Source organism: Psammomys obesus, unplaced genomic scaffold (assembly GCF_907164565.1).
Source record: "Psammomys obesus unplaced genomic scaffold, mPsaObe1.curated_primary_1811, whole genome shotgun sequence".
NCBI lineage: Eukaryota > Metazoa > Chordata > Mammalia > Rodentia > Muridae > Psammomys > Psammomys obesus.
Window position 1 is genome coordinate 883,167 of NW_026596162.1, and position 60,948 is coordinate 944,114.

Here is a 60,948-nt window from a genome sequence, read left to right on the forward strand (position 1 = left end):
CTTTGTTCCTTTGCCTGGAGTGACCACATTGACCAACTCTGCTATTTCTACTCTTCACTATTACTTATCGAGGATAGGGATGGATGGCCAAGTCTGGCTTAGTAGGGGCTCTTACATGCTAACTAGCACCTATCACTGTCTTATGTGTTCTTGTCACTATTCTACAGCACTTCCTTTGTCAGAGACTCATATTCACAAACAAGAAAGCCTGTGGGACTCTGACCTAAGGTCTCTTCTTGCTTTATGATACTTACTATAAATCCTGTGGCTTTGTATTAAGTATATGTACCTATTACATAGGCTCAGCTCTTTGATTCAATTCTCCATTCCTAAGAATTATCGGGCCCTTTGCATCTCACATAAAGCCTAGAATAGGATTGTCAGTTTGATGATAGTAATAAGAACAGGTGCCCCATTTGTGAACCTAGACTTTCAGAGTGTTAATAGGTAGCAAGGGAGTCTGAGCAGTGAACCCACCACAACAAATGTATATCAGAGCTAAAAGGACTGTCTTCCCTGCTAGCCCAAGGCTGGGTAATGAGGAGAAACTGGCTGAGGCAACAGACTTTAGTGATGAAAACTGGTAACCTCGGGTTATAGGGTCTGAGGTTCCTCACACAGCACTGGCTTATGAATGCATAAACACACTCTATAATTAACATGTCAAAAGCTAGTTATTTGTTGAGGGTTTTTTATTTCTTTTAAGATAAGAGTCAGGAAAGAAAAAAAAAAAAAACCTAGCAGGCCACCAGAAATAGTGAATAAATTCATGTCTTTCCACAATGTCAGAATGTGATGAATAATGGTAAATTCACACGTTATATCAGCTTCCCCATTGGCAATTTGACAAGTACTCCCAACTTCCCTAGACAGCTGAAGGCCATTGGTAAGCATGGCTTCTTTTATCTCTCTCTTAATTACTATATGAACTCTCAGATCATACCTTAGACACCACGTAGTAATTATAGTTTTGTGTATGTAGGCTACAGAATGGCTTCAAAGGGGCTAAGGATACACGGCAGGGTTCAAGAAGATCAAGGAGGCCCTACTAGAGGCAGAGGCAGAGAGCTGATACAGCTATGGGGTGGTTAGACTTAAGGAACACAGCGGAAGAGCTGCTGGAGGCCCATGGAGCTAGGCTGGGAGGTGTGTGTGCTTACAGGGTTTAGCTGGGGTGCAGTGGAGTTGAGATCCTGGGCAGTCAAGGGTGGGATGCAGTGCTCCAGAGGCCATCCTAGGAAGGACCCACCTGACTCTCAGCAACTACCCTCCCGAGGAGTACTCAGTGTGTGACATGAATACGTCTCATGGCCATAGGACTGCAAGGAAGGGAGCCTTGACTTCTCACCACTGCTCTCCAGGAGGAAGCTTTGGCCATGAGAGAGCCCATTTATGACATGGCCTCTTATGAAGAAGACTAATGTGAGGTTTCTGCCTAGCAGGGAAAAGAGTTAGCTGTTTGAAGAAATGGAATCCTTTCTAATGGGAATTTGAATTTGGGATAACTGGATGGAAGTGTAGCATCCGAAATATGCTACTCTAGCACAAGGGTAGTATTGCTGATGAGAACTGAAAATCAGCAGCCATAATGAAACTTTCTACCCTCCCACTTTCTGCCTAAAGTCGGAGCATACATTGCCCTCTGTGAAAGAGACTTTGCCTGGGAAAATAGCTTAGCCATTAAAGAACTTGCAATGTATGTATGAGCACTTGAGTTTTGATTTCCCCAAAACACATATAGAGGCTTGGTAGGTATTTTGACCTGCCTGTAATTCCTACCTCAGGAGACAGAGATGGGGATTCTCAAATCAAGCTGGCTAGCAAGAGTATTTTAAATATTAACATTAAACAAAAATATATATGCATTTTCTCTTGTTTGTAGGATCATGGACACTGAACCTAAGAAGTTAGAAGGAAAAGCTGTTCTGTCTGTGACCAGATCTGTCACACTCTCTTTTTGCCATCTGCAGTTAAGAACAGAGGCACAAGGCAGGCCGAGTATGGAAATGAAAAGAATGAGCCAGGACAGGTCATCTGCAAGAGAGGCTGAAGTAGCCATGTCTTCATAACAGCAACCTTGGATCCAAAAATAGCAAGCAACAGTTCTAGGTGGGGTGGGGGGTGGTGCAGATATGGTTATTAAGTCAGATTTCCTGTCAGAAAACTGAACCTAGATCTAGTCCTGTATTCCCAGTACTCTGGAAGTTGAGGCAGGAAGATTGTGAGTTTGAATCCTAGCTGACCCTAACAACCTAATTAATAAATGTGATAGTTCAGGTCTCTCTGGCTCTAATATTCTAGATAAAGACTATCGTTTAAAAGAAGAAAAATACCAACTGCTCTATTTTACCAATAAAGACTCAGTAGCCAGATGCTGGAGTGAAAACATGCTAGTTCAGAGAGGCAGAGAAAGCAACCAGCTAACCTTCCTTCTCAGTTCAGGTCTTGATGGGAAAAACCCAAAAAGCTCACTAGCTCAGCTGACAGCCCAGAAGCAAACAAAACAAACAAACAAACAAACAAACAAACACCCCAAGGCTTGCCAGATCAAAGCCCAAAAGACAGGGAGCTAAGGAGCTGAAGCCTAAGCTAAATATCCCCCAACTCAAAGTCCCTCCTACTCTTTAATTCTTGTCATCTGGGTTCTTGCTTTACCTCTTGACCTAGGGTTAACTTTATTAAATCCTGTATACAGAGAGCTCTTGGATTAAAGGTGTGTGCTAGGGCTGGGTGGATCTCACCATAATCACCTGTTTATAATAAGCAGAAAGTTCTTGGATTAAAGATGTGTGATAGGGCTCAATCACACCAAAGAAACGGGGTTTTACAGTTTACAATTTTGGAGTTCATAATTCGATCAAATCTCTTTCAACATTTCCTCCTTTTGTGTAAATAAAAACTTTTTCTCTGACATCAATAAACTCACAAAACTGTCAAGTAAAAATTGCATCCGCATTGTCTAGTCCATCTGTAATTAGCAACCTTAAAGAAAGTGTTCTACAGTCTATCCTATTTTGGTGAATCCAAAGTTCTGTACCTAAATCGCTTTGTATCAAAACTTGCAATACCAATCAAGTGTGTTGATGCCATATTGATGCTGAAGGCTTCAGATGAAGATCTGCTTCCTGTCCCAACAGTGTCCATGTTGTTGATTCATTGGCATTGAGCTTGTTGCCATAGCTCTAAATTTTTGCCTAAAGGGGTTTATGGAGTGCATCTGTCAGGCATGCTGTAGCCTTCCTGTACTAGAGGACAGTAGCCAGCCCCTCAGCAAGATATTGGAGGTCCATTAGAAACAGGGAAGTCAAGCCAGGCATGATGGCACACACCTGTAATCCCAGCAGGCAGGTCTCTGTGACTTTGAGGCCAGCCTGGTTTATAAAGCGAGTCCAGGACAGCCAAGGCCACACAGAGAAACACTGTCTCAAAAACAAAACAAAACAAAACAAAACAAAACAAAAACCCAGACAAACAAACAAAAAGAAACAGTGAAATCACCACAAAAGGGAAAAAAAAAAGTGGAAAACATGTTCAGAATAGAATGCAGAAAGGACAGAGGTTCACAGTGAGAGCTGGAACAAGGGGTGACCATGTCACCTTAATTAGGCTCCACTAGAAATTTGAGTTGAACATCTCAAAGATTTTGCCACTCTGGGCATGTCTGCAAGTTACTGAAAAGTACTGAGTAGATTTTAGAGTTGGTTTGGAGGTTTGGGTCTTAGGATTCTCAGATGATCCTGGCTAACAAGATTCGCCCTTGATCACTTTTCCCCTTTGGTCTGATTCCCATCAAAGAGAAGTCTTCAGCACTGTCTGGCACGGCAGCAGTTTGTCCTGGTAGCGGACACTGAGGATGACAGTTGTGTCAGGATGGTAGGAAGAGCCAGAACAGGCAGGGAGGGACAGATGCCTAAACTGATAAAGACAGTTCCCCTCAGAGTTGAGCGAATCCATCCTCCTTTTTCATACCAGTGTTCAGCACAGGTTCTTCTCACAAAGGAAGTTTAAGCCTTCTTTTAAGATCTATAAAAGTGGTATCTCTATAGAGGCGGCTCTGTCTCTCGGAAATCCCTGGGCCATGGCTGGAAACCCTTACTCAGGATCCTTCACACCAAGTAGCACACAAATTGTCCCAATGACAGTTGGTTTTCCTATCTCCAGTTGGGTTCTTGTTGTGCTCTCCTTTCCAAGAATGATGTGGGCAGACCATTCTTCCAGCAGATCCAGGTTTGATTCCCAACAATTATATAATAACTTACAACTATTTATTACATTTTTTGGAAGTCTGACACCTTATTCTGGCTTTCTTGAACACCAAACAGACAAGTGGTACACAAACAAGCATGTAGAAAAAACACTCATGCATATTTAAGAGGAAGAGGAGGAGGAGGAGGAGGAGAAAGTGTTTGGTAGAAGAATATTCTGAACAGGAAGAATACTTATATATTAAAAAGTTACTTGTTGCTTGAGTTGGGAGTTTAGCTCAGAACCAAACTATTTGTGTCCCATGTAGCCGAGGCTGGCCTTAAACTCCTCATCTTCCTGCCTCCACCTGCCAAGTTCTGTGCCTCCACACTGCCACCACAGTTCACTCTGATATCATGTAGTTTTATTTGTAAAGACACTCAAGTAGCTTCTCTGGCCTTTCAAGAAAACTAGAAGTTTATTTTGTGCTGATGGTAAAACAAAGTGCTGTATGCACACAGCTGATGTAGAGATCCTGAGTGAAGGCCAGAGGACAGCCAGGGCTAAGCAGAGAAACCTTGTCTCTAAAAAACAAAACGAAATAAGCAAAAAAGCAAACAAACACACAAGATCGGGATAAGTAGTAAGAGAAATAACGGCCCAGGATAGAGGTCAGCCTTCTACGGTAGTGCTTCGGAACACGGATGTGTGAGAAAAATGAATGGGAGGAAACCCTGCCGCTGACTGATGGGACATTCTATTTGCAAGTGTGAAAGCCAGAAGTTCACCTAATGAAAACAGCAGGTCACCTCTGTCCTGCAATAAGTGTGTGTGTGAAGAGGAGACTCTCAAGTGCATGAGAATGATTGGTTACAGAGGGAAAGGAGAAGGTTAAATGGGTGAGAGTAACTATGGGACAGAATAACAATGAGTCTTTATTTTGGAAGTGAGGAAGACGTGGACTGCAGCCGCCCTAAAAAACGAGCAGTCCTGCAAATATTTGGGAGAGGAAATTTGAAAGTCAAATGGTTCTGTTTGATGACAAAGGCAAGTAAGATGGGAAGCTCTTCCAGCCTGGGAGACAGCAGAGTTCTGTTGTTCCTAGAAATGATGGCACAGGGGGAGAGTGGCTGAATTCTGGAAGGGAAGATAATAAGTTCGGTCTTAGACATTTTGAGTTAATTGAGGGGAAAATGAAGCCTGATGGCGAACAAGGTGCTCTTCAAACAACTTGTATACGAAGTTGATGTGTGAAGTAGTCTCATAGGACCGATGATTACCTCTAAGAGGCTGGTCTTGAGCTGTTTCCTAATGGATAAAAATTACCTCTTAGCAAATTCAAAACATTACTACCAGCCCCGGCCCTATCAAAGAGATAAAAGAGAGACAGTTAACATATAGAACATATAGGGCACCAGACGTGGTAGCACACATTTGTGATACCTGTACTTGAGAGGCCAAAGCAGGAAGATCCGGAGTTCAAGGTCAACCTGGACTATATATTAAGACCAGTCAACCGATTGATCAAACATAAAAGACAGAATCAGACTGGGAGTCTTGTGTGCATCAGAAGGGGAGGTTAACCTGCAGATGTGTTTGGAGCCCAGATTTTCCATAAGAAAATTGAAATTTTGTGGCTTCAGGGCTGCAAAAAGAGGTGTGGCTGTTCCCAAACCAGGACCTTTCCTGGAGAATGGATGCCATTTTCCAGCTATTTTGAAATCCTGTTCAGGTTGGCATGCAGCCAGGAAGGGAAAGTAGTATGACTTAGCAGCTTAGAGTGTCTATCAATGAACTCAGAAATTGAGATCCATTTCTCTGCATTAGTTCAGATGACCCTCCAGCTGGCTCAAGGATGGAAGGAGCCAGAATCTTAGACATGGAACTTTGGGTTTTTGTTTCCCAGGGAGGCTCTGCAATTTTTAGAGGTGTCTTCTTTGTTTGCTTCTGTCCCCTCCTCCCTATCCCCCACACACTTTAAATTTATGTATAGAAATCTTTACCCCACGGGTAATGGTATTAGCAGGATAAGAGCATGCTTTGGGAACATTATTAGATCCTGACAGTTAAATTAGTTATATTAGCTACTTTTCTCATCTATACAACAAGATACCTTGACCTTAAAAAAAAATCTTGAGGAAAAAAAAAAGGAGTTATTATTTTAGCTTACGGTTTCAGAGGGAGCAGTCCGTTACAGCGGGGAGGGTGTGGTGGAGCACGCAGCCAGTCACATCGTGGTAAAACTGAGAATGGGGACACTAGATGGGATCAGGATGGTGTACAATCCTTAGGGGATGGCCCAGGGACTTACTTCCTCCAGTGATGTTTCACCTCAGTGCCTCTCACGACACCATCATCCTATGAACCCATTAACAGACTGATCTGCTGACCGTGTCAGTGCCCTCTGCAAACACCCTCACAGACACTTAGAAATGTGTTTTACTAATCTCTAGATGTTTATTACTCCAATCAAATTGATAATCAAGATAAGCTGTCAAAATGGCAAAGCCCTTGCTAATGGAATTTGCGCACAAGCATACTTGTTCATGCTTCTGCTACTTGGGGACCCAGCAACCTTTGCCTTACACCAACTCTGCTTACACCAACTCTGCCAACACCTTACTTGGAGCTCTTGGACTTCAGAACCACAAGAAATAATCTCTTGCCATTCACAAGCAACCCAGTGTGTGGTCTTTTATTATTGCAACCTGCAAGTACCAGGGTAGTTTTAATCCTATTTTCATTTAGTTCTATAACCTTGCAAGAACAGATACAGAGAAAGAAAATAGCTCAGTGCACAGACAAAGGTTTAACAGGTGTTCAAGTGCTTGACATTAAGCCTCTAAGAGAGCAGAGCAGAAGGACTATGGTAATGTGTGCCACACACTGTTGGCAAATACATATGCTAATTAAAAGAACATGCTGATTAAACATGACTTAGAGCTGTCACCAGGAATTTAAAGACGATATGTCACAACATTTTTCTCTTAAATCACAAAACAAATAACCCTGAGCACAGCACCGCGTACAGGAGAATGGGTAATTTTGAGACTTTTCCAGGAATTGCTTCAGAGGTAAGCACCTACAATTTATTGGTGCTGTTTGAACGACAGGTAAGAAGGTTGTTTGTAAGCATCATGCAGTAATTGATAGCAATAATCATGATTATTTGAATACAGCATAATGTTTCAACACACATATGTATCATGTAAGTGCCCATATTGGGATAAGTGGTCTATCACAACATTAATATCTCTTTTGTTGGAGACATAAAACATCTCAATTACTTATTTTACCACATACAGGTAATTGCTATTAACCATAACTTGGGAATTATTTCTCTTATCCTATCCTACCAAGAGTAGGCTGAGAATAAGTTAGAACTTACAAATTAGAGGGGGGAAAAAAACTCCATCTTTTGAATGGGGATATTGTTATTCAACAAAGCTAGTCTTGATGGTGCACACCAGTAATCCCAGCACCTAGGAAGAGGAAACAGGAGGACGAACAGTTCAAGGACTTCCTTGACTACAGAGTTAATTTGAGGCTAAGCTAGACTACAAGGACATTAAAAATAATTATTTGGGGCACGGTTGCACACACTTTTAATTCCAGCATTCAGGATTCAGAGGCAGGAGGATCTCTGTGAGTTTAAGGCCAACCTGGTTTACATACTGAGTTCCAGGCCAGCCAGAGTTACAGAGTGAGACCATGTCTCAAAACAAACAAACAGAAAAGGTAATTGTTTAAGAACCTCCATCTTGTTTGGGTTTTGAACTTATACTGGTTTTTATACATTCTCCACTCTGCTATACGCGTGCAAGTGCCACGGAACATGTGTCACATGTGCTTTGCCTTGGGGGTTTGGTCTGATTCTGATAACTAGGCATAAAGGTCTCAACATTGCTTCTTATGACCCCATGTTGAGTAGCGAGGATATAGGAAATATGTCTGTAAAACTAGAAATAGCACTGGGGGTACAGGGAAAATACTAAGGTCTCGAGAAGTAAATTACTGTAGAAAAAAATTATTTGGGGATGAGGAGATGGCTCAGTGGATAAAGTTCAGCTGGAAGTTCAGATCCTTAGAAGCCACATAACGCTGGGTGGGTGAGGATGCCCACCAGTAACTCCAGTGCTCAGAAGGCAGAGACACTGGGTGCCCAGAACAAACTGGGTAACTAAACTAGCTGTGTCTGTCACAAGTTCTGAGGAAAAAAAAACTGTGTAGTCATTTCATGTTTAATTTTTAAATTATGCATATCTGGGTATGTGTACAATGAATGCGGGTGTCCATGGAGACCACAGGTGTCGGATCTCCCCAGATTCGGCAGCTGCAGGTGGATGTGAGCTGTCTAAAGTGTGATCTGGGAGCTGAACTTTCCCAAGAGCAGCATGTGCTCTTAATACTGACATTAATATATGGCTTTGGTTTGGTTTTGGTTTTTTTGAGACAGAGTCTTAACATGCAGCCCTGGCTGGCCTGGAACTCGCTATGCAGATCAGACCTCCACGGACAGATGTCTGCCCGCCTCTGTATCTGTACTTGGGATTAGAAGCACGAGCTATGATCCTTGCCGTATGACCTTAAAAAAAAAAAAAAGGAATTATCAACCAAGCATGTTGGCACACACCAGTAAACCCAGATCTCAGGCTCCTCCCAGGGCCAGAGGAGCATGACTAGGATTTATGCGAGGTGTAAGAAAATACATAAATAGAATAAACATTTAAAAAGAGTGAGGACAGAAGATACAGCTCAGTGATAAAGAATTTGCTAGCATGCAGGCGGCCATTTGTAAAATTAAATACTCAGTGCCTTGAGAGGCTTCAAAAGACGTCTAAAAAGTTTATCTTCAAGCAGCATTTGTTGGATTACTGTGTTGGCTCCACCCTCAGAAGGCACACAGCTCATCCCGTGTGTGTGTGTGTGTGTGTGTGTGTGTGTGTGTGTGTGTGTGTGTGAATGATACAGTATTCTCGTTATAAAACTGCACTCTCAATTTTATGAAATGTGAGTGGCTCTTCAGACTGCATGTTCCTCATTGGATGGTCCTAAAGTGAAGCAATGAGGATAGCTGCGCAGATCAGCTTCGGCAATCTGGAGCTCGCCCAGGCAAAGATGACGCATGCCGGTCAGCAGCACAGCCCACTCCGAGAGTCCAGGAGCCTTTCTGTGAGCCAGTTACTGACATCACACCAACCAGCGTTTCCTCAAAGCTTTCTTTTGATTTTGTGCCAGTCGTGCTGGTGCTTCCCTTTGTTGGGTAAAGCCCTGAATAAATGGTCTTCCCTGAGGAGGGGGTGGGGTGCCATAAGAGGAAGGAAAGAAAGAAAGGAGAGAGGGAGAAAGGGAGGAAGGGAGGGAGGGAGACAGTGAAATTGTCCAACATTTTATTCAGTGGATCACATCAAGGAATAGAGATGAGATATATTTTAGCTGCATAATAGTTTAGAAAGCCTGTATTACTATGACCTCCATCAAGAGATTATTAAACTCCAGTGGGCATGGTGGAGTTTAATCCCAGCAGTAGAAGGCTGAGGCAGGCAGGTTTCTGGAATTCCAAGCCAGTATGGTATATCTGAGGATTTCCAGGCCAGCCAAAGCTTCATAGAAAAACCTTTTCTCTACAAGTACCAAATATATCCCGGCACAGGGTCTTTTCTGAGATTGACACTCAACCAAGGACCATCTATGGATATAACATAGAACTGCTCGGATGTGGCCCGTGGTAGCTCAGTAACCAAGTAGTTTTCCAAAGTAAGGAGAACAAGGACTATTTCTAACAGGATCTCAAGGGCAGGCTCTTTGACACCCCCCCCTCCCCCAGGGGAGGAGCAGTCCTGTTAGGTCACAGAGGAGGACTTTGCAGCCAGCCTTGAAGATACCTGATAAAACAGGGTCAAATGAAAGGGGAGGAGGTCCTCCCCTATCAGTGGACTTGGAAAGGGGCAGGGAGGAGACCAGGGAGGGAGTTGGGGAGGGGGAGGGAATGAGGGAGCGGGATACAGCTGGGACACAGAGTTAACAAATTGTAACTAAAAAGAAAAATAAAAATTAAAAAAAAATAAAAAAATAAAATAAAATCTTAAAGCGGCAAAAAAGAAAAAAGAAAAGAAAAACCTTTTCTCAAAAAAAAAAAAACAACACAAAAGCAGGGAAGGAAGGAAGGAAGTTAAACACTGACTCATAAGAATTAGGTCATGTTGCATAGCAACAGTTTTTCCTAATGTATCAAGAGTTTAAGGCTGGGACTGTCTGCATCCATGAAAATGAAAGATTTGTCCTATTCATTACCCCATAAATTGCTTGCCGATCTCTTCATTAAAAAATAACATGTTTTTCCTTACTGAGTTTGTTGAAGTGAAATTCATGCCTAATTAAAATGATGCTATTATACCTTTCAAACAGCCTAATTAAAGAGTGTATATTCCTGAAAGAATAAATGTGACAAATGACTAGCAACAGTGCTGTTGTCAACACTGTAGACTTATAAATACAATCAATGGATCACTGGGGTAAATATTTTTGAAGCCCAAATATCTACATGTACCCTTCCTTCTAAATATCTATTCTTTTTACTAGCCCAAGGACATAATATCACATTTTCTAAAAGAATAATGGAGCATGTACAGAGCAGAAAATCCACATGGATTTTTTTTTTTTTTCTGTATGGCCATTGTGATAATAAGCAAGCTTTAACTATCATGCAGAGACAGAAATCATTCCGTCAGAGACACGGTTTTAGATTTCACTGGCGATCTTAAATTAAACTATAGTATTAAAATTGTTGACAGTATTCATACCTCATTCCTCACAGTTTGAACGTAAACTGTCCCCCATAGGTTCATGTGTTTTAATACTTGGTTCCCAGCTGATGAGGATGTTTTGGGAGGTTTAGGACATGTAGAAAATGGAGCCTTACTAGAAAAAGGAGGCCAATGTGGATGGTCCTAGAGGTTTACAGCTTGGTCCTACTTTCTCTCTGGTCTCTACTTTTTAGTCAGTAAAGGCAAGAGGAGGTGGGGAATTGCAGCCACACGCAGCCACACCCTCTCACAGCCATGGAACTGCTTTGCCTCCATGCCTTCCCCCAAAATGGACCATATTCCCTTAAAACTGGAGCCAAGGAGGGCCACGAAGATGTATGCCTTTAATCCCTGCACTCAGGAGGCTGAGGCAAGTAACTCGGTGAGATCAAATCCAGCCTGTTCAACACAGTGCATTTCAGGCAGCCAGGGCTACAAGAATGCCATTTCCTCCCCACCCCCACCCCCACACACTTATCATTGCTTTAAGGAATATATTTTTTTCCTAAAGTTTAATTTAAAAATTATTTCTTTGGTCACTTCTTTACATGCAAGTATTTGTTATCTCTTACCTCTAATGTATCTTGACATTAATTCATGAATGTTAACTCAAGAATATTTATGTGAGCGCTCAGCAATGCTCACAGAAGAAATGTATGAGTTTGAGTGTACACAATATTCAACCAGACTTGGTGGAGCAGCCATAAACAATATAAAGATATAAGAAACAGTGAGTTTTACTGCTCCCTCTGAGTAAAAGTGCACATGCTTATTTTAACAGTCTAACATGAAACTTTATATTTAAAATACTGAACACTACTTTTAAACACAGTAGAGTTTTTCTAAACACACAATTAATTCTCCACACAGTTGTGTTTACTGCCTAAAGCTATAATTTAGCTATAATTTAGTTCTGCTCCCCAAACAGTCTCTCCCTTCATACATCTAAGTCCATCCTACATGAATTCAGGCTATTTATATAGCACAGACCATTCCCTGTTTAATTTGCCAATATAAGCCTTGATTCATTCAAAAGAAGTATTGGAGGGAACAAACTTGTGGAAATGAAATTTGCCCCAAAATTTTATGTGTGGGTAGATAGAAAGACATCTGTGTAGCAATGATCTGGGAACTGGGGCATTCTACTTGCTCGTGTTTTTTTAAGAGTGAAAGAAGGGAAGAGTGTAACCATGGAAATGTTCCCTCCAAAAACACAGATTTTAAACAACTCTCCAAAGCCTAGAAAACACAGGAAACTAGGAGCTCCCACCTTCCAACAGAGAACTCAGCATCACCATGGCAGGAATTCCTTTCCAAAACAGAAAAAAACATCCCACTAAGGCACAGTCTTTTTCTTTCAACGCAGGCAAGATGATCTTACTCTATAACATTAAATGTTTGTTAACAACTGTGGGAATGAACCAAATATCTAGATTTTTTCTTTTAGCAATATTTTCATTATTATTGGAGGTGCAGGGTGTGCTCAGGCCATGGCACATGTGTAGAAGTCTGAGGTTAATTTTTAGGAGTTAATTCTCCCTTTCTACTGTGGGATCTGGGGAATCAAACTCAAGCCAGGCTTGTGAGGCAAGCAAGCGCCTTTACCTGCTGAACCAGCTTGTCGGTCCTAAAATTTTCACAGTCAGGATTATTCAGTGTGTAGATCCAGTTTCTGTTGGATACATTTCAAACCTAAATTAAGACTAGGTATGTCTTATGATTGAAACAGGGGTAGTCCGACAATGGACATAGACGTTTCTTGGTCTAAATGTAACTGAAAACAATTAAAATTTAGATGCATTCATTAAAAAAAAAAAACAAACTTAGAGCTTCTTTTATCAAAAAAGCTAAATAGGCTCACATGCTGAAATTAATAAAATGAATATTTATTATATGCCTGTCATGCTAAGTACTGTCAGATGCTAAGGAAACAGCTGCCAACAAAAGTAGACAAGATCCCTGATGTTTTTGTTTTGTTTTGTTTTGTTTTATTTTTACCACTTACCTCCAATTTGGTGGCCAATGATTAAAGCAAAAGAAAGAATTACCTGGGAAGGTAGGGGTAAATAGTATGAAAATGTAATCATAAAACTCATTCTTTTGTATACTAGCTTAAAAACTTAATTAAGAAGGAAGTCATATACTATATAGTCTTAAGGGAAAAGAGACAGGGCAATGGAATGCTTTGAAATTAGGAGCGAGAGGTGACTTCATACTGGTTGATCCCTAAAAAACGGTTCTTGAGCTGAACCTGAGGGCCAGAGTATGAACAATGTTGAAAAAGAGGGCTCTGGGGAGAGGAAGAGAAGACACAATGGTTTTTGGAATAGCAATAAGCCTCATGAATTTCTAAGAAAGGTAGTATACAAAGCAGACACAAATGAAGTAAACAGCTCGACAAGCTATCAGGAGCACACACACAAAAAAGAAAACAATCATTTTCATTAGCATTTTATGTTTTTCCATCTAAGACAGAGATAGTTGAGCAAACTAATTGTCTAACTTACATCTATAAAACAGATGTTTTAGAACAGAAAGAAATAGAGCTGTGGAGACTGCTCAGGGCTTCAGAGTTCTCACTGTCTTTAAAGGACCTGAGTTCAGCTCCCAGCACCCACATCAGGCAGCTCACAACTGCCTGTAGCTCCAGGGTGCCTGACGCCTCATCTGGCTCCATGGGCTCCTACACACATATGGTGCACATAAATTCATGCAGGCACACACACGCTTCAAAATAATATTTTTAAATTGGGCAGAGTGGTGGTGCACACCTATAACACCAGTACTCCAGAGGCTAAGGCAAAAGGATCATGAGTTCAAGACCAATGTGGACCACTTAGTGAGACCCTATCAAAAAAAGAATCAGTACAACCAAAGTATTAGTGCAACAGTTAATGAATTGCCCATGCATTTTCTAAAAGCAAAAACAAAGCCCCCTTCTCATGGATCACAGCATTGGGAATAATGTAATGAAAAATTATCCCTGTATCTTTATCCATAACCATAAACCATAACCATAAACATAACTGAAATGTTTTTTTTTTCTTTTGAAACAATGACCGTTCCTGGTATGCTCAGTTAAGCTCAGGGTGCTGTGGAACCCTTTGTTAGAGACTTTTGAGTCATGGGTAAGCACCAGTCTGCATAAGGATTTGAAGCACTTTTTTTGTACATGGGAACAAAAGCCTGGAAATTTAAAAATCTTAATTTGTCAAATATTCTTGAACAAATGTTAGAACAAAGAGAAACTGTGAGTTATTGATCAGGAGGCTTCTTTAAATGTGGGACTATAATGCATATTACCATTACCACAAAATTTAAATGAATTATAGCTTCCCATTTTGTAGTTTAAAAAAAGGCAGAAATTGGGCTGCAGAGAGCTCGGTGGTTATGCACAGGCTGTTCTTCCAGGGGTCCTGAGTTCAATTCCCAGCTACCACATGGTAGCTTACAATATAATGTGATCCAATGCCCTATTCTGATGGTAAATCAGAACTAATATCAATCTCAGATTAATTTTTTTCTTAAAATACAGGTTTATTATAAGAAAAAGATAGAACAAGAAATCTGGTTACATTAAGCATCTTCTTTGTAAGTTGGGGAAGATGAGAAACAGTTTGATTCCCACTGTTGATAGAAAGATACATGGCTAGTAAAAACACAAGCACAACACAGATTATAAAGAAAACCTGGTCAGATGAAGGAAACAGTATGAAAGCTTATCAAAGGTAAAATAGCCATCATCAGGAGAGGTAGCAATTACAACAACCAAATTGCAAGAATTAAAAGAAGGTGAAACAAAGCCGAACATAGTGGGGGATATTTTTAATTCCAGCATTTGGAAGACAGAGGCAGGAGAATCTCTGTGAGTTGAAGGACAGCCAGAGCTACATAGTGAGAACCTGTCTTGAAAAAACAAACAAACAAAAAAGAAGCAAACCACCGATATCATTTTACTTATTCCCTTAAAAACATTTAAAAATATACCCAAGTTAAGACATGCCATTTGAGATAGTACTGTTAATAAATAAATAATATAGTAATAAATAAAGGATTAACATGTATCTATTTAATTAGCCTTAGGGTGCATATGAACAAATTGGTCAGCATATAAGTATATGTGATTTGGCTAAAAAAAATACAAGTTGAAACAGAGTAATGGCCTAATCTTTTCTTTACCAGATTCCAAGCAGAAACTTCCTAAAGTAAAAAGTGTCTATCCAAGATTGACAGGCTCAGAAAACACAAGTAATATTTCCACATTACATGGCTTTTTAATCAAGCTTCCAGAATTCAAACACCTCCTACTGACTTAAGACCAAACATTTAATCAACAGGCTATTTCAGTTCTCAGGCGACAATAAGACCCACATTAGACTGAACATATAAGACAACCTAGGAATGAAGGAAGTTATAATTGTGTATCACATTTCCCCCCTTCTCTTTGAATATTTCCATTTTCACAAAATAGGCCAATGGCTGCTGAGATTACATGATAAGAACAAAATCACACTGGTCCTTTACTGCCCTCTGATGGAAGATGAACACAGATACACAGAAGCTCCAACTAGTAAGAGCAGGCTCATTCACTGATATAGTCTAGCTGTGCCTAGCTTTACTTGTAGATGTTGTTTTAACAATGCTCTTAAGACATATGAGAATTACAATGAGTGTTTGTAGAACTGAGCTGCACATTTTACTGACATTTGATATTCACTTGAATGAGTTATCACTCTACAAAATAGTCCTTGCAGGGGCTGGTGAAATGGCTCAGCAGTGAAGAGCACTTGCTGCTTTTGCCAAGGACCTAGGTTGGGTTTCTAGCATCCATGTGGAAGCTCACAACCATCTCTAGTTTCATTTCCGGGGTATCCAACACCCTCTTCTGTTCTCCACCAGTATTTCATAAGCATAGCACACAGACATGCACACGTGCAAATACTCATATACATAAAGTATATGTATATAAGTATAAATCTTAAAAATAATCTTTGTAGCATATAGCACATACTTCATTTACTTGATATTATATTAAATTACATTATGTAGCCAGTTTATACACAGGAATGTAGAAATTGATAACATTCTCTAATATTTTAAAAGCCAAAAATTGAACAAATAGTAAAAACGAATGTTTGAAGGCTTTCTAATAGCCTTTTCTTTAATTAATCTGTTGGCTGTGCCCATAAAGGAAGATCAAGTAGCCTGAACTTGGGAATGAGCAGGCCTAACCAGTTCTCAAGAAAATCTATGAATAATCAATATAGCAAGTAGTTACCATGAATTTAAAAAACAAAAGCAAAAAACTTGTTGAGAATAATCATCAAAAATATTTCTTGGCTCCTGAGTCTGTTGCTTCAGTCCTTGCTGGCAAGTCTGTGCCAGCCCCTTCAAGGGCTTTGTTTGCTACTCATTTCTCCTGTCTAGTTTCTTTTCTTTTAATTAACTTTTTATTCTTTTGAAGTTTCATATTGTATATTATTACTTCTAGTCTTTCATGTTTTCATGACATCATAATAATCAAGATTCTTATCTTCTTATATGATTTCACCAAATGTACTTTATGGGTACCTGTTGCTGTTTGGAGCTATGGATGGTTGTGAGCTACCACATGGATGTTAGGAATCCAACCTGGGTCTTTGGGAAGAGCAGCAAGTGCTCTTAACTGCTGAGCTATTTCACCAGCCCCTGCAAAGACTATTTTATAGAGTGATTATTCATTCAAGTAAATATCAAATGTCAGAAAAGTTTGAAGCTCAGTTCAGTATCGCCAGAACATAGGTACAGAATGATGGAACACACATGGTCTAATCACAAAATAATTTGTAGCCTTGTAAAATAGAAATAAACATACAATTGAATATACTGACTGGTAAGGTGTCTCCCGAAACCATGTGCAATAGCCTTAGTTGCTAGCTGAGAATTTGGGGGAAGTGAGAGGTTCCTGAGGGTTCTCACTTCATCAAATGATTAATCTATTGATGGGTTCATAACTAAATTGGCTGGTTGGAGGCCACAGACTCTTAAGAAGCGGGGTGTAGGTGGAAGTTGATCCTTGGATAACTTCCTGTTCTTGTTCTTGCCTAGCCCTTGTCTCTCTCTCTCTACTCTTTTTCTCCCCTGCTTCTGACTACAGGAGGATAAGCACCTTTGTTCTAGTACACTTTCTCCGCAATAACGTTCTGCCTCACTACACACCCAGAAACAAGGAGCCAAAGACCAAATCCTGACTGAGCCAAAATAAATCTTTCCTCTTGAATCATTTTTTTTCTTGTCTCTGTGACAAAATATCTAGTAAAAGCATCTCAAGGAAAGAAGGGTTAATTGTGAGAAAGGCATAGCAGCAGGAGGAAAGGAAGCTGGCCATATTGCGTTATGTGGTCAGGAACCAGAGAGAGAATGTGTGCTCAGCTCACCTTCTTTTTATTCGGTCCAGGACTCCAGCTTATGGTATGGTGCTACCCACATTTAGGGTGGGCTTTCCCACTTCAGTTAACCTAACCTATAGGTTTCTTTCTCTTGTTTTTTCTTTCTTAGATTTATTTATTATGTATACAGTGTTCTGTCTGCATGTACATCTAGAGGCCAGAAGAAGGCACAATATCTCATTATAAATGGTTGTAAGCCATCATGCAGTTGCTGGGAATTGAACTCAGGACCTCCAGAAGAGCAGCCAGTGCTCTTAACCTCTGAGCTATCTCTCTAGGCCCCTCTATACAATTTCTTATAGGCATGTCTTGAGACTTGTTTCCATAATGATACTAAATATTGTCCAATTACCAATAAAAATTAACTGCTACACACACACTTCCTTTAATTGACTTCCCTGGCTATAGCCCACTGTTTTATTAGGAAAGCAACAGATTATTTTAAGGAAAATATAGGCGAATAGGCTCACATGTTAAGGAATTCTGATAGAACGGGTGTTTAAGACAGTGTCTGAAGAATGAGTTGCACTGGTCATGATGAAGAGAAATTTGTGCAAGAGAAATAAGAAAAACTATATGCCTTCATGGAAGAAAAAGTATAGCTTATTTTAGGCTTACCATAAGCACACACTTGTGCTTCACTGAATTCTGTGGCTGAAAGCTGAGACTAGAGCATCAGCAGGCCTTAAATCATCAAGACTCTGACAAGGCTTATTAAAAAGCTTGACTTTATTTGAAGTATTATTGTTCTTGGCACATAATTTGAAGCTAGAGGATGACATGGTCACATTATGCTTTGACAATGTACTCTGGTTCCTGGGAGAAACATAGTTTTGAGCAAAGCAAAGACAGAAGCAGAAAAGTCACAGAGGGGATAACTGCAGCAATGAATTTGAACACTGTATTAGTCAGAGTTCTCTAGAGGAACAGAACAGTTACTATGAATGCATTATTATACACACACACACACGTGTGTGTATATATGTATATGTGTGTACATATATATATATATATATATATATATATATATGATTTATTAGAGTAACTTATAGGCTATAGTCCAGCTAATCCAACAATGGCTGCCTACCAAAGGAAAACCCAAGAATCCAGGAGTAGTTATTACGTCCATAAGGCTAGGCTGGATGTCTCAGCTGGTCTTCAGTGTATGCCAATGCTGAAGAAGTAGGCTCTGATGACAGTGAAGGAAAGACTTGCCAGCAAGAGCAAGCAGGCAAAGAGCAAGTGCTTCCTTCCTTTTTCTACATTTATTATACAGGCTGTCACCAGAATGTGCAGTCTAGATTTAAGGTGGATCTTTCCATCTCAGAAGATCTGGTATTGTTATAGCTCAAGAATAGCTGCACAAACCACTCAGACTCCGGTCTCAGTTATATACGGATGGTTTATTGGATGCCTTTTCCAAGCTGATTGCAATCAGGGCCACAGAAAAACTTGGGAGCCTAACTGTGACACTGAATTGTTTTCCAGGGTCAGTTATAAAGGCCAAAACCGCAATTAGCTCATACGGGGGTGGATCATGGTACAGGGTGGTCAGTTCTCACTCAAGTTACTTTTGCTAACTAGACAAGCAGTTCTGGCTGACCTTTAATTTGACTGGTCCCAAGTAAAGTTTATGGTTAGGTTTGGCTGCACTTATGCTTAGGAAATTTCTAGGAACAATAAGGCCAGAGTATGCTGAATATAAACATAGTTTTGGTCAACCTGACCTTGTACAGAGATTCTTTTATGTCAGCAACAAGTTGAGATGATGTGGCTAGTGGGCCTGAAACAAAAATGCCTGTACTTATACCAAAAGGACCAGGCCTCAGCAAAATCTAGGCTGGGTCTTTCCACTTCAAATTATGTAATTAAGAAAAATCCCTCGCAGCTGTAACCAGCCACTTGGGTTTTAGTTCATTCCAAATGTGGTCTAGTTGCCAACCAAGAACAGCCATCACAAACACTGTCCTCCAGGAACAGCATAGCCAGGACCATCTTAATAGAGCTGCAACTACCTGAATGAGGTTTTCAACAAAGTTGGGCCTGCTGACTTTCCCAGGAGTAGAATGGGAGTAGAGGTTGGGGTGCAGTTGGGGGTGGGAAGGATCACTGAACCTTCAATTGAGATCCCAGCCAATCCTTACCTACTTTCCCTCAGTTCTTCAGAAATTTCTGCCCAGAATTCCATGTTTGTTTTTTTTTGTTTTGTTTTGTTTTGTTTTTTGAGGTACTAGAGGACAGAAGGTGAATAAAAAGGAAAGGACTCCAACTATGCCCAGGTAGGATTTTTCAGTGGTGAAGCATCTGGCGGTCATTCACACTCCTTTATGTATGCTCCAACAAGTGAACCCAATAAACTCACTGGCTTACAAGCTAGACTTGGTGGAATCGTTTCCTTCATTGGTTATGGGTGCCTTGAGTGGGTAAACAGACACATTTGCATCTCCTCAGAAAAAAGGAACACAGCACAGAGTGACACAGCCAAGGGGCAGACTGTGACTGTGCTGCTTGAATATGGAGAGGGGAATAAAGTTGCCGTGTTTTAGTGGTGAAATTACCAGTGCTTACTAATGAACCTGAAGATTATTTAAATAGCTTCTTTATTCAAACAATAAAGAAGACAGGAGACAGTTTGGTGGAGGAGGAATAAGAGTTTAGTTTTAGCCAAGTTCCGTGCAACCTTCCTTCCTCCTCCCTTCATTTTGTTAAGGCTCAGATGACTCCATTTTTTCCTTCCTAGTTAAACATAGTGTTAGAATTTGATTTATTTCTATATTGTTCCCTCTGGTGTGTTTCACTAATCATGTCCCGAGCTACAGGTCAACTTGGTTTTTTGTTTGTTTGTTTGCCCTAACTGATTCTTCCTCTCTAATCTTGTGATATAAACTTCGGAAATTGTTTCCATTGTTTCATGGTATGTTCCAGGAACTGTCTTACTATGAACCCACCATGCATACTTTTCCCAGTTATAAAGATAACTGCAAAATTCTGCTTTCTTGTTTGTAATCACCTGCTTGCTTGCTATAAAAAGGCTCCCCTGCTTTTAGTTTTGACTATTTCTCTCTGTTATTTCAGAGGAGACTGCAAGTTTTGCCTGACTGTAAAATAAATTTTTTCCTTGTAACATTTCAGTGTTAGCTCCAGGGTTTTGACAGCATAACAATTTATTTGTGTTTTGAGATTCATGTAGGTCAGCTTGGTCCCCAATTCACTTCTTAACCAGAGATTATCTTGAACTTCTGATTTCCCCGTCTTCTCCTATGAAACGCAAGGAATAGTGGTATGCCGTACCATGCCAAGTTTCATTATAAGATTTCTAAAGGTAGTCAATAAATATATCAAGAACTCAGAGTTGACAAAACTCTGAAAGGGATGAGACTATTTAAAATAATATTCAGAGTAAGAAGCTTGTGACTTAAGTGGTGAAAGCAAGAGGAAGAGTTATGGAGACCCAGGTCAGAGGAAAGCCAAGAGCACATTATGCTAGGTGCATAATCCCTTCCCTTTTGCAATCATCCATTAAACAATCAGGTTATCTCTGGGCAGTGATTTCAGCATACATTCCATGTTGTATTACAGGCAGCAGTGGCCACTTAGCCAGTATAGCTTACTGGCAACCTTGAACCATGTATACCTCTCTCAGAGACTGGCATGCATTCTTTTGTCCTTTAATAATTTTCAAGGCATTCTGATATTCGAATAGTTGATTCCCTTCATCAAGCAGGTATGTCATTCCACACCTCATGGAAGAGTACTGGGTTCTTTCTACGGACACCTCATCCTCAGCTCCTCCATGGTTGCATGTCCATCGTCCATTACAGAGAGCCCACGAACACCACCACTGTACAAAGGATGCATAAGTTCACAAGCCACACAGGAAGAGACAGCCATGGGGACTGTTCCCACGGATGGTCCACTCTCACAGAGATCAGCTACTTGAGCACGTCTCAGCACCTATCGCAGGGTCATCTAATTGCTCCTTCCCAAGTCACCTTTGGCTCGGTCAGTCCTTGTTCAGATGCTGTTTATGCTAACCGGCTTTCCCCTGAGATGTGAATGAATGTCTGCTTATCCCAGATAGGGAACCAATGATAAAGCGAGGAAACAATTTCATCAAAACCCTTCTTGACAAACTAATAAGTTGACCTACCTTCTAGACAGGTGAACAGGCTAGAGAATCACCAGCTAATACTGCTTGTTGTGTCTTGGGGGTGAATCTTAAGATTCTTGTGAGTTGTTTACTTCCTGACTTTTAAGAAGCCTTCTTCTAAGCTTTTTCAATTTGGAACTGTCTGAGTTTTTTGATTGTTTTTGTTTTGGGACAAGAGTCTCACTAATGCAGCTCTGGCTGACCTGGAACTCATAAAGATCTTCCTGCCTCTGCCTCCTGTATATTGACTAAGGGCATGTCCCACACCAGGAACTTCCTGAGGCTTATGAAGCTTCCATCTATGATGAATTTGCTACACAGTAGACCAAAGGTTTAGAAATGACTCCAGATAGCAAATGGAATTCCACAAGAACAAAAAATAGAATCTGGTAGGGTAAACTTAAGATAAAAGGAGCCATAAACGGCATTTGACTTTAGTTCTTCAAAAGACATAAAATGATATAATATTATAAATTATATTATAAAATATTATAAAATTATAATAAATGTATTGGTGAGGTTGTAGTGCTTCTACCATATGAAGTAAAAGAACAATAAACTATATTGGAGTAGGATTTCCATAGCTCACTGGAACTAAGTCAGGAACCACTCTGGCTCTGGTGAGGGAAGATATGTATGGTAAGCCCTAGAACAACTAAGAAGGAAATCAGCTTTTAAAAAGTAAAAAAGTATCACTAAAGTAATTTCAATTCTGTTGCATAGTCATTGGATGCCATAAAAAAAAAAATGGTTAGAAGAGAAAAAAAAAAGTTAGAAACCAAAATATGGCAGGCAAATCTAGCTGCATACTAACTATGTCAAATGTCATTGGGTTAGACAATCGAGACACAGAGATTGTAGCACTGGGTTTTACTTTTTTGAAACCAGATTCAATAAAATGCGGTCTAGAAGAGACACCCATTAGACTCACTGGCTCTGCTTATGTAACCACGAACCAGAGTGAAGACTATACCAGTACCTGTATCAGACAAAAGTAAAGTAAATACAGAGGTCTAGTTCCATCCTGTGGCTGTGACAAAATACTCTGGGCAAAAGCAATCCAGAACAAAGGACTTATTTGGCTGATAATTCCAGGTCACAATCCATCACTAGTGGAAGTCAGGGCAAGAACTCAAGCATGAACTCAGAGAGGCCTGCATGCTGTTCCACATACCATTACTTTTAACCAAGAAACTCACTCACAGCCAACGTAGTACAGCAGAAACCAAGAAGGGATGGTCCTTGCTGGTATGCTCATAGACTCATGCTTAGCTAGACTTCTTGTACAGTCCAAGGCTGCCTGCCTTGAAATGGAGTTGCCAGCATTGGGCTCTCATATCTGAATTAACAACCAAGACATGCCCACAAACCAATCTAATCTGGGAAATGTGATGAGACTTCTTTCTCTGGTGGCTCTATGTCAAGTGGACAATGAAAGCTAACTAGGACACATGGGTACATTTTTATAATGATAAAAGCATTGAATTATTACAAAGATATAACACTAGCAAGTGTAGTCACATTAATAACAGAATCAAATATGGCACATATAGCAAAAATAAATGAAAAGGAAATGACACCGCAACAAGAGCTAAAGTCTTTGAGACCTGACCTTTTCTATTTGTTTGTTTGACACCAAGTGTTCTGTAGCTCAGACTGACCCCAAGCTCACCAAATAGAAGGGATGACCCTGAACACCTGATTTACCTGCTTCCATTGCCCAAACACTAGGATCATAGGTGTTAACTACTGTTTCTGTTTCTAAGACTCAACTGTCTTTCTTTCTCGCGTGGTTTCCTTTGTTTGTTTGTGGTACTAGGAATTGAATTGAAGGCCTCATACATGCTAAGCAAATGCTCTACCACTGATCTATAGTCCAGCTAATTTTCAATTAGAAATTTGGCCTGAGATTAAATAGATATAAACACTTATTCACCTGTTACTTCATTTAATTCTTATAATAATTTCACGCAATAAGAACTTTTCTTATGTTACTGATTTGTAAGATTGGTAGTGTAAACGATGAGGCCTAAGTATGTCTTAAATGCCACCCATGTTCTAAACATTGCTCTAGCTATTACCTCCTTAGTCACAAAAATGGTGCAAAGCTGATATAAACTATACACCTTGTAACAAGAACAAGCACCAACACAGTTATAAAAATGCTTACTGGATTGAGTAAAAATTACTAAGTGTTACACTCAACAGAAAACCACCAGTGTACAGAGGCTCTATTCTGAAGGCATAAAAAGACGAGAGCATGATTTCCACCCCCTGCATGCATCTAGAATCTGCTTCTCTTTTCTTAAACTGTTGTTAAACACCAAGGACAATTACCAAGCTAAGGCATTTTTTAAGATGCAGTGCTGAGGTTGGAACCCAGAACCTTGTACAAACTACCCGTGTGCTGTACCACTGAACTATCAACCTTCAAGCGAAAACACTTCTAAGTGGCATTCTCTTTCCTATATCCAATCCATTAGTGAGGGACATAAACTGTCCCTTCAAGATATATCCCAATCCAACAACATTCCCACTCTTTAAAAAAAAAAAAAATGTATTGCTAGGTACATTGGTGCATGCCTGTAATCCCAGCACTTGGGGAGGTAGAGGCAAGTGGATCTCTGTGAGTTCAAAGCCAGCCTGGTCTACAAGGTGAATCCAGGATAGCCAAGGCTACACAGAGAAACCCTCTCAAAAAAAAAAAAAATGTGCACTGGTGTTGTGACTGCATATCTGTGTGAAAGTGTCAGATCCCCTGGAAGTGGAGTTACAGAGCTGCCATGTGGGTGCTGGGAATTGAACTCAGGTAGTCTGCAAGAGCAGTAAGCACTCTTAGCCACCGAGCCATCGCTCCAGCCCCAACACCCATTCATGTATCAATCTAAGCTGCCACTGTACCTCAGTGAGATTACTGGAATAACCTAATTAGATTACTTCTTCACTGAGGAGACCCAGATTCCTTGTAATCTATCTCCACAAAGCAGCCAAACAAATCTTCTAAAACAAATTTGATCACGTCATCCTTTGACTCCCAAGTTCATGCAGTAAATCTGTGATGGAATCCAAATTCCATCTGCTGTCTTTCTAGCCTGCGTTCCCATGCCTTTAATAGTGCTCCCCCATCCTCACTTTTTTTTTTCTACATAATCCTGGAACTCATTATGTAGGCCACACATTCACAGATACCTGCCTGCCTCTGCCTCCTGAGTGCTGGGATTAAATGCCTGTGCCATCATGCTCTGCCATAATTTCATCTCCACTGTCCTCAGAAAATTACTAGGCCAAATTTGTAATATGAAATATAATCCTATTTTGAAAAACATAATACATATATGCATAAACCCAAGAAAGGATACTCTCATACATTAATAATCATGGGTAAAAAGATTACAATTAATTTTTTCTTAATGTAAAACAAAAACTAATTTCTAGTTTCAATATTTGTTACAGCAAAACAAGAAAAGCCATCAAACCCCTTACATCTAGTGTGGCAATAGCGTAACAGGCCCCCAGACCTAGTGCTGGGTTTCAGATCCAGGATAAGTGGTTGAGGTGCCCATTTAAGTTATCAAATAGGACCTGGTCTCCAGGTTCTCTCAGCATGCCTCATTCCATACCTGTTACAGAGTATGGCTGGCATACCCCACCCTCAACACTGAACTTTCCAGTCCAGCGGCTAGTATTCTCCTCTGCTAGAGATTCTTCCCTATATAATTCATTTTGTGCTCTCCATCTCTTTCTCTCTCCCCCTCTATGTCACCCTCCCTCTCCCCTGCCACTCTTTTGTCTCTCCCTCCCACCCTCCTCCCTGCTATGACCACTTCTCTCTCTGAATGACAGTTTCCCTGATCTCCTTCTCTGAGACCAGTGAACCAGTCAGAGAGCAGCCCCCAAGTAAATCTGCTTTTATGCTTTTCATTTGGCTTGAATTGGCTTATTTCATGGGGGAGGGGGTAGAAAAACCTATTACTTAACACAATTGTTGTCATGTTGGAGGCACCATTTTGACCTTAGAACCGAGCACACAGGCCCCAACATCTGCCAAAATGGAAACAACCGCCTAATCCATCAAAGACCTAGTCCATAGTTCTAGGATCCAGGAAAGTCCCTAAATGTATTCTTTGCTTTTTGGCTTCTGCAGTTCTTCTCACTAGTTGTTCTTGCTAACTGAAGTTGGTCAACCAGGATGGGTTTTGTTTGTTTGTCTGTTTGTTTTGCATAAAGGACAAAACAATGGCAAAGCTTGGGCTGCATGTTTTGGGCAAGTTGCCTGTGCAGTCACCAGCAGGCAAGGCAAACTTTCTGTTCATCTTTAAGACGTCCTCATGTTCTTTGGTGGAGTTACTTAGTACATATACACAGAATATAGAAATAAATCATAAGAAATACTTTTTACATTAGTAACTGCCACTTAATGTAGGCATTTTTGCTCATTATTTCATTTATCATGTTTATTCAGTAATTACCCCCATATTATTGGTTGGTAAAACTAGAAAGAAAAATTGAGGTGTTCTTAGTTGCACAGAAAATGGTAAAACCCTTTGCTGACATAAATCCCATGTTCATTTAAGAACATTTTTATTACATCTTATTTTGTGTGTGCATGAATAGGGGTCAGAGGACAGTTCATGAGGGAGGGTCTGGGTATTGAACCTAGCTAATGCCTCTTAGCAGGCATATTTTCCTAGAGTCCCCTTACTTGCAAGCCCTTACTTTGTTTTAAACACTGTTCCCAGGTGTTTCTCTTTATAGTTAAAAATGGTGCAAAACTGATACAATCTAGACACCTAGTAACAAAGACAACAGTCTAGTTAGAAGATGTTTGCCAAACCAGAAAGAAGGAAAAATTGACAACTGTTACATGAAAAAGCAAACTGACATTGTATACATGAGAAGACTTACTATTTCATACAGAAAAAGGCTAAAAATAAACAAACATGTTCTTGTTGGTTCAATGTGGATAATGAAGGGGGATTTTTCTTTACTTTGCGTTTGCCCAGTTTTCACAAACGCATCAGAACGGCTTCAAACCAACAACAGAAAAAGCTATGACAGGCATGATGCCTCAAGCGTATTAACACCAGCTTGATGACTTCCCACAAAGCTGCAGGTTCCAAGTCTAAACTCAAGTGCTGTCAAAATGGCCTACAGTTTTCAAAGGCATCTGGAAAACTACACGAGTCAAAGGATTTTACGATGCTCATAATTTGTTTATAGTCTGTTACAATAAGCCTATTAAGAGGTCACTGGGACCTATGACAACCGTGTCTTTTAGAAGGTTCGAGATTAATAGCTTTCCACGGGGTGGGGGGGTCGACATAATTTAAAGTTACTTCCCATTATCTTAGGAATGTGCATGTCGCGTTTGGCATAATAATGGAAGCAAGCACAGCTGGCAGGAGAAGACGCAGCGCTCACAAAGACACGCTTGCCTCCAAAGCCTCAACTTTTTGCATTGTCTGTCGGCGGCGTGCCGAGCGCTGCCGTCTCCAGCGTCACCGAACAGGGTGGACCTTTACTTGAGGGAAGCTGGGGTTCGCAGGGAAGCGCAGACGCAATCTCCGCAAGCGGCTCCGCTGACGTTCTAGGACAGGTCTGCTGAGGCCGGGAGGCGGAGACGCTCCGAGCAGGAGCGGGGAAGGCCGGGCTGAAGCTGCCTGCCGCAGTACCACGGCGGCAAGCTCCGCGGCGGGCTTTGAACACGCCCACACCTCTCCCAGGACGTAAGCGCGCAAGCGTCTTTTTAGCTGGCCAAAGACTTCCGGGAAGTTGGTTTCGCCGCGGAGCGCTCACTTCCGTCCCGGTCCGCGGAAACTGGGGCTAGGAGAGTCGGGACGTTCCGACAGGAGGAGGAAAAAGTACAAGGAACTGTTCGGCTCGTTTGCCACTTTGTAAAAACGTTTTCTGAGCGATCAAGCTAATGTTGTTTCACCTCTATTAACAGTAACAGTTCAAGGGTTTGATATGTATTTAAAAGTCTCTACTTCGCTCCATAACTGTTAACAGGGTGGAAATGAATCTGGTGAAAAATCTTAAATGGAAAAGGAAAAATTGACAGCATCAGCTCCTTAAACTGCTTTCTTCCGCTCTTTTACGAATGGTCTGCGTAAATCTAGAATCGGTCTCGGCTCAGTATCAGACGTTATCTCCTGCTTATTCCCCCCTACACAAAGCTTTCATTCCCACGTGAACCACACCACAAAGCACAGAAGGTCAAAAGGGGACCCGGGAGAGTCTGTGGCTGTTTGAACGGGGCCAGGTCTACGAGCCGGGCGATCGGCAGTAGCTAAGAGCGATCTTCACCGAGCTCCGGGCCCCACAGAGAGTCCGCTTCCAAAGACGCGCTCTCAAGGCCAGCGCCCCACCCTCCGCTCCTCTCTCCAGCAAGTTCCCACACGTCAGAAGCCTCCCTCGGGGCGGGCGCTCGGGTTAACAAGGCCTCGGTCTCCGCATAGCCCGCCCCGGGCCCGGAAGTGACGTCACGGCACCGCGCGCCCCGCCCCCGGACGTGGGTTTTTTTTTTTTTTTTTTTTCCTATCCGGATTCTTAGCGCGGACACCTAGCGCCGCTTTTCTTTACGCGCTCTGCACATGCGCGACTGCTCTTCCCTTCTTCCTCCGCTTCCGCTGCCGTCCACGGTTCGCGGAGCCGCCGCCAGCGCCGCGGAGAAGTCGGGAAGTTCAAGATGGCCGCCGCGGAGCCCTCGTCGCTGCGGGAGCAGCCGGAGTAAGTGCACTGTGCCGCTGGCCCGAGCGGGGTCAGCGGGGCCGCCGCGCAGGGCACGGCGGCGACCTGCGCGACGGGCGGGAAAGTTCAGGCCTAACGGCGACAGCCAAACTTTGCCTTTCCTCGCGCCGTGGGTGGTGCGGTGGGAGGCATGGAAGCGGCCCCGGCTTTGCTGCCCGTGGGGCCGTGGCTGTTGGGGCGCCGGCAGCGCGGCCTGCTTCGCGTCGTTGCCCCGGGAGGCGGCGGCACGAGCGGCCTCTACAGGTCCAGTTAGCGTGGCGGCGGCTGCTGCCCTGAGGTCGCGCCTTCCTGCTTCTCCCCTGGGCACCGTGGAGGTCTCAACCCTCGGCGACCTCCGGGTGGGCGACCCGAGGGGCAGTGGCGGCAGGCAGGCCAAGCCCCACTTTCCTAACGCATACACTGTCCCTGTGGTCGTGCTGATGGGATAAAAGCAGAGACAGGTGCTAGGGTCACACTTTTTGACTGTCCCGGAAATTGTCTGTGCTAGCGAAGTCCTTCGCCCTTTACTCATCATTCCAACCACAACCCGGCGTTTCTCGCCCATTAGTAGCTTATCTCCAACTTTCAAACTTGAGACAAAGTAAGGTAGACGACCTGTCTCTTGAGGCCTGGCAATTTTTGCCCTATTTTATGGTATTTTAGGAAGGGGCATGGGAGAAGTATTAGGAAATGTTGCTACTCCTAAACCATAACCGTCTGTTTATGATTAAGCTAATATAAAAGTTTTGGGGGTCAAGAGAACACATCCTTGAATAGGCAAAGGCTAGCCGTTGCTTGAGTAAGAGCAGTGTTATGTCTCTCATGTTTACACTGGGAAAGCTTAACTTCAAAGAGAATGGCACTGAAGGCAGTGTGGCAGCACCCCCCCCCCCCACACACACACACAATCCCTTTTACATCTGCATTATCTATGTTTCCAGCCTCTTTAGGAAAGGGTTTGATACCGTCTCCAGCAACTTGTGACAGAGGGCAACTTTGCCACCAGATAGCTTGCCTGACTTACCTACTCCGAGTCTAATCCTTGGTTTCCCTGTCTTTTGCTTTACTCAACTCGACAGAGAATTTGTTTTTATTAAGAATGCTTGAACGTTGCACAATATTTTGTGACAGTTTGGCTTTGCAGAGAACAGATAGGGTTTTAACTAGACATAGCTTATTGTTTCAGAGTTCATGGTGTGGCAGTTGCAGGATGTTCAGTAAGATGATGTCTTTGGCTGTAGAGCTCTTGGTATTGTGTCCATTTATTTAATTTGAGGGGAGAGTTCATTCACATTTAGATTCAGCCGTATTGCATTTTGCATATTTAAATAATGTTATAGACATGCATTTGTTTGGGCACTGAAAATTGTAAATAACACTGACAACCGAAGTTTTTTGTTTATCCTTTCCTAACAGAAGTTGTGTAAATGGGATTTTTTTCCTGTGTGCCCTATTTTCACTAATTTGAAAACGATTAATGAAGAAAGTGGCAATCTGATAGGAAATTGGGCACCATGTGTGTTGCTGACCACGGGCCTCAATGTCTAGGTGGCTTGTAGTTTCACTGGACAGCTGGTAGTTACAGGGAAGCTATTCAAAATAGAAAATTAAGAAAGAATTCACAAAGTACTTAGTTTTAAAAGTCATCAAAGGCCCAGAGGTCTTCTGTTGTAAGCCTGTACATTTGTCAGCCTCTTTATTTATATAGCTTAAAAAACATTTATTTGCAGTCCTAGGGACCAGGTACTATTAAAATCATTCAAATAGTAGCTCATTAATTCTTTTAACAATACCGTGGAGGTAGATACTGTTATTGATGGTATTTTATGGATGATGAAACTAACACAGAGAAATTCAGTAGTTTGCTCAAGGTCACACTCCGATAGACACATTAAACTTTGTGCAATGTGGTTTTAAAGGCCACCTTCTGACTATTGTACTGTGACTCCTTTTTTCAGTTGCCCTTAAGGTTTAAAGTAATATATATATATATATATATATATATATATATTTTTTTTTTTTTTTTTTTTTTTTGCTAGTGTCCCAGAAAAATCATTGTAGGGGGTGAGGAGGATTTAGGATCAAACTCAGAACCCTTTGCATATGTTAATAAGCAGGTGCTTTACCCCTGAGCCACATTCCCTGCCTGAGATCATGGAGCAGGGCCTGGCACTAGGAGTAAATCCAGACCCACACGTACAGTAGCCTAGGTAAGCACTCTACTCCCCTGAGTAGATGCACCCTACACCGCTGAGCAGGCTATGTCATTCAGGCTGCTCTCTCAAAGGTTGCATTTGCAAGAAAGCCCCACCATGCCCAGCCAAAGGTATTTTTTTATGTGACATTTCTAATACATTAAAATTTAATTCCTGAAATGTGATTTGGAAAAGGTAAGATCAGAAGCTAGTTTTAAGGCTTATTGGTGTTTGGGAACCATTCTAATATGTTTCCATCAATTCTGTCTTAAATGTATTTCAGTTTGTAAGAGAAAGTCACTTAGTTATTCCTTTACATTGACTTTGCGCAGTATTAACATAATTTTTTTCAAGGATTGTCTTTAAAAAATTGTCTAGCTCATTTGTCTCTATGGCATAAGTTGAATGCTTCCCAGATAAGTTTATTAAGACTATCCTAGCTGGGCCAGTATTGTTGCATATATTTAATCCCAGCATTCCAGAGGCAGAGATAGGTAGATCTGTGAGGTTGAATCCAGCTAGGGCTACAAAGAAATCCTGTCTTGGAAAGCAAAACAAAAAACTACTGATAACTAATTGTCCAACTCTAATTCCAGCTCTTGGGAGGCAGATTTCTCTGAGTTACAAGCCAAGAGAAAGTTAAAGTAACACTAGTGCTTGGTAATTGATGACTTCGTATTATTTTGAAGTTGTTCTGTGTCCTATATTTTGTGCCAGAACCTCCCAAAACTTTGGTTGCTTACAGGGTTAAAACTTAACAAATGAGCAAACTGCCAAACCACCTTGTTGTCGTCTCTACTTTAGATTGAGTGTTAATCCTGCGTGTGAATAGCTATTAACTAGTACCAGGTAGTAGGTTGTCAGTAAATACTTGTTTTTTTACATACTTGTTGTAGACAGGCTAGTATGCATCCCACTTGTTACATTGTAAAATACAAATATAAAGAATAGCTTTATATAGTTTCTGTTGTCCCTGTAGGCTATCTAAACAAACAAATAAAACCATTATTTGTCATAGCCAGCAGCCTTTCACTGAGCTTTAAGAGAACAGTGTTGATAATGAACCCAGTTTTTGTTACTTTATATACCCATTTCTTGTGGTGCTGGTATAGAACCCGCTTGACACATGCTAGGCACTATGCCATGGAGGTGCCCTTAGGACCGTAAACTGTATTTTTTATTTCCTGAAGTTTGTTTTAAAAGATGACTGAAGAAGATAGTTGACTGTCTGAGTACATAGGATTGTTTTGGTTGATCCTAAGGTAGTATTTTTTTTTCCCCACTGGAAAATTATTTGTAAAATTATAGATTTTTTTTTAAAAAGCTAGATTATGTCACAATTCTTAAAGAAACGCTTATTTTATACCTAGGCTATAGGTATTTGATTTACTATACTTAATATTATCTTTCTACTATAAGACAACAGATTTTTTTTAAAAAGAAATAAGTAGATTTAAATAACTTGGTAGGGTATTGCTATTAAGTATCAAGGAGTACAGTGTGTGCACATAGAAATCTGGGAAGAACGAGGTGCTAAGGAAGCAAAAACCAGGGCTCTTTTGTAATTACTGTGACTATATTTTATGCGAATTTAATCCGTTGTCACATCCTATGGTTTGTCCGTGTTACTGATTATCCAGTTTTTATAGCTGAAGAAAATGCATTCGAGGAGTACCTTGCTCAAGGTTATAATCACTGCGTTTACAGCCAGGTAGTTTGATTGTAGGACCATCCCCTTTTGATGATATTCCTTAACAGTAATATATAGTAACCCCCTGCATCTTCACAGGGTATGTTTGAACAGGTGTATTTGTCTGATGCATATACAATAACGTTCTCTTACTTGGGGGCAATTAGTTAGTTCATGCTAAACACTGTTACAAATAAGCATTTTAAGGTAGGTATAGTTATTTTCCTTATTTTATAGAAGAGATACCTATGGTAACAGACTCCTTAACCTTGCCAAACCTGAATCTCAGCACTCAGGAAGCAGAAGCAGGTGGATCTCTTGAGTTCCAGTACAGCTAGCTACACAGAAACCCCACTGTTGGGGGAAGGGGCAACACGCTGCACTACCACCTTGCCAAATGCTCACAACTCTTAAAGTAGTGGAATCAAGTTTTCACACCCCAGGCATCTAGCTTGGGGACTGCTTACTTTAAAAGCTGTTTTATGTAGTGTGACTTATAGTTATTTTTATGACTAAAATTCCATATTATGGATACTTATATTTTATACTCTATTTAAAATTAATGCTTTATCTTTAAAAATACTAGTATATTTCTTGACGTTTCCCCCCCCCCCAACCCCCCAAATCAGGCAAAGTCAAGGGAAAAAAAAAACAACAAACCCTCCTCCCATCTTCTGGATGAGAGATTGTTGAAAGGGAAAGGAATCATCTGTGTCTCCTGTATCTGGAGCAAACTTGAAATACCATTGGGTAGTCTTTTTAAGTGCATGTGCATCTCCCCTGCTGTATAACGTTAACATGTTTTTTAATTAATGTGCAAAGATAATGTACTTTTCTTTCAAGTCTTTGATTTAAAAAAAAATTGTGATCCAGGAAACCATACTATATTTATCCTGTATCGTCTCATACTGTACTAGCAAGAAACTGTCCCACACGAAAATCTAATTCATGGGACAGTTTCTCTGCACATCTTTTCAGTTTATTCTCCTTTCCTATAGTCCACTGTTCCAGAAAATGGAGATGCAAAATTTCAGGGTTCCCTTTGTTTGATGCCATGTAGTGGCTGTGTATTTTTCACACTTCATTGTTGTCAGCTGAAAACTTCACTCAGAAATATTCTGATCCTTCTCCCCTACCAAATTGTTGAAAACTGAGACCTGCCTAGAGGACAAGACTGTATGTCCCAGCTCCTGCTACAACCCCCCCCCCCCAAAAAAAAAATGGCAGTGCTTTTATAGAGAACCCAGCCAGCACTCTCACCTCGCAGTCCTGTACCTTATGGTTCTGTCTCAGCCATTCTTAGACTCCCATATATTTTCTCATCTGGAGTTGTTTGACTTGAGATTTTAACCTCTGTTAGACCAGAGTCTCCCAGGGGACTGATGCCCTGGCTGCAGGGACTGAGTGCGTGACTGACTTTTGCTGTCAGCTTTCTCAGTTTGGAGTGCTCTTTCTCTCCAAATCTTTGCTCACTCTGTTAGTTTACCTTTAGTTTTTAGCCCACATTTCTTCTCAGTTAACATCTTCTCTTCAGCATACCCACTTAACAAATGGGTTGGATTGACAGCCCCCCTTACCTGTGATTTACAAAACATCCTTAACTGTTCTAAAAAATGGCTTTAGGTGCTCTTCTGTGTTGTAACCCCCCTTTGTTTGTGTCTTTTGTCATTGGTACTTCTCCATTGTTTTGTGGTGTTTTCATGCAGTGTTTTTTTTCCCACCGTACCATACTTTCTCCTTAAAGGAGGCAAATATGTCCTTGCACATTTTTATTTTCCAGTCACATTGCTGAATACTGCATGTAGTAGCAGGTAATTTTAAAATATTCATAGATCTGTGAATAGATTCATGATTCCTCCTTTGTAAGAAATAAAAACAAATAAAAAAACTTAATAAAAATACCAGGACTATATAATATGAAGGCAGATGAACACATCTTCCTCCAGATTAGTGTGGTGTCCTAAACCCAAGACTAGCTTTAGTTTGCCTTTGGTCCCATCTTGTAGTGGTGAAGTGCCTTCAAAGGGAGAAATTAATTCTTTCTGGTGTCAGAGCTGTGATGTTGGGTAGGATTGGCCCGTTAAATAAGCTGTTTTATCTAGAATGGTTTGAATTTATAGTGACTCTGCTGGGACACAACCCCCTGTAAATCAAGGAGCATCTGCCATGCTGTCAAGCCTGTACTTAATCTGAAATTACTGAACATTTTACCTTGATAGGTGAGAGTCATAAACTCATTAAACCCCAAGCATTTAAAACACAGAAGCTTCCTTAGTGCATTCTTTTGTACATAGCACCTGTGAATACAAACATAACTTAGGATGACAGTTTCTGTTTGAAATTCAGAGAGATTAAATAATTTGCTGAACAAATACTGGATCAAATCCTAAGTTTCTGGTATTTGACTACTGTTAACCTCCAGAATGTCCTTCCCTGTGGTTGTTTTAGCTAGGTAGCTACAGACCCAAGAGTCCTCACTCCCCGATAGTTCTCTTAACCCATAGAGATTTCTTTGTATTGTCACTGTCCTCTTCAGAAGCTGTCAGGCACAGTGGCTGCTTATTTTGGGGTTGGTCAATATTAGCCTTGTGATTGTTTTTCGAGAAGGGCTGATCAGGTGAGACATGTTCACAGTAAGTAAACTGCTAGGTTCTTTGTCAAGACACCAAGTTTTCTGAATATTAAGAGGAAAAGATTCAGCTTTTCGGTATGTTAGTGTCTGTGCTTTATGAAAAGAGAAAGTGGGCTTTTTGTTTAAGTAACTGAGAAATGCTGGTTTAAAATCAAATTACTGGAGTTTCTTTGTAACTAAAATTAATTGGATTTTATTGTTGCTGGTTTGGATTTCTTTCAGTTAAATGATGTTTTTAAACACCATAGTTTTTAATTTGGCTGTTAAGACCGGTTGTTGTGTTTCCACAACCCCAGCTCTCATCATAGGCCTCCTTTGAAATAAACACCTGAACTTCAGCATCTTAGTGATTAATGTGGACATTAAGATTATTTTATCATTACTGTTGTTATAACTGAATACTGGATAAAAATTGTGATTGTAAAATGTGTATTATGCATTTATAGGATGGATGATGCTGATAATTCTGAAAAGAGTGTAAATGAAGAAAATGGGGAAGTATCAGAAGACCAATCTCAAAATAAACACAGTCGTCACAAAAAAAAGAAACATAAACACAGAAGTAAGCATAAGAAACATAAACATTCCTCAGAAGAAGATAGGGATAAAAAACACAAACATAAGCATAAGCATAAGAAACACAAAAGAAAAGAAGTTATCGATGCTTCTGACAAAGAAGGCCTGTCCCCTGCAAAAAGAACTAAACTTGATGATTTAGCTTTACTGGAAGACTTGGAAAAACAGAGAGCCTTGATTAAAGCTGAGCTTGATAATGAGTTAATGGAGGGAAAGGTCCAGTCTGGAATGGGGCTCATTTTGCAAGGCTATGAGTCTGGCTCCGAAGAAGAAGGTGAGATTCATGAAAAGGCAAGAAATGGAAATAGGTCCAGTACCAGGTCTTCCAGTACACGGGGTAAACTTGAAATTACGGACAACAAAAATAGTGCAAAGAAACGAAGTAAGAGCAGATCCAAAGAACGGACTAGACATAGATCGGACAAAAGAAAAAGTAAGGGAGCTGTTGAAATGGTAAGAGAGAAAGCAAATAGGAGCAAGTCTAAGGAGAGGAGAAAGTCCAGAAGTCCATCCAAAAGAAGCAAGTCTCAAGATCAAGCAAGAAAGTCAAAGTCCCCTACCCTTAGACGGCGGTCCCAAGAGAAAATTGGGAAGGCAAGATCTCCTGCTGATGAGAAGATTAAGATTGAAGAGAAAGGTAAAGTAAAGGATAGGAAAAAATCACCAATTGTAAATGAAAGAAGTCGAGATCGATCTAAAAAATCTAGGTCCCCAGTTGACTTGAGAGATAAATCCAAAGACAGAAGGTCACGGTCCAAAGAGCGGAAGTCAAAACGGTCTGAAATTGACAAAGAAAAGAAGCCAATTAAATCTCCTTCAAAAGATGCTTCTTCTGGGAAGGAAAATAGGTCACCCAGTAGAAGACCTGGCCGTAGTCCTAAAAGAAGAAGTTTGTCTCCAAAACCACGGGACAAGTCAAGAAGGAGTAGGTCTCCGCTCCTCAATGACAGAAGATCTAAGCAGAGCAAATCGCCTTCTCGAACGCTGTCTCCAAGCAGAAGGGCCAAGAGCCGGTCCTTAGAAAGGAAACGGAGAGAGCCAGAGAGGAGACGACTCTCTTCTCCAAGGTAGCCTGGTCATGGAACAGTCGTGCTTTTTACTAGTGGTGTATATTTTAAAGGAAAAAAGAGACTGTAAAGCTAATTTTAAATGAGCTAGTGATGAGTGTCATAATTTTCACATAATTGAGTGCATTAATTATATTAACACTTAAGTTTTGGATAATTATGTATGTTTTACAAATAGTTTGTCTATTTCTTTCAAATTTCTGACTTAATTTAGCCCCTAATTTGCTCAGTCAACCACTTAAATCTAAACAGTTTACTAAAATCTGTATGAGATTATTTTAGCTGACTTAAAGGGAGTCCTTCATAAACCTTTCTATTTCTGTTTGGTAGGAAGGGTTTGAGATACAGTCTCATCTTGTAGCAGTGACTCTCCTCAAATTTAATGCTCCCACTTCAGTCTCCTAAATGCTTGGAGTACAGGTGTATTCTACCATGTTGGCCCTAATTCTTGTATAGTGTACAATCAAAGAAATGATTTATTAGAATCATAGAAATAAATTTGGGGAAAATAGAGGCATTTTAGAAACTGATTTATTGTGTATATAGGAATTGTGCATTTTGAAATTAATCTGCCAAGTTCTACTTACTAAAAAGATGTTGGCTTGTAAAGATTATATGAATTCTAGGCTATTGACTCATTTTTCTTTATATGTTCAGTGAAACTAAGATCGTCTTGAAATTTATGTTATCATATTCAAGAATTTTCAAAGAATGTTTTCAAAGTGCCATCTTAAAAGATTTTGTAGTTTTTACTTGTGAATAGCATTATATTAAAGATCTCCCTGTTTCCTTTATTATTCTGCTTTTAGGCTGTTAGTTTTACGTATTGTTTTTATCTGAAATGTTTCTTAGTCATCCTAGGTATTCCAGTTTGAAAGCTTTATTAAAGACCAAACTTAAAGTATTTATTCAAAACACATTCTTTGTTTTGATTTTTATTAATAGAAGAGGTACATACAACTAAAGAAAAAGCCAAATAATGGAGAAGCCTCTAAGTTCTTGGCTTCCCCATCCCCATCCTACAGCTTCTCTCAATAAGTTTATATCCTGCTAGCCCACTTCATATGCACATACGGTTGAATAGAAGCATTTTCTTATAAATAGAGTCTTGCATTTTTTCTCAAAGTACAGCCAGTATACTCTTTTGGAAAAATGCATTGGTGACAGCTCATTTAAGAAATATTTTCTAACAGCAAATGTAGATGTTTCATATTTTGCTGATGAACATTAGATGGGTTTATTTTTCACTATTATATACAGAGATGTCTGTTGGTTATAGTTGAAGCTTCTTCATAGAATAATCATAGAAGTGGATTTGCCCAGTCTCCTAATAGGTACAGCTTTATCTCAGAAAGTTCAAGTTAACCCAGACTTCCACACATGTGCCAAGGCACACACATGCACACATACATCCAATAAACAAACAAAAGATTCTTAACTATAGAAATGCGAATATGTAGACACTTCAGAATGAGGAAGTAGAGTATTATGACCCGTTTGGAGAAGTTTCTTCCAAAACATCTAAAATTAGAGTTTCTTTTGAACTTATAAATAGTATTTAAAGTCTTACATTTTTAAATCATTGGAAATGAACTTTTATTGTATGCCTTTTAGAACACCATAATGCCAGTGGAGTCATCTGCCTTTAAATGGTCATACAAAGTAAATTACTCAGTTACTCTCATTAAGTTTGTGAATCTTATGGCTTATACATGTTGACAGATTCTTTTGGTTTGTTGTGTTTTTCTCTGAACTTGAATCTGTTCCCCTTAAGAACACGACCTCGAGATGATATACTCAGTAGATGTGAACGATCAAAAGATGCCAGCCCCATCAATAGGTGGTCTCCAACCCGAAGAAGAAGTAGGTCCCCCGTTAGAAGGAGATCCCGTTCCCCACTGAGACGCAGTAGGTCGCCAAGAAGAAGAAGCAGGTCTCCTCGGAGAAGGTAAATAAGGACAAATGTTGTCTTCTGGACTGGTTGACCTTTGGTTCCTTTTGAAGCTTCAGTTAGGTCCATTGGCAGGTTTTCCTGAAGACCATTTTTCTCTGAAGTATTTTTGTTGTGATCCCATAGCTTCCCTTCTGCCAACATGTGGTACTGTGCAGAGTTTTCTTTAGTGAGGTGTGGGTTTTTTTTGTTTTTTTTTTTTTGTTTTTTTTTTTTTTCCAGATTTATGCAAAACATTGTTCTGTAAGAAAGAACTTAAAGGGCTGGGGAGATGGCTCAGCTGCTCTTCCAGAAGACCCACATTTGGGCCCAGCATGATTACAACCACGTGTAACTCCAGTTCCAAGAGATCTAGTGCCCTCCTCTGGCTTTCTTGGACACCTGCATACACATGTTATTCATGGACACAGACAGTAATAATAATAATAAATAATTTTTAAAATTGATAATACTTAGAAACTTTTTAAACTATCAAGGACTTTTTTTTTAAAGATTGTGTAAGTAACTTGATTTCTGATTTAGGATTTTCTGACGATAAACTCATTGTTAGAAAACATTTTATATAAAGTGTGTATTTCTTATAGATTAATAAAAAAAGGACTTTAGATCCATGCATACATTAGCCTGAACTTACGTAAATGAACATTCTTTTAACGTCTTTTAAATATAGTTTAGGAAGACAGTACACCAAAGGTGGCTTACATTAAAACCACCTTACATGTTTCTTTTGCTTTTCTTTTTGAAACTATCTTCCTAGAAATTGCATAGTCAGAGCGCTTCTGCTCAGTGTGAGATTTATGCCTTTACTGAGCATCTACTGCCAGTTTGTATAATTGTTGTGATCTTCTTCTTGACCAGACTAGGGAAAGTAGTGTTTTTGCTGCCACCTTCTTAGCAGCTCTCTTGTTTTCTCAGTTACAGATCAATTTTCTCTTTGTAGTGCCATCTTCTCATGTGTGCAGGTGTCCTAGATTGCCAGAGGGCTTTGGATCTCCCAGAACTGGAGTTACAGGCACTTGTGAGCTTCCGCATGTCGGTGCTGAGAACTGAGTGTAGGTCCTCTGCAAGAACAGTAAGCTGGGCTAGAGAGATGGTCCCATGCTTCAGAGCCCTGGCTATTTTCACAGCAGACCTGGATCCACAGGACCCACATGATGGATCACAAATCTCCCTTTTCCCCTCTCACTGTAAATAAATGAAGTAACTAATATTTTCCATTTTGAAAAGGAAGCCTTAGGGTCACATTAGACTTACATGTGTTTGTTTTTTCTATGTCTAGTAAACAGTAGTGTTCGTTTGAGTTGATTATGGGAAGAGGTGCTTGCACAGAGCCTGACTAAGTTTAATCCCCAGATCCTACAGGGTGTCAGCTGAGCACCACGTCTTAAGAGTTGTTTTTTTCAACCTCCACACGTGTGCCTGTTAGACACACACACACACACACACACACACACACATACACACATACCATGAAATTTTAAGACTTTATAAAGTAGCACACTCTACCTGTGTGTAAAGTTCTGAGTTCTGACAGGCACATGTAGTCATGGGCGAGAAGATCTTGCCATTTTGACTTTAGCAACTCGGTTTTCCTGTCCTTGTAGTTTCAACTTAAGGTTCACAGAAAACTTATACACTCTCACTTTTGAAGTTTATCTAATTAGTAATACAGTTGAAAATGAGCACAACTGGTGTAAATAGCTTGAGATCCGAAGAAAACATCAGTTTTTACTACATTAATAAATGTGTGGCTGGAGAGAAGGCTCAGAGGATATGGACATTTGCTATGCCAGCGTGAGAACCTGAGTTCACATGCCCAGCATGCAGATCAGAAGCTGAGCATGACTACATATACTCTTGACTCAGGCATTTAGGGGACAAGACAGGTGCATCCTGAGACCTAGCCACACTATCTGGAAAGAGTTTCCAGGTCATTGTGAGACCCTGTCTCAACGCAGTAAACTAGGTGACAATAGAGAAAGACATCCTGCTCTGGTCTCTGCATTTTTACACATAAATGTGCATACTCACCCTCATGCACATCTACACACAAGAAAACATATGCGTGCACATGGTATGGACCAGTAGCATATGAGTCACAACTCTTGGTGCTGTGAGAGCATAGAGATGATGGTAGTGTAGCTCGGTGGTCGAGTGCTTCACTAGCACTCGCAATCTCTGGAACAACCAAAGAAACAAGAAACACAGTGTTTGTTCCTGTTGGGCTTAACTCCATGAGGAAAAAAAAAAGTAACTTGATAAGTATTTTTTACTGTTTAGTTGTTTAAATTTCTAAGTGAGGCCAGAGAGATTTTTCAAGAGCACATGCAACTCTAGCAGAGGGCCTAGGTTTGGTTCCCAGCCAGCACCCACATGGTGGCTGACTTTGTTTTCTGTAACTCTGGTTCCAGGGCGTTGAATACCCTTTTCAGGGTCTGCGGGTACCAGTTGTACACATACATACATAAATTTAGACCCTCACAAACACAATCTTTAAAAACAAAATTTTAATGACTCTCAGTCTTGCTATTTCTATGAGTCCCCATAGCTTCCTCCTGGGATTCTGTGGTGTACCACCATGCCCAGGTGCCTTTCTTTAATAGAAGAGGTTTTGAAGATGTCTTGGTTTGGGTTTCTGTTACTGTGATAAAGCACCGTGACCAAAAAGCAAGGTGGGGAGGAAAGGGTTTATTGGGCTTATATTTCCTGATCCATAGTCTATCAGGAAGTCAGGACAGGAGCTCAAGCTAGGCTAAAAGCTGGAGGCAGGAGCTGATGCAGAGACTCTGGAGGGGTGCTGCTTACTGGCTTGCTTCACGTAGATGCTCGGTGTGCTTTCTTACAGAACCCAGGACCTCCAGCCCCGGAATGGCACCACCCACAATGGGCTGGGCCCTCACCCATTCTTCACTAATTGAGAAAAATGCCTTACATCTGGATCTCAAGGAGGCATTTCCTCAATTGAGACTCCTTCCTCTCTGACTCTAGCTTGTATAAAGTTGACACACAAACCAGTCAGTACAGAAATCATTTAGGTTCACAGAAAAATTGAGCATAGAGTTTAAAGTCCCCCTTTGTTCTTGCGACAGATGGGTGTCCTTTGCTCAGTTTAATTGTTGCTTTAACAAATATATATATGACCTTTTTTTTCTTCAAATAGAGATAGGGGTCGAAGGAGCAGGTCACGTTTGAGAAGAAGGTCTCGATCACGGGGTGGTCATAGGAGAAGGAGCAGAAGCAAAGTCAAGGAAGATAAATTTAAAGGAAGTCTCTCGGAAGGAATGAAAGTTGAGCAGGAGTCTTCATCTGATGACAAGTAAGAATGGAACTGTCACCATTTCATGGTTTTAGTGTAGGAAAATGTATGTAGTGGAGATCATCAGTTTCTGCCTAAGTGTCACAAATGAATCCCTGATTTCTTGTTGAATTTAAAAGTTAACCTTTTGTGCTTATTGTCTAGATTGAGTTAAATATTTTACTTCATTATTTTATTGTTTTCCTTTTGCTTTTATTAGAAAGAGGAGACCAATTTAGGGGAAGAAGTTTCTATACAAAGTTTAGACTTTTCAGTGTATGTCAGATATGTGGTTTTTGGTTGAACTATTTGGTAGCCAATATATGTGTTAGCAATGAGATAGAGAAACACTTCAATGACTAAGTCTTATAAAGTATTAGAAAATGTTTTAAAATACAAGCTTCTAACTGCATTATCTCAGAGACAAGCTGATTCAGTTGAGTATTTCTCAGTAGCACTTCTTGCCTCTCTAGAGACATTTTGTTCATGTCTGAAGACATTTTGTTGTTACCTGCAATACACAGGCCAGTTTCCCTCCCAAAATAATCCGTGCCCCAAATCAGTAGTACTTGGGTTAAGGAGCCTGATTGGTTCTATGACTGGGAAGCTGGAAAGGAGAAACATTCTTCAGAGAGTCCAATGCAGTCACAGCATACCTAGTAGGTCATCAAGACTGGGGTGGACGTTGAAGAACATGGGAATGCACAGTCCAGGTAGTGGTGGACTTTGAGCCCTGTTGGTCTTCTGAAAAGAGTCAAGTATTTACATGTATCCTTTTGTTGTTGTTGTTTTCATGTCAGTGTTTGCTAGATTTGCAGGTGGCGTCAGAGCCTGCTTGCAGTTTTGATAGGAAATAGAGCAGAAGCTTCGATGAGCTTTCTGTGATCTGGAAAAAAAATAACAGCTTATTTGTCTGGCTTTGCTTTAGAGATAAGAAAACTCAGATCTGGGCAGTAAAAGAACTCTTTTCTAAGGTCACAAAAAGTCACTATTGGCTTTTTTGAATATAGAGATCTTTTTTGTTTCTAGTTTGATGCCATGAACAAAGTGAGGGTAAAGTTTGCTAGGCTTCCCTTAGACAGCTCAGAGCCTTCCTTGATCAGTAGTGATGATTTAGAATGGCTTCAGCTTTAATTTTAAAATGTACAAGTTAACAGTTTGGAATTCTATAAAGATGTTTGACAGCAATTTTTTTTGAAGCCTTGAAGATTTTGATGTGGAGGAAGAAGATGAAGAGGCTCTAATAGAACAGAGAAGGATACAGAGGCAGGCGATTGTACAGGTATGTGATGTTCCTTCCAGTGCTCAGGACTTGGTACAAGAAAGGCTTTTAAGTTGAGCAAGGGAGGTATTAGTAACAGCAACCAGGTCACTAGAATAGTTTACACACACATGAGACTCGAAAAGATGGCCATTTCTTTGTTTTGTTTTACTTAGAATTGTGATGTAAACTTCTTGTGTAAAACATGAGACTATGAAGTATTCTTTTTTGAACACATAGGAAATTCTTACATTATAGGATAAATTGGAAGTTCATTTAGCAAAATCAATTATCTGTTACTATACAGAAGAAAACCACTTTAGTGTCTAAAAAGAGTGGCAAGTTTTATAACTGCAATTTTGCTTTAATTTTCTTTTTGTGTGTGTGTACACGCATGCGTGCGTACGTGTACACACACATGCATGTATGCATTGTGGCCTAAGTATGGAGCTGAGGGTGATTTGATAGGAGTCGTTCTCTTCCTCCATATGTGGGTTCTGGAGGTTGAACTTGGGTTTCCAGCTTGATGGCAGTTGCCTTACACTGAGCTGTATTGCCAGCCCACAATTGGAATTTAAATGAAAGTTGAGTGAGAACGGTCTTTCTACATATCTCAATAGTCATGAGGTATTAAGATTTGCTACTTTAAAAGACAAACCATATCTCCTTGGCTGTCCTGAGAGAAAAGCCTGATAACAGCCATTGGAGCCATTGGGGGCAATAGTCCTCATAAAGCCTTCCCAAGGATAAAGACAACAATAGCCATGACACACTTGGCAAACTGTAAGGTAGGAAGCTGAGGAAAGGATCAACTCCAGAGGAAGCAAGGCACACCTGGAAGGTTTCAATGGCACTGTGGTAGAATCTTTATTAAGCTGATAACCCTGAAAATTTGGTTGAATCTGTTTTGCCCTCAGACAGGTTCACAATCCCTTATACCAGGTGGGCTTCAAAACATAGACATTTTTGAATGTTAAGACAGTAATATGATGTGCATCTCTAGAGGCACATCGCTAAAGCCATCTGGGGAATCTAAAACATCCTGTAATCAATACTAATATTTTTAAAATGAGATACGTGAATAGTCATACCAGAGGATAATAACAGTGATAAATAGAATTTCATATAGTCGGGTCAGGGTTTACCACCTGATGAATGTAAACCAAACACAAATACTTTCAGAGTTTGTGAAATGTGGAATTTTGTAAAGATTGTGCACTTCATGCAAGCCAGGTATGGGTACCTTTGTTTTACATTTGCATGGCTCCCAGTGTTGTAAAACAGCAACTCTGGTTTATCTGGATTTATGAAGCTGATGTTTCTGTTGTTACTATAGAAATACAAATATCTTGCTGAAGATAGCAACATATCTGTGCCTTCTGAGCCAAGTAGTCCTCAGAGCAGTACAAGATCACGATCGCCTTCGCCAGACGACATCTTGGAGCGAGTGGCTGCTGATGTAAAAGAGTATGAGCGGGAGAATGTCGACACATTTGAGGCCTCAGTAAAAGCCAAGCATAATTTAATGACAGTTGAACAGAATAATGGTAAGTAAGAGTATCTTAACAAAGCTTTTCTCTGCAGTTTTAGTTGTATCACCTTATAATTAGATTTGAGGGGAATAATAGGGAGTAGGAGTACTATGCTTAAAATGATCTGTATGAATATGCTTTTTCGCTTATTTTCTGTATATATATGTCTGTATGGTAGTGGTACACGTGCAGGCCAAGGGACAACCCCAGATTTTATTTCTCACCAGCCACCTTTTCTTGAGAAAGGGTCCTGTGCTGGTTTGGAACTTGCTGAGTAGCCCTGGGTTACTGGCCAGGGAGCCCCTGTCTTTGTCTCCCTCACACTGGGATAGCAAATCCATGCTACTGTGGTGCCTTGCACTTTTATGCAGGTTCTGGCAAGGCTGGAACTCTATTGATTTTGATTTCTTGTCAAGGATATCTGTATTTTATTCAGCCATATGACAGTGTGTGTGGTGGGGGGTTATGGCCATCCTTTGGATACTAATTTAATAAAAGTGCTATCAGGTCATTTTTAGTCCTGAGCCACAGAGTTTTGGAATACTGATACTACTGACTTTTCTGTTGACTTAGCTTCTGTTTTCATTTCTCAAGTATTAATGTAAGAAGTTAGATTAATACTGAGTTTTCTCTTTACTTGGATTTTAATTTTTCAATTATAAATGCATATTTCTTTTAAGGTTCATCTCAGAAGAAGCTTTTGGCACCTGATATGTTTACAGAATCTGATGACATGTTTGCTGCTTATTTTGATGTGAGTAGTTTTAAATCAGTGACACGGGGAAAGATCTATATGTGTAGGACATATTAGCAGTTACAGGGAGAAATGAGGTCCACATTAATGGTATCAGAAGTGCTCACATCTGGGCAGGCTATGTGAACAGCACCTCAAAACTAAAGTGAACTAGCTTTGTTTTCCCTGAGGAACAAAGTTTTTAGAGGATGCACAAAGGAATTGGAAAACTTCACCAAAGTTGCACACTCACTCAAAAGCCTAAGTGTGTAGTACTTGTGTGCATACCACACCTCAACACATGAACAGGAATATAAGTATGTATAGTAGTACTTAGAGACCATGAGGGATTGGTTAAATGATCTTAGTCACTAGGGTTTTTTTTTTTTCTGTTTTTATTTTATTTTTGTTCTTGTTTTGCTGTAATGTTTCACCGGTACCTTTTTATTAAAAGTCTTTTCTATAAACACACCTGAAAGTCTGAGGCCATTTTCAGTTTATATTTAAAGGGTCATAAGAAGAAATACAGGCTTTGGAAGAAATAAGAGGATAAATATGACAGGGAAAATCAAAGTGAGGTAGTATAAACAGTGTATGAAACCTGGAAGACATTGTGATTGTCCCCAAAAATCTATAATGCATCACATGGACCACAGCAGGCACATTAGAAGAGGATGAATTAAGAGAAGAGAAGATACATCTATTGTTCCCATTGAAGTATCAGTACCCATCATTTGCCTAGGTGATGCTGTGTTCCCTTTCTGTTACTGTAAGAAATACCTGGACAATTAACTTAGAAAGAGAAAAGAGTCATAATCAGTTGGCTTTGCTGCATTGGGTCTATGAATAGGCAGCATATCATGGCAGGAGCAGGTGGCAGTAAAATTGGTCAAGAAAAGGGAGAAAAGAGAAGGATTTTGGGTTTCAACAATCTCCTTTGATTTTCTACTAGGTGTCAGCTCTTTAAAAGATTCTATTGCCTTTCAGTAGTGCCAGCCTGGAAACCAAAAAGCCATTGCCACAAAGATGTGGGAGTGTGGGTTGGGGATGTTTAAAAAACAAACTATAGCATTATTGCAGGATCTTCTGGGTATCATGGAGAGTAATATGGAATAGGGTTCTTCATAAATACTAGATAGATGTTGTTATTTTTAATTTTCCACACAGGCTCAACCTAGTACAGCCAGTGAATATTACTACATTTCATGCCTGTGTGGTAAGGGTTCAAATGTCTCCATGGACAGGGAGGCAGAGAAGGAAATGATGGAAATCGGTAGGTAATGCTGGACACTATGGTTGGTTAACAGAATTTCAGTCTGTAGGAATTTCTCCAGTCTGTCTCACCAGCTAGTGGAAACTAGATCTGACTTTGAACATTTGTTTTTATTTTTAGTGCCCTAATCATACCCAAACACTTTTTGAAATTTTCCTTAAATATTTCTCCTATTACTAAGATATAAGACATTTTGATAATTATACCTTGGCTATCTTGAATTTGTGTAAGCAGTAGTAACCATCACTAATTTAATAAAATGCCAGTTTTGCCATCTTTTTGTTACTAAGGAGGTACTTCCTTCATTCTCCTGATAACCGTTCAGTTGCCTCCCTCATTTCAGAGTGCTCGTCTCCGTGCTGCTGGCATCGGGAAAGATTTCAAAGAGAATCCCAACCTTAGGGATAATTGGACAGATGCAGAAGGCTATTACCGTAAGTTTTCATTTCTCATCAATTTAAGATTCATGGTGCAGCTTCATAAATGCACAGTGCTCAATATAATCACAGTTGAGCTCTGTATAGAAAAGTATGGCACAGCCAGTCATGGAATATGAATTTTGTCATATTCCAGTCAGCAGCCCAGAAGCATTGCATATTAATTAAAGTAAGCTTAAATTTGTGTGTAGATTTTCAGCCATGAGTGAATCCTCTAGAGAAAGGGGTTTACCACTTGACCATCTTTATATTATAAGACAAAAGAAGCAACATACAAAGGAACTCAGGTGCCAGTCATTGAGTATTTGTCACACAGTGCTACAGCTGAAGACCCTTCAGTGAGCATATTTATAAAGTTGTCAGCAGTTGATAGGACCACGAAAGAGTGGTCCTAGAGTTGTCTGACACAGTCATGCAGTTGCTTTTACATTCTGAAAGAAATGACTAACCAAGAGATTTGATCCGGTTTTTAAATGACTCAAGTGTGTTAACAACTTGATTTTATTTTTATAGTCAGACTTAATTTTTAAATTTGGTTTTAGGTGTGAACATCGGGGAAGTCCTAGATAAACGTTATAATGTGTATGGCTACACGGGCCAGGGTGTGTTCAGCAATGTTGTACGTGCCAGAGATAATGCAAGAGCCAATCAGGAAGTGGCTGTAAAGATCATCAGAAACAATGAACTCATGTAAGTTTAGAACTGAACCAAAACAGCAACACCAAAACATCCAGATAAGAATCTTAGTTAGTTGAGGTATTTAGAGAAGATTTTGACTAGAATTTTAAATTACAGCCATGTGTTACATGGGAATTCTGTTACAGTGAACTCATTTCGGTACCTTCTCTTCGCCAGTATGTCCTTAGACCCCCTTCCTTCTGTATCACCTAATGCCATCTTGTGCTGTGACAGCCTTAATCTAGAAAGGGGGAATGAAAGTACATGGATTGTTATTGAGCATACAGCAGCCATCAAATCAAACTGATTCATTAGCTACAGATAGGAATTATTTTATCTTTTATCTCTCAGCTTTTTTCTTTCATAAGCATAAATAATTGCCATTCCTATATATATTTTTATGTATATTGGTGTTCTGCCTGCTTGTTATAACTGTATGAGGGTGTCAGATACCCTGGAACTGGCTGGGTGTGGTGTTGCATGCGTGTAATACCAGCATTTGGGGAGGCAGAGGCAGGCAGGCCTCTGAGTTTGAGGCCACCCTAGTCTGCAAAACCAGTCCAGGACAGCCAAGGCTATACAGAGAAACCCTGCCTCAAAAGAACTGGAAAACAAAACAAAAACAAAAACAAACTTTCCTACTAGCAGATCCCCTGTACCTGGAATTACAGATGTTTGTGAACTGCCCTCTGGGTGCTGCAAATTGAACCCAGGTCCTTTAGAAGAGCAGCCAGTGCTCCCAGCCAATAAGCCATATATCCAGCCGCATTCCCATATATTTAAATCTGTATTACATACTAAAGTGGTGGTAGAGCCAGCTTTTCACTGCCCTTCTAATGTTAGAAATGTTACATATTTTTCTTAAAGCTTTTGATTGTCCTAAATTTGGAACAATGTTTGATTGGGAACTCTAACCTTTTGTACTATTGACACTTTTAAGATGTACCTTATGACAATTCATAGTCAGGTTTTCATTAGTAAAGTTATACTTAGGAAGACATGTCCAATAGTTACATTCTTAGAAGAACCAAATAATAATTATATCAAGACATTTTGAGATTAAAATTTTTTTAATAAAAAAATATAACACTTAGGTACTTATGCATGTTTTCCATGGTATATCAGGCTGTTTCTAACAGTGTTACTCCTAAATCCTTGCTTTTTTTTTTTTTTTTTCATTGCAGGCAAAAGACTGGTTTAAAAGAACTGGAGTTCTTAAAAAAACTTAATGATGCTGATCCTGATGACAAGTTCCATTGCCTACGTCTCTTCAGACACTTCTACCACAAACAGCATCTCTGTCTTGTATTTGAGCCTCTCAGGTAAAGTGTCAAGATCTGAACAAGTTGATATAGTTTATCTACCAGCCTCATTCTGGGAAAATGCAAGGGAGATTTGGGGAACTGCTTCAAATTTTCCTGTTAACTGTATTATCTTGAAAATCATTAATGTGTAAAACATAAACTGACTTCTGTTTTGGGTGACAGACAGAATAACCTCAGGTACCCTGCAGGTCAGCAGTCTGGTACACAGAAGTAGAGTGGTAGGGAAAGATACCAGCTTTACTTTCAGCAATACGGCTTCCTTCCAAGTTCTGTTTTCAAGTGAAGTAGGAGTTACTATGTAGCTCTTTCTTGGTTTATTTCGAAAATTGAGCTTTTTTGGGAAGCTGTATCATGGATATATTATTCTCTTATCTCAGTGCCCAGTAATTTATCAAGCATTGGGGATAAAGATTCTCAGTTATATAAATTGTATTTTGCACTTGATTTTACTTTATGCTTAAATTTTTTGCCTTTTGTATTTGTTTCTTAACCCCATTTTTTTGTTGTTGTTTTGTTTTCTCTCCTTAAAGTATGAATTTGCGGGAGGTATTAAAGAAATATGGTAAAGATGTTGGTCTTCATATTAAAGCTGTAAGATCCTACAGTCAGCAGTTGTTCCTGGCATTGAAACTCCTTAAGAGATGCAATATCCTGCATGCAGATATCAAACCAGACAACATTCTGGTAAGTCACACACAGGCCACCTTGTGTGTATGTCCGTATCTCTTCCTGCTACCAAATAATAGAATTCTTATTATACTGCAAAATAACATTTAATCTGTATATTAATTACTCATTATGACTGCCACATTTTATCTTCATTTGAAATTGAGCCAGGAATTTCATAGAAAACTATGAAGAAGAGAAAATGAATTGTCCCTTTTTAAAATTTTGATTGATAGATTTATAGTATACAGTGACTCCAAAAATATGATGGTAATATTTCCTTAAATAGCTAAAGAAAGCTGTGCAGTGATGCATGTTGAAGTACGCTCTGGTCTTTTAGACAATGAAGAATTTCTCTCTTAGCAGCTATTTGGAATTCAGTTTAAAGGGTGCTTGGTTGGTTTTGTTTGGTGTTTTGAGATATAGTATTGTTCTGTGGCAGCCTCAAGCTCACTTGTTTCCTTGCCTCAGCTCCCCAAATCTCATGTTGATATGACAGGCACTTGTTACTACACTTGGTTCCTGGTTTTTTTTTTTTTTTGTTTTTTTTTTTTCTTTTCTTTTTTCTTCCCCTTTAAAACTGGCTTCTGGGAAGGAGAGGAAGACCTCCCTTATCAGTGGACTAGGGAAGGGTCATGGATGGAGAAAAGGGAGGGAGGGTAAGATTGGGAGGGGAGGAGGGAGAAAGCTGCAGGGGGGGATATAAAGTGAATAAATAGTAATTAATAAAAATTTAAAAAAAGCTGGCTTCTGGGGGTATTCAAACAAGCAAGGTTCATCCCTGGCTGGGTATTGTTGAAAGGCCTTCCTTTGAAGTTGTGACTTCTCTTTTTAGTGATTGCTGGTGTGATGCAGTCATATTTCACAGTGTCTGATGTTTTTGAAATTTGGAGACGCATCATCATGGTGATAGCAGTAATGCACAAGCATAGCCCTCCCTTCCTTGGTCCCTTTTCTGTGGTAGTCACAGTTTGAAGCATATTCACAACTTGGTGAATTGCTTGGTTATCTGCCAGTGATGTGTTCTACAACATGTGTCTTCTTTCTTTTTTAATTTTTTTCCCCTTTTTATTTTTACTTTTAAGTGTGTGGGTGTTTGCCAGCATGTATGTATATATACTAGGTGAGCAAGCGCAGTACCCACAGGTTGCAGAAGAAGGCCAGATCCCTTCAGACTTGCAGATAGTTGTAAGCTGTCCTGTGTCTTCTAGGAGTCAAACATCTCCCCCACCCTGGTTCCTCTGGAAGCACAAGCCAGTACTCTTACCAATTGAACTATCTCCCAGCACCCCTATTTTTGTTTGTTTGTTTGTTTGTTTGTTTAATGCATGCTTTTTTTTTAATTGGTTCTAGAATAATTCTCCAGACGAAGAACCACATAGGTAATGTTTTCTTTACTGGGAACTTATGTTGGAGCTGAGACAAACTAAATTCTAAAGAGATTGGGACTGGGCAGGGGATATTGAAGCTTGGTGTTGGCGTGCTTGATGCATGCATGAGACCTTATGTTCAGTCTCCAGTACCGTACCCCTAAAATTGTAATCTCATCAAATTGAAATCACATTTATTTTGTGTGATTTTTCTGTAGGTGTACATGAATAAATGCACATGTGCACAAAGCTGTTTGCCCATGTGTGAGCATATAGAGGCCAAAGGTCAGCATAGAATGACTTTCCTCTGGTGTCCTCCATCTTATTTTTATGAGACAGTCTCTGACTGGATGTGGAGCTCACCCATTAGCTAGATTAACCAACCAGTGAAAGCCCTGAGAGTGTCTTGTGACCAGCCAACCTAGTGCTGACAATAAATAGTAGGAGAGGTGCTCACCATCACTCCCATTGCTTATGTGTGCACTTGGGATCTCAGCTCTGGTCCGCTTGAAAAGCCACAATTTTACCCACTGAGGCACACACACCATCTTTCTTAAAATAATTCCTTCTAGAATGTTACATTAATTATGATGCACATACCGTAATGATACTTGGTTTGTGTTTATAGCATATCATATATCATCTGTTTTATACAACTTAGAGGTAGGATTGCTAAGAAATTAGTGAAATGGTAGGTATATTGTCAGTAGATTATAAAATTGAGTAGCCAATTTATACTTATTTTTTTACTTCCTGTTGGTCTTTTGTGAAAAACAGCATACATAGTGAAAACACCTACAGTTTAGAAGATGGTTACACAGCAAATACCTGTGCAGTGCTGCAGCAGTAAAAGCTATTTGGCAGTGCCCTAGAAGCTTTTGTTTTTAGCACCTTTCTTTTTCTTTAATCAATGTTATTTTAGATTTTCACATGAATTTGGGGAACTAAATATCCCTTCTTGGAACAGAAATAGCCCAGAGAACACCTGAAACTGATTTCCTTCCTGACAGTGAATGAAATGAATGCCTTTAGCCTGGTTTTAGCTACATTGTGGTTGATGTACAGCATTCCTCATGGGGAATAGACATTGCATAGCAAACTAAAGTGTGCGTGAGGGTGAGGGCCCAAAACTGTACCCCAGCACCATGTAAAAACCCCACAGTCTGAGTGAGTGTAGATGCATTGTAACTAGCTTAGAAGTTCTCGTGATGCATGGTTCCATCTGTTTTCCGGTGTTACAACTTTTTCAGTAGTTGGATTGGTTTGGTTTTTTTGTTTGTTTTTGTTTTTGCTCCCCCACACCCCTAAGACAGGGTTTCTCCATGTAGCCTTGGCTGTCCTGGACTCCCTTTGTAGACCAGGCTGGCCTTAAACTCACAGAGCTCTGCCTGCTCTGCCTCCCGGAGTTTCTGGGGTTACAGGTGTACGCCACCATACCCAGCGTTTGTTTTTATATATATTTATTATTTTAAGACAACTTTCTATTGGTCTCCAAAGTAAAGAAAATTGGTGTTGATGTTGTGTTGTAGTTTTAAATAATTTTTTTGGCTGGGCTTGGTGCCTCATCCCTTTAATCTCAGTACTCAGAGACAGGCAGACATTGTGAGTTCAAGGCCAGCCAGAGCTATATAGAGATTCTGCCTTGGACAGGGGCCAGGAACTATTATAACTTAATTCTCTGGAACCCAGTGACAGTCCAGTTTACACTGATTACACTTTGTGATGATAACTGCCCCTACCCCAGAGAGTGCTAGAGCTGTTGAAACTGTTGTCATGGGAGGGGCATGTTGGGCCAAGTTTAAGTCCCAACTTGGAATTTGTATGTGTCTCTTTGAAGGGGGGAAGGGACTCTGGAATATGAATTATCCTCACTTGGTAATTCTGAACATGCTTCTGATCATGAGTGGCAACAGTCATGGGAGCAGCTCCAGTCTTTCTCAGCAGATGTCACTGTTACTGTCTATGTAGAAGTATTTACCAGTATACCAGTATTTACCATGGAAACAAGAACAAATGACTAATACATATCTCATGTTTATCAGTCTGGTCAGATACGTTTAACATTTTCTTGACTAATACTTTATACTGAAGTGATTTAATATTTTTTAGACTTAAAGTGATTGCCGAGTTTAAGGTGATGTAAACCAGGTAACCAGATAAAGAACCATGTAGTGTTAGCTAAGTGTCATCCTCTTTGCATTGCCATTGTAATTCTCTGGCAAATGGCGGTTGACTTAGACAGATTTTTTTTTTTCTATTAATAAGTGTCCTCATGCTCTTTTAGAGAATAACTAGACTTTAGGTTTTCAAGGGAGGCTTAGAAATGCTTTGCCTCATGAAATGAGATTTTCATATCACTACCTAATTCTATATTAAATACCGGTAACTAAAATCAAATGTACTTGGTATTCCCTCATATATCCTCACATCTTACTAGTTGTAATTAAATATTGTATGAACGGTTTTTCATAACTAGGAACATATGTAATAGAAAATAAATTTTTAAATGAATGAGTTGTTCTTAGTATTGTGGTGAACCTAAATTCTTAAAGACAGTTTTAAATTGTCTGATTATTCCTGTCATGAATTGAATTTCCTTGAAAAAATGTTTTGCAGGTTAATGAATCAAAAACAATTTTAAAGCTCTGTGATTTTGGATCGGCTTCACATGTTGCAGACAATGACATAACGCCTTATCTTGTCAGTAGATTTTATCGTGCTCCGGAGATCAGTAAGTTTCTTAAGAGTGTCCCTGTCCCTGGGCCATCCTCTGTGGTGGAAGCAGCGTGTGTAATGTCTAAGCACTGTTTTCCATCACACTTCAGCAGCTGCACGAGTTCATTCATGAGGAAGGGAACCATAGCAAGTTCATCCTCCTCAGGTGGAATGAAGGTAGTTGTGGCAGGAGTCTTGATCATGTCGAGCAAGAGTAGCAAAACAGTTGTGGAAAACCCTCGACTTTAGAAGACTGCTCTTGATTGTTCAAGGTCTGATTATCACGTTTATGGATTGTGTGGGACCTTTGGTTTTTCTCTTCCTGTTGCCTGGGTTGAGGTTGACTAGCACCTCCAGCAAAGGTCAAAGGCAAAAGAAGGCGTCTGTACTTGTCCCTCTAGCTCCTCTCCTCCCCATATTTTTAAACCTGTTGGCATTTTTTTTGTTGTTGTTTTGCTTTGTTTTTTGTTTTTTTAAAGTATATCTCTTTAAGAATTAGTGGGAAAGAACATGAAAGTAAACTACGCCATCATGGATGTGGCTATAGTCCAAGCTAAGGTAGTGCCCCCATTACTGGAAATGAAAACTAAGGAGTCGCTTATTCTTCATGTATTAAAGCCTGCATTTTGTTTTCAGTTATAGGTAAAAGCTATGACTATGGTATCGATATGTGGTCTGTAGGTTGTACCTTATATGAACTCTATACTGGAAAAATCTTATTTCCTGGCAAAACTAATAACCATATGTTGAAGCTCGCCATGGACCTCAAAGGAAAAATGCCAAATAAGGTAGGATAAGTTCCTTCTTGTAGACTCCCTATCACTGTCACCTAGACATAGCTGTAAAATAACCTCTCAAAGGTGTGAATTGGTGGCTATGCTGACACCTTAGCTCCTTTCTTGTTGCAGGTGTTTTCGTTAAATGGTTCTCACCAGCCAAGAGCTATCAAAGGGAACTCCCTTTTCAGTAACAGGAAGGTGATACCCTTTTTGATGAGAAAGATTGCGGCTGTGTGGAGACAGAATGGAAGGAACTGCATGTTGGTTGGTTGGTTAGTTGGGTAGCTAATTAGCGTGTTGGGCTACATTGGTCAGAACAGAGGGTAGCTGAGCACTGCAGACTTGAAAGTACTTTGGGTTCTGAGCACTGCAAGAGGGTCCTAAATAATGTTTGCGTGAATTATTACCTAGAGTTGGTAATGTGACAGGCAAGCTTTGTAGTAGTTTCAAAGCCATTTCTTTTCTTTGTTTTTAGATGATTCGGAAAGGTGTATTCAAAGATCAACATTTTGACCAAAATCTGAACTTCATGTACATAGAGGTTGATAAAGTGACAGAGAGGGTAAGTCTGGCTTGTATGTGATGTAGTAGTTGTTGCTGTTTTGTCTTTGAAGTATGAGATTGAAATGGGGGTTCACACCAAGTAGGTCAGTGCTCTACCACTGTGCTAAATTCATGACACTATATGCTTTATTACCCATGAATTGAATAATGTGTGCTGGGTGGAATTGTGATTATTTTTAAAATGGCAACAAAATATGCCATTCCATTTTGCTATTAATTTCTGAATAAAGTATATCAGGCTATGAAAATAATAAAGGGATTTAAAACATTTCTCTAAGATGATAATAGTTCATGTGTGGGTTCTTGCCACCCCTCCCTTAGATTCCCTTGGTCTGGCTTCCCATGTATCTTCTATATTACTGTTGGAAGTTCTCTATATAGTTTGAGTTTTGCAGCAACAAGCCAAGGTCTTTATCATATGAACTCTGCCATCTTCAGCATTTTTCTTTTCCCTGTAAATCCACTCTTAGCCAAGAAGCCCAGGTTCAGGCAGCCTTGCTGCCTTTGCTCCCAGACTTCCTTGGGCTGAGTCATATCCTGAATGACCTCCTCTCCTCAACACCTTTATTCAGTATTGCTGACATATGCATTCTCTATCAGCCTTTCTGAAACCTACGGGCTGGAGTAAGAATTGCTAATGTTTGGCCTATAATACCACAGCCTTGCTGTATCAGAGCACTGAGTAACATGTCCTGGTGTTGACATGGTTCTGACCATCTCCTGCCCCTGAAGAGTGAAGCCAAAGATAGCACAGTTCAGGCAGCAGATGCTCACTGCATTTTCATGGCTAATTTGGGGAGCTTTTCCATTTAAGTTTCTTGATTGCTCTTTGAAAAGATGTGGAGTATAAAGCCACATGAAAATTTCAAAACTGATTGATCATAAGTATTCCTGTTTACATATTAATATTTTGGTAGACAAAAAAAAAAGTCAATGTCTGATTTACATGTAACTTAGAGCTATGCATTGTAAAAATCATTTTTAGGAGAAAGTTACTGTCATGAGCACCATTAATCCAACTAAGGACCTGTTGGCTGACTTGATTGGGTGCCAGCGACTTCCTGAAGATCAACGTAAAAAAGTGCACCAGCTAAAGGACTTGTTGGACCAGATCCTCATGTTGGACCCAGCTAAGCGAATTAGCATCAACCAGGCCCTGCAGCATGCATTCATCCAGGAAAAAATTTAAACGAGATGAAGAAACTCCAAGGGTTTGAGTAATTAAATACAAAGACTGAAGAAATTTCACAGCAGTTTATTATTAATGTATATAAACTTATAAATATTTCTGCAGCAAATTTGAGGAAGCATGATATATTTGAATTAACACCAAGGGTGATATTTCTTTTAGAAATGTTAGTTAATCTGTTTTGTGTCTTATGTGAAATTTCACTGTAGAAATGTTTTAATTGCCAAGACTGCACAAAATTACAGTGCTAATGTATATGGTTGCAGTTCACATAAAAGACAAAAAGCATCTGTTATGAGTAGCAGTGCTGGGTGGTTGACTTGTTTTTAGCAGACTTGGCTTCAGTTTGGTCTCAGATGCAATGGCCAGCATAAATGCTGTTTATATTCACGTTTTCCTAGGTGTGTGAGTGCAGGCCACAGCAGCATGCCCTTGGTGTAGTCAGTGCCGAAGGGAATCTGTTCCTTCTTGAGCCTGCCTGCAGGGATGTCTCCTCTTTTAAAGCAGGTTGTGTACAACATTCAGTACACTGAAGGTAAGCTAAACCATCAACATCACCAGTGTTTTAAGATGTTATTTTATTGGAATAATTGAAAATGAGGGATAGCTTTGTGGCAGAATTCCCTGCATGTGTGATAACTGATCTTGTTTTATTTTTGGCATCGTAACTGTGGCATAGTTACAGTTTCTGTTCTGTTCATCACATTTAAAATTTGAAGCGTATGCACTTGATGGATAGAGCGCCTTCAGTGTACTGTTTCTTATTAACTTTAATTTTTTTAAATCAACTTGCTATAGACTTTATATACATTTTGTTAAATACAGTTCTTAGTGACATAGAAACTGCAGTTTTCATTTACTAATTAAAATGTTGAGGCCTACTTCTGAAAGTCCTCATATTTAAAAGTAGACAACATAATGAGATTTTTTAACTATTTGTATGTCATTTGGAGAGTGTACTGCTTTATGGTAAAAGTGTTTTTCATTTGTTCATTGTCTGCATTATTTGTGATCATGTTGTCTTTCAATACAGGCGTAAACCTTCCACTCTTGAACAAAGCAGCTGCTTTTTAAAAGCGGTAATTGCTTCTTTACCTTTTATTTCTTTTGTAAATGAAGCTTTTCTTTAAAAATGTGACTTTAAAGTGTTGTCTATTGCATAAACAGTTGACACTCACTTACTGTAAAGAGAAGATTGTTCTACTGCATGGGAAGTGGACCATGCAGATTTCTGTATGTTCTCAGTATGCATCACTAGATAATAAAGTCTTTTGTGAACAAGGCATTGGTAGCCATTTTTAAAAGATTTTGTCTTCAGTGCTGGTAAGTCAGGTAAACTGTAAATAGTTAAAAGCAGTCTTTGTTTTCTCCTGAAAGTATTACCTGCTAATATATAACTCAGTATAGCCTGATTTTTAAATTTTGTTTTAATAATTAGGGTCTTAATTATTTCATCCAGAAAAAAATCCTTCAAATTTTGTCAGCTTTCAGTGTAGTGAGGTTATTCCTGTAGGTTATAGGGTATAACTCAGGATTTAACTAATGTTTCTGCTATTTTCTCACTTTTCCTTTTGATGGTGCGGAAAGAGAAAAAGGAAAGCGGGGCACAGGCCATTCGACGCCTTCTCCAAGGGGTCTGATTTGCTGAGACACCAGCTTCACCTTCTTAACAAGGTTATTTCTGACAGCATGTGTAGATAAACATTTAGCAACAATTTAAAACAAAATCATGTAAATCAACTTGGTTTTGCAACACAAAGGAATTTGTATTTTTAAGGTGGTAGAAGAGAAATTTCAAAGTCCTATGAAATCTTTTCTGTTGGGAGTGGGTAAACTTACTGCTTTTCTCCCTGAGGATTATGGAGAACAAAAAATTTTGGGGGTTTAAATAATATTTTTACATTGTAAATGGGATTTTTTTATTCACCCAGGCACCTAATTACAACAAGCATGCACATTTTGGTGCATTCAAGAATGGAATATCAGAATAGCAGCATTCTCCTGGTGGGTTATGCTCCATTTAAAGACATGAAATGAACTACACAGCCAGGAAGGTGATAGATAATAAGCCACCTATGAACCTACACCCCGTCTCTTCATGGTTAGACTTACTAAAATAAATACAAGGTGATTTTCATCTGCAGGTAGAGTGAAGCCTTTTAAATAAGGCATCACAGTGCAGCGTCCACCTTAATGATACGGGTAGTGATTTTCCCACCATAATTTACTTTATTTTGGTGCTAGTATGCTGCATATTCAAGTCTTTTGTAGTTGTTTTCACTCAAAATAGTTAATGCTTTGCTTCTGCTGATTTTCATGGCTTCGTTTTATAGTTATTTAATAAGTTAATTTCCACTAGAAACAGTTCATCTTATGCCTTCAAAGCTGTTACTTGCTCTTTAAAAAAAAAAAAACAAAGTTGCTTGTTACTTGTTCTTTGTGTTTTAGGTGCAGCTCAGTGGAAGATGACGGCAGCCAGAAGACATGAGCCAAGGTTTCTGTCCCATAAAAGATCTTTTCAGTTCTCATTTAGTGTGTGTCTAAGTTTTAGTTTGAGCATTATAATTTGGGTTTCATTGCTGTGGTATTTAGAGTAGTAGTACTGTTGTGCTCATCTGTAAAGTGCTTGTTTTTTATCATATTTTCTGCAGCTACACCCTCTAAAATAAAAATCAAGTTGGGTCAGATAGAAAGCCCACACTTCATAGTTATCAAAATTGGGCTCTAAAGGTCACTAAGAAAGCAATAGCTGCCAAGTTACTGTACATTTGAAAGTAATCTGCAAGTTGGGTGTGTTGGCCACACCTGTAATCTCAGCACTGGGCTAGTGGGGGAGGAAGGATTTGGAGTTAAAGGTCTGCCTGGCCTACATGACGGGACCCTCCTCCCCGCACTTTTTTTTTTTTTTTTTTTTTTTTTTTAATGCTTTAGCTTTACCAGTGCCTAAATTTTAAGAGTAGCCTAGAATTTTAATAAGCTGTTCAATTCCTTTAATAGCTGTACTTTGTCTTAGTCCTTCATGCCCGGCTTTTTAATGTCAAAGACTTCAAATAGTAATAGAGGACATGGGGGAGGTGAGAACATACTGTACTGTCAGTTCTCCCAACCTTGAAGGACCTTTGTAAACTGTATTAGTTATGCACTGCATTCTATTGGAGGTATTAACTGCTGAGGTGGAAGTTTGTATAGGACCACTGTGGTCATTTGGTGAATGATCCTATTTAACAAACCTGTGTTCATCTTCCTGAGTAGCTGAATAATTTTCAGATTAAACTGACATGAACTTTAGGCTTTCTATAGCAAAAATGACAAGTGATTATGAAGCTTGAGGTTCAAAAAACTGTCTTCTGGAAAAAATTTAAAGTAATTGTGTTTTTTTAGGAAATAAAAAATACCAAAATTGTGGATATTCATGTAATCATTATATATACAGGTAGTCTATCCAGAGACCTCTTAACATTATTTGGGCAGTGCATGCACACACCTTGAGCATTCAGAAAACTCAAGCATTTTCTCTAAGGTTAGAGGAGGCATGGATGCTAGGTCTCTTGGGAGACTCTTTTCTCAAGGACTGTCAGAAGTGAGGGAGTTTGGCAATTCTGAATAGGAGCAGCATGTTATAAACAGCAACCTCCAGTATTTATATTTATGCTGAAGTCCTGATTAACATCATTCTGTTTCTTCATTCCCAGTGGTTACTTTCTCAGGTGTTTTGTTTTAAAATAAAATAATGTGGGGTTTTTTTGTTGTTGTTTTTAATCTTACCATTGCAATTACCACCCTTTTTCCTAATGAGACTAAATACTCAGGACGTTTTTGGAATACAAAAATGCATATTTTATGGTATGTAGCAGGGTTGGTGAAATGTTCTCATTTTTTGGCCCCAGTTTTCTATTTCTCCTAGTCTGCTCTAGCAGCATAGGTAGAAATAAACTCTGAAATAAAAAAAAGAATTACATGCATTAATATTTAGATTTTTTATTTAGGGAATGAATGTTTATTTTTTTGGCCAAGATTGTATATAATGAGATGTGATTATATAGTATGTGATTTCCCTTCTTATGACACCATTAGCAGTTGTACTCTCTAAGTAATTTTTTTTTTTTTTTTAGTATTGCCTGTGGCCATTATATATTCAACATGAATTTATTCTCCTACATAGTGTACTTATATAAATATATAAATGTTCACTGCAAATCCATTTGTAATTTTTACATGTCAGTGCAGTATACAAAGTTGGCTATAAAGTTTGGGTTTGGTTTTGGTTACTTGGAGGTATTGTGGCATCCTTACTTTCTCTTCTTCTGTATATAGGGTAAGGGACTGTGCTTCCGAAGAACCATTCCATTTAGTGATCAAGATATGGAAGCTGCTCTCAGAAAATGCTTGATGTGTATCCTAATTGTTCATGATACCATTTGAGTTGTAACTTGTATTGTAGCAGCATATGATCCCAAACAACTTAATAGGAAGCTTAATAAAGTGTTCCTCTTGCTATCATATTGTCTACTGAAGTTTTCTTCATAGTCACCATTCTTACCTGGTATTATTTCTAAGCTCCTGTTTCACTAATGGCAGATGTGCTTTGAAAAGAACCTCTACTCAGACATGCTTGTTCATTAAATTTAAATGGGAAGTTTTACCCAACAATTGCAGAAGAGGGGCCTAAGAAGATGGCTCACTCAGTAAGTAAAGTGCTTGTCTTAAAAGCATGAGGACCCA

At 39.7% G+C, this 60,948-nt stretch overlaps 1 protein-coding gene across 7 annotated transcripts; it reads left to right on the forward strand.

Annotated features, from left to right (window-relative positions):
* Window positions 1-28,126: 28,126 nt before the first annotated feature.
* Window positions 28,127-60,723, forward strand: Prpf4b (pre-mRNA processing factor 4B). Of its 7 annotated transcripts, XM_055595130.1 has the most exons (19): window positions 28,129-28,298; window positions 35,262-36,458; window positions 38,233-38,406; window positions 41,570-41,725; window positions 42,905-42,986; window positions 44,302-44,512; window positions 45,178-45,251; window positions 46,847-46,937; window positions 47,483-47,630; window positions 48,803-48,940; window positions 49,474-49,627; window positions 53,596-53,710; window positions 54,331-54,482; window positions 54,949-55,035; window positions 56,023-56,761; window positions 57,260-57,305; window positions 57,814-57,900; window positions 58,158-58,720; window positions 60,541-60,723. In XM_055595130.1, exons 1-15 carry the CDS (start codon window positions 28,258-28,260, stop codon window positions 56,224-56,226), a joined length of 3,024 nt encoding a protein of 1,007 aa, XP_055451105.1. In that variant the 5' UTR covers window positions 28,129-28,257; the 3' UTR covers window positions 56,227-56,761; window positions 57,260-57,305; window positions 57,814-57,900; window positions 58,158-58,720; window positions 60,541-60,723. The 7 variants fall into 7 exon arrangements, with proteins under 7 accessions (XP_055451107.1, XP_055451105.1, XP_055451103.1 ...); XM_055595128.1 differs by having other exon boundaries at window positions 56,023-57,900; window positions 58,158-58,230; window positions 58,675-58,720; XM_055595127.1 differs by having other exon boundaries at window positions 56,023-57,305.
* Window positions 60,724-60,948: the final 225 nt, after the last annotated feature.

Coding starts and splice junctions, on each gene's coding strand:
- Prpf4b (XM_055595132.1), top strand. CDS start 28,258: ATGGCCGCCGCGGAGCCCTCGTCGCTGCGGGAGCAGCCGGA. Junction 38,407..41,569: donor AGCAGGTCTCCTCGGAGAAG/GTAAATAAGGAC, acceptor TTCTTCAAATAG/AGATAGGGGTCGAAGGAGCA. Junction 54,483..54,948: donor AAGGAAAAATGCCAAATAAG/GTAGGATAAGTT, acceptor CTTTGTTTTTAG/ATGATTCGGAAAGGTGTATT.